Source organism: Haliotis cracherodii, unplaced genomic scaffold, assembly GCF_022045235.1.
Source record: "Haliotis cracherodii isolate W230 unplaced genomic scaffold, xgHalCrac1.p SCAF_9, whole genome shotgun sequence".
In the NCBI taxonomy this organism is placed as follows: Eukaryota; Metazoa; Mollusca; class Gastropoda; order Lepetellida; family Haliotidae; genus Haliotis; species Haliotis cracherodii.
In genome coordinates this window covers 32,969,104-33,041,192 of record NW_027266343.1, presented here as the reverse complement: position 1 = coordinate 33,041,192, position 72,089 = coordinate 32,969,104, and the positions used below count along the sequence as shown (strand labels likewise).

The following is a 72,089-nucleotide window of genomic DNA, read 5'->3' as shown; positions in this document are numbered from 1 at the left end:
TATGGTTGTTTGGTGAAGTTCGTGGAATAAATTAGTACTAAATTAAGTGGAAAATCCATTGAAAATACGAAACAGAATCCGACCACCGGTAAACCTAACCACAGTGTTATAGTTGATTGTCGTTATGTCTGTTGAACGCGACACCAGCCAACTTAATTATAATTTCATTTACAGAAACCCGTTTTATTTTCATTAATTATAGGATATGAATTAATTTCGTATTCTAAACCTCTCACATTAATATGACCGATTAAGTGTCATGCAGTTCCACTTTCAACAATATTCCAGCTTAGTGCATGTAAATAATGAAATCTCGACCAGACAATCCAGTGATTGTTGCATGAGCCTTCTTTGTCATTTCTTCCGTTAATGGTAACACTTGCAACACTGAGGGGTCAAGCTAATACCAATACCTTGATTTGTGTTCACGAACATTGATCTAACTATCTGTATGATTTGATGTGTCAAGAATACGGCTGAAACGGGTGCCGAAATCACTGCTCGAGTAATCGTTAATAAAGATTCATCGAGTACTCGATTACCGCCTGCAAATCAGCCGAGTTTGTAGAGTAAATGGTACCTCTTGGAGGGTGCAGAGGTGTGTGTGTGTGTGTGTGTGTGTGTGTGTGTATGTGTACGCACAGGCGTATGCTATCCCTAAAGTATTTGCATAGGTAATCGCAAATTCCTGCAATATCAGCATTTTGTAGCACAATTTACCCTAATATTTGTCCTTTGAAACTTACCATTTTATTGTAACTCTTTTAAGAAAATTAGCGAAATCTACATTTACCTTAACAATTCTGAAATAACATTTAAGTATTTTAAGAGCTCCAGTAACGCTTTTGGAAAAAATAACTGACAGGAAAAACTGTTTCTTTTATCACGCAGCGGAGACTCTTTATAGATCAACCTTCAATCAGGTTCTTGGTCGGACAGCGAATATCATATCTGTTTAACTGCAAATTGCGTTGAAAATAATTGTTTCTTCCACCTACTGTAATAGTCGTCTTTGAGGCTGACGAGGGCCGGTCGGGTAGCCTAGAAGTAAAAGCGTTCGCTCGTTACGCCGAAGACCCGGGTTCGATTCCCGACATGGGTACAATGTGTGAAGCCCATTTGTGGTGTCCCCCGCCGTGATATTGCTGGAATATTGCTAAAAGCGGCGTAAAACCTCATTCACTCACTCACTCTTTCAGCTGGTTAAACAGTCCTAAAAGATATACGAGGCAACCAAGCTGACAACAAATGCAATTTTCGGATTTCAAACATGACAATGTACCTTTATCTATAATAAAAAATAATTGCGATTTGTACTTTTTTTCAACAAGTGACGAAGGAAGTGGTTTCGAAAGTTTCATCTTTAGAAGGCTCCTCAAGTCCGTTCTAAATAAATAAGGTTCTTTCGAAAAAATGCCATATCATAATGTATTCAAAGATATAAAAGGCACCTTCGTGTGAATAAAAGAAACAAAGTTACAGAGAGCTTTCAAAATATTTCACCCGGAACATTCCACTTCCGGCGGATTAATATTGTTTTATTGCCCCAATGACCTGTGACCCGAGCCGGTCACTGAAAGCGATGATTGACAGGAAAGGTCATCCGCTATTTCAAGTATGCGAGATATCCAGCGTTAACGTGTGGTCAAACGGTAATGAAGCCTTTCAAACGGTAATATAGAACCCCAAGTGAATCTCATTCGACAAATACTGTCAATGATATTTTCATTTAAGCCTGTTCGGTCCACGCATTGACACATATGCCATTGTTACGACACTGACACCATCGTAATTACGTCTCCATAGGACGGCATTGTATGACTGCCTACCTCAAGTGGCGACATAAAGAACCTTGAAATGATAGGAATGCAATTCCCTTGATTGCCGCAAGATGGCGCTTGTCAGACAATTTGCTTCAGTCAGTCCAGCCCGTCAATTATATATCCCCATAATAACCGTGGTCTTGCATCCCCCACACCTGGCCAATAACGCTATTATTCCGACAAAGCAGTTTAATAACTTGTGTGGGATGACACTGGCGAACTACCTGCTCCATCTCATGGAATGTTTTCGTTTCATTAGACCCAAGATGCTTGCCTTTACTCTAATTTCAACATGAAGCCAACATATATGACTGTGAAATAGGTGTCCCAACCCCCCGTCAAGGAAGGGTAAGTGCCCCTCCCCCGTGAAAGCGCGTTCTAATCACAAGGGGACGGGGAGGGGGGTGAGCAATAGAAGTTGATAGCGCACCTGCATGGCGTGGTGAAAGAGAATCAATGCGATTAAAACCGAATAAACACATTTTTCTGGAAGGAAAACACAACTAAAAGGCGAGTATTGGATCTCAGGTATCAAGCCAACGCAAAAAGGTAGACCATAATTGGCTGCGATTCAGCCAACAATACTACTTAGTTCACTTAGACAATCCCCAACCAACGGGTAGTCGGCGGTTCTCCATCCGTGTTCATCTGCCCTGGCTACCCTCAGGCTACCCCGGGATGTATTAGAGGCGATTCTCAACTACGGAAACAGGTATTCAGTTACAAAGTATCCTTATTAAATGCCGACTTGTTCGCCGCAGTAGCAGATACCAGAAAGCCTTTTAGGATACCAAAAACTACCGAGCCAATATTCTCAACGGAATCATCTGCGCAATTTTCTTCCAAACGGGTATCTGCCCGGAAACTGGCACTGATTTTGGAGATTCTGTTTTTGCAGAAAAAAACTTTTCATTCTTCTTCATACATGCGCAATTTCTGGATATCTGATGCCATTTAAGCGTAATCTTTAAGTATGACCCCCCCCCCCCCCCCCCCTCAAACGTATGTCATGCATTTGTGACCAACCTTTTTTGATCCTGCCTAATTTTATTTCCCCTTTCATTAACACCCCCACTCGTTTTGAATGAGATATTTTGTCAAAATATTAACAGCAAAATGCTTCGCATTGCTTTCCCGGCGTCACGTTAAACAAAGACCGACATATGTGCCCGACATCCGACCATTAGACTGCCTTCATACATGTCTATCAGAGATGTGTCTGTATAATGTTTCACAATATAAGAGCTGGGCCTCTAATAATCAAGGGCCTTGTCAGATACAGTTAATAACTATAGGCTTCTAACATGGGCCTTTGATAGCGAGTGAGTTGAGCTTAACCCCGCTTTAAACGGTATTCCAGTTTTATCACGGTGTGTCAGCTTAATGTGTAGGAAAGCCCGAAGTGATGCAGGTCTCAGACGTTTACCGCTTTGGTGAAACCCATGAGCACGGGTATGGTGCTGACAAAACTTGAAATAAAATTGGGCGAACCGGGATTCGAACCCACAATCATAGGTTTCTGTCGTGCCCATGGGACGCGACTCCGAATTGTGGAGCCTTAGACGGCTGGGCGCAACTGAATTTAATAAGAAACTGGTTCTTGATATGGAAACGGGCTCTTAATAGAGGAAATACGGTATTTTGATTTTTAAATGGACGTCTACATTTCAGTGAATGAGAATTTAGTAGAGTGGCGTAAGATAACGTCCAGCATGTAAAGTGGGATATGGCCATATCATATTCATATCAAATGTCATCACTGAAAGCGTGATCGATGAGAAAGACACAATCGTATGTCAGACATTATTGACGCGTTTTCATCAATGATATCCCCCTTAATAAACGTTCATCCCATCAAGCACCGGGACTATAAACTATGGGCAATAACCTGAGATTGAGTCTGTGATGAGATTGCTTGTGATACTGGTCCCCTTTCACACGGGGAGTGCTCGCGTGAGTGGGCGCAGTTGTTTTAGACCACAATGCGTGATGATTTGGGAAACAGATAGTCTCACAGAGACAAAGTTTTAGAAAAATATCAGAAATTTGTTACAATGTGTGTGTCACACGCCAGCGATTGCCGGTTTGGGTGTCCCGGGAGGGGTAGGGGGAGGCAATATGGGGGGTGAGGGGCAAGTTGGGGGGTCACATTACTAATGAAGGCAATCACGCGCCACCTGATAGGGTTGTTAGGGGAGGCTAAAAAGACAGTTTTGAGGCTATTGTAGACGAGAATATGTAATTAGGCCTGATCACCGGCACTCTGTAGATATCTAGTGGTCAGGAAGGGTGCTTCCCAAATAACAAGCAAAACGGCTATTTCGTCTTGTCAGAATTGAGGCTAATGTGGGGTTAGGGGCGCTTGATAAGATGCTATGATAGGTTACCGTGCTGCTAGGTCCCGATGCGCTTGTTGCCGATGATGTATGCTCTTACGGAGCGACGTATCTGTTACATTTTTTCTGACTCTCTCTAATCGTGTTCACCAACGATGATTTATCGCAGGTAATTGGTCATTATTTTGAAACCTGTTCGAAGGAAAACAGTAGCAGAAGGCCCCGAGAATCATCTCCAATGACATTAAACACTAAATCGGACTAACCTTCCCATCAGGGTAGGTTTGGATGTCAACCTTTTCACAGATCCCTCTTCGCGGCTCGTTGGCTTTGTTCTTTATTTCCCCCATACGTCACGAAAACGAAACACATCCTCTACCTTTTTACTAAAGCGGGATAAAATTTTATCATCAGGGTAAATGTATACACAACTACTTTCACAATAACAATCGTAAATCAGGACGTGTCGGTACCTTGAACAATTATTTAGCTCTAAAAACAGATGTTCCCTGATCGTTGGAAATGACCCTAGTGTCAATGGGTTATCTGCCAGAGTATTTATCGTAACTTAAATCTTAATGTTAACTTAATGGCATATCAAATGTTCATCTCCATGCCAATGTATACTACATATAAATCAAATCAAACCTCTCAATCATGTGTTTGAAGGTGTATATGTAGCAGTAAATGTCTATGATCAGGCAGTGTGTATACTGACGGTGAGGTGAGGGAGGTGAAATGGGGTTTAACGTCGCGTCAAAGATTATTGCACTTATATAGCGACGTGCATGTACGTGTGTGTGTTTGTGTGGCTGCTTGTACTAGTCCGGACTGATGCCGATTTATAGTGCTATCACTGAGATACCATGCCGCAGTTTAACATGAATACCTCAATACCGACTAGTCCTTGTTTTAGCCCCTTAATGCCGAGCGCCAGACAGGGTAACAACAGGTACCATATTACCTGAATAAAAAGGTTGGAGTAAATATGTATATTGATTGAAATACTCAGGCAATGTACATATTGCCTGAATAAATAGATAGGATTTTAGACAGACTCCTTAGTTCAATCTCCTCAGTTTAAGTTGGATCTATTTGAGTGAGTGAGTGAGTTGGGTTAAACGCCGCTTTTAACAGTATTACAGTTATATCACGGCGTGTCAGCTTAATGTGGGAGGAAAGCCCGAAGTGATGCAGGTCTCAGACGTTTACCACTTTGGTGAAACCCACGAGCACGGAACCAAACCTAGAAACATAATCGGGGCGAACCGGGATTCGAACCCACAATTATAGGTTTCTAGCGTGCCCAAGGAACGCAACTCTGCACAGCGAATCGCAGCGCCTTAGACGACTTGGCCACCCGTGCCCCCGACTATTGTTATAAATATAACGCCATCGTGATAGCAAGACACGCCACTCTTTTCTAACGTAGGAAACCTATCAGTTTAAGTGGTAAAGATGTTAACCAGGTAAGTCGAGGGCCAGGTTCGATTCCCAACGGGTACAATGGTGCCCCTTTGATCTGATTGATCTTACGATAACCAAAGTAAGTTTTGTAAGTAATTAAAAAAGTATACACAATGCATTGATTAATTCTTCAAACGCGAAAGAACACGTGAGCCCATGTATGCGGCTTATGTTAATTTACCTAACAAGCAGTTCACTTAAAGAATACAAACACCATTACAACAAACATGTGGGACTGAAATAACACCTAAAACACAAATAAGTATATCAAATATTATGAACATATATGAGAAAAAAATTCTGAATAAACTTTTTTTTGTGGAAATGGCTTTTCCGACTAAACTGCCGGGCAAAAGAAAGTGTCAACTTGAAAATTATTCTCCCAAAATTTTTAACGTTATCAAACGTTCCTAGGCTGAAAACCGTCACCCCGACACTGCAAACTTAAGGTTTAAAACTATGACCCGTATCAAATACATCACCAACGAACGATTATTTCACGTTTGTTCCATTTTTAGCCACCATCAGACATGATGGGTGTATACCTTCTTTTGCCCGGTAGTATACTTCCTCTGGAAAACATGCCCTTGTAACCAAGGGATGGTAAGGGGAGTCTCGTGGTTAAAGCGACTCGTCACGCCGAGGGTATGGGTTCGATTGTCTGTATTGGTACGTTCTACGTGTTTCTAGATAATCCTTTAGATTACTTAATTCCTGAAGAAAACAATGCTATCGCTTTTTTGAGTATTTTCGTGTCACCTATCATATTTCTAATTGAAATCGACATTGATCTTCGTGCTTAAAATCTTTTTCAAATAAATTATTAAAATAATTAAAATTGATACGAATTGTCATAGTTTGCCAATTTGCCACCAAATCTATAAGATAAACACGACTATGAGGGACCAATTCATTTATAGAGATTATGATCGGGGCTGTATAATGCGCCAGCCGGAATTAACCATCGATGCTACATCCAAGACATAAAAATAGTTTTTAAAGAAAATATTTGAAACACATTCACATCATGTAATTCTCGTTTTACTTTTTCTTGAAGTTTCAAAAGGAATTATCCTTCAGAATCTAATTGTATCCTACCCATGTATTGCGTTTGGTTATCAAAGACGCTCTTAAATGAACTTGCTTTGATAAAACATTTCCTCCCCATGTATAAAGTGATATGTTAATAAGGGTACAGTTAAATGAAGGCGACAGCCTTGCTCTGTTTCCCCTGGGGGAATTAATACAGAATTACATCATTTTATAGCAATAATGGCGATGTGGGTTTTCATTACGCATGTCTTCAGGCAGAATCACTCTTTAAATATCTTCGTTTCCCTCATAATGTTGAGAATATTTCAATGGGGAATTGTTCCGCCGTACGCCGTCGACGGGGTGGCCGCTATTGTATACATCTCTATTAGAAAATTGGTTTAGTGTGTTGTAGACCTCTTGAGCCAGGCTCTTGATTTCACAAGTAATAAATCCACCGTGGTTTCAAGCTGTGTAGCTTGGGGTATACCCGATCGGGAAGTGGACAGATTATGAAGAGGCTTGGAAGGAGGGACAACACCTGCAGTATGAGACTCTGTGAAACAGAGCCTGAAATTGTCTTGGATGATTCCACTGACTGGGAGGGTATTTACTGCGAAATGCACCATCCACTGCTCTGATATACTTGTAGCTCAATACGATTACATTGTGTAATTAACACGTGAATCTAGCCACATTTGTTCCGTAAACCACCGTTTTGTCTGGCTTCTATTCATAATATCCCTGTGCTGCTATTTGATACGCCACATCCAACCAAGTCCTGCCTTTGTGGCATTGTCCCCATTGGTCGGAAGGGCTCTGTTTATGGAGGCACATCTGCGAGCGCTACCTGACTTAGGGACTGGGGTAAATAAATTTGTTTCAGGCCTTAAACACCGTGTTTATATTTCATCAATTTGGTGTTTTCCCAAAGCGTCTTCAATATCCAAATGGCTAGGAGCAAGAGCCTGACAGAGCTAAGGGGCTTTCTGGAGTCGAACACAGACTTGAGAAGTGTTGTCATGCTAATGTGTAACCCGAGACGGGTACGGCCGGCTACTATCGCCAGTGCCTTCCCTGGGGCAATAGCCATATTCATGCTTGTTGGTGTTTAAAAAAATCATTGAGATCTCAGCCTTGTATTGAGATCGTGTACAGAGCCGCTCAGCGAGTGAAAGGGAGGCCATATTGGAAGTGTTACCCTAACACGTCAGGAAGGTGCAGGATAGCCTCCAGCGACTAGCGGCCATCATCTAATTATTTGTTGTCGTAAAGCCGGTTAAATGGAATTTTTGCTGACTTGTCTCGCAAATGAGTGAGTTTTGTAAACATGAACTGAAATAAGTTGTCATCTTTGAGAGACAGAAATACTGAATCTACTTCTCTGGCCCCTTGATGAAAGTAATATGACCCCTTGAGATGGCGCTATTGTGGGAGCCTATCTAAGCATGGCAGCGCTTTGAAGTGCGGCACAACCAAATGAAATACAAATCTAATCCGGTATGTAATTCATTCCTTGCAACAATGACACATTTTCGGCTATATATGAAACACAATCAGTCTTAATAGGATGCTATCTATGAACGAACCTTGATGTTTATAGGTGATATCTTCCATACGATGTATTGTATTGAGATCAAAGCGACGACTGAGCGTAGAATGAAAGACACTATTTTGAAGGAATTCATGGGAACTGTATCAGACTGTTACAATTTGTTAGAATACAAAACATCTACTTCAGTACTGTTTTTTTGTACTACAATGTTTAAAATCCAGGTTAAGTTTGAATAGGTATTCATCAGCGTAAAAAACTCGTTTCAAGCAGCAGAGCATTTCTCACCCCTTCAGCACAGAACAAAACTTACGTCATGTCGAACGAACCTTATTTAACACAAACTTGTTTAAGTTATTAAGATATCAATTCACCGATGTTAGAAAAATATTAAAGTGGTATATCTGATGCACATTTGAAGACCGTTGTTTGTGTCTCTAAGTCATGAAGACGAGTAATATGTGTCGTTAAAATGGCCACAGAAATGTTGCTTCGCCGTTCAGTAGAACAAGTTTATTTCAGCATTTAAACTCGCAAGCCAACATTCACCACGAGCGATTATGCACATGATATTTTCAAGAACAGTGATTGACACTTCAAGATTTAAATGTTATTTATATACTTCTGTGGGTCATCACAAATTTGAAAAGTTGTTTTGTGGTATTAGACTATAGTGCTGACACGGATGCGACCGGGACCTTAATACGTAAAGGATGTAAGCGGTGTCGTTATATCTCGTATTAAATGTATTTGCTAGAGAGAGAGAGAGAGAGAGAGAGAGAGAGAGAGAGAGAGAGAGAGAGAGAGAGAGAGAGAGAAGAGAGAGAGAGAAGGGGAGAGAGAGAGTGAGAGAGAGAGAGAGAGAGAGAGAGAGAAAGAGAAAGAGAGAGACAACATCGTAAGACCATTAATGTGGACTAAAGGTAAAAGCTCGGAACGGTTTCCATACATTCGAATGGTTAAGAATAAGAAATTGTGTGAGAGGTATAGCATGAATGTTGTTTATATGATTGTTTAATTATTATTTTTTAATTGTAAATTGTTATTTACAAAACCAATTATATAATGACAATAACAGTAATAACAGTACGAGTAGTTGTAATACTTCATGTACACACATGAGTATTACGCTACAAGCCTTCCGCTTGAAGCAGTGTGATAGCCTGTATAAATCCCTGGCCAAATCAACAGTGGCAACTATGGAATCTTAGAAGGGACATTGTGGTCCTTTGGTTAAAATAGAATACCATTCAAAGCGCGGCAATGATACAATGCGACAAATGGTCAAAATGTCGCATTGTCGCGCTTTGGTTAATCTGGATACATTTCGCTCGTTTTCGTAAGACCTAGATAACAATTTATATAGCGCATCATATCCAACTTTTAGCTGTTCAGTAACGCATGAATTTAAACTAGGTATGCTTCAAAGAATAAGAATAAACTCTTCAGAAATTTTCTAGGTGTATCGAACGTCTGAGTTTGATTGCAATAGCATTTCAAAGTGCAGATAGAGCGTCTGACCGGAGGACGGTAGGTCGGTGGTTCGATCCCCGATCGCGTCATACCAAAAGACGTAAACTTAAAAGATGGAACTTGTTGTTTCCCTGCCTGGCGATAAGACAAGGACTGGTCGGCTCGGAGTCAGTATGCTGTGTCTTAGTAAGGTATCCATGTTCAACTGCGGCATGGTATCTCCGTGTGCTGGCATTATTAACGGGCCTCAGTAAAAGCAGAAACACTCGTATATGTACGTCGTTTTGATCCGTGAAGATCGGGGGTAGAATAAGTCTTCAGCAACCCATGCTTGCCATAAAAAGCGACTATGCTTGTCGTAAGAGGCGACTAACGAGATCGGGTGGTCAGGCTCGCGGACTTGGTTGATGCATGTCATCGTATCCCAACTGCGTGAATCGATGCCCATGATGCCCATCACTGGATTGTCTGGTCCAGACCCGATTATTTACAGACCGCCGTAATATAGCTGGAATATTGCTGAGTGCGGCGTTAAACAACAAACAAAGAACGCCCGATCACCTGGTTGTGTTTTCAATTTATTTTTAACGACATAAATCATCCCTGCAACTAAGCTTCGCGTTGCATCACTATATAGCTGTCTTCTTTATTCGTCATGCGACATATGATAATAAAAAATATAATAAAAAAAAAACTCCCCTGCTTCATCTCATTCTGCTGTTGTAGGGGCGGTCGGGTAGCCTAGTGGTTAAAGCGTTCGCTCGTCACGCCGAAGACCCGGGTTCGATTCCCGACATGGGTACAATGTGTGAAGCCCATTTCTGGTGTCCCCCGCCGTGATATTGCTGGAATATTGCTAAAAGCGGCGTAAAACCATACTCACTCACTCACTCACTCTGCTGTTGTATGTATGGATTGATAAAAATCGTCTTTCTTTCTGTCCATGTTTTCATTGGCCCAGTAGCAGGGTGTACGTTGAGTTGTATCAAGGCGTAACACCGTAAACTACCACAAGCCCTCTGTAAACACTTTGTTTACACCTGCATAAACGGATGGGTCTCTATTTCCCATCTGTAATGAAGATAACATTTACTCATTACTTTGAAGGGAAACTGTAGAGTTGTATTACATAAGGACAGGAAAATATCGAAGTTAAGCGATTCAAAAGATGACATTTGTCCTTTCTGCAACGTCATACAAGTGTTACATAGAACAGGAATATTCATGACTGCATCCCCACTTGAAACTGCAGCTGTTTTAGGCGTGTTCGATCCTGAGCTAAAATTGATAGGTGAAAATATGTTTGTAGATACGTTTAGCGTTGTATACTGTTGAAAACTGATATGAGGAATGTGTGCTTCATCCATAGTCAAATAGGGTTCTTGTATGTATACTACATATACACCTTCCTACCAGGTGTTGATGAAGTGGCTAAAGGCACATCATCACTTGCAAATTGTTGGTGCCAGGCAACGATTATGTCACCATAAGCAACACTGTGAAACACAAGTCGTAATATTGTTGAAAAAAAGGTTTGTTTAGCTCTCCACGGTCGTAGATAGTGTTGACAGGGGAGATAATCCCCTTCATCGAAGAGTAATGTACACGGCCGTCAATGTCGCCCCACGTCGTGAGGGATACGCATTTTAGTTCGGGAAGATGACGGAACTTTGTTTTCCTGAACAGGTGTAGTGCAGGTGTAAACGAATAGATTTTTTGTTGTTTCTAAATCTATGTTATATTTACCCTCATAGTGGCCTATCAACGTCAAATAGCAAGGTGATTGGTCAATCGCTTGGGAAGAGGGAAACAGATTAGTAATTGGAGTCTGATAGAAATTGATATCTCAAAAGTGTTTTTAGACAGAAAAAATCCGATGAGGATGAAATATCAAGAAAAAAATCAACGGCGTTCGTTCGATCCCTGTCATGTGAGAAGGAAACAATTCATAGAAAATGAGGGCATAATTTGAAAATATGGCACACGCATATATCAGTATTATCAATGGTGTCACAGTGATGATATAGCATGTAGTTGATGAGAGATAAGGGAAAAATGAGAGAGGAGTAGTGTAGAGAAGTACTTGAGAGGAGAAGAGTAGTGTAGAAAAGTACAGGAGAGGAGAAGAGTAGTGTAGAGAAGTACAGGAGAGGAGAAGAGTAGTTTAGAAAAGTACAGGAGAGGAGAAGAGTAGTGTAGAGAAGTACAGGAGAGGAGAAGAGTAGTTTAGAAAAGTACAGGAGAGGAGAAGAGTAGTGTAGAGAAGTACAGGAGAGGAGAAGAGTAGTGTACAAAAGGAAAAGTTGAGAAGTAGAGTTGTGTTGAGAATTACAGAAGAGAAGATAGACAAGAGGTAAATTGAAAACAAGATAAGAATCATGAATTGTGGTTACAGAGCTGGGGCTTCCAGTAAGTTAGATATATGACCACTTTAAAAACCGAAACGGGCTTCCCAAGATGGAATTCGACCAATCATTTGGCTTCTTCACAAGTTGAGAAACAGAGAAGGGAAACGTTTCATGAGAACTTGAGTCGAGAAGAAGAGTTTAGAACAACAGGAAGAGAAACTTAGAGAACTAGAGTAACGTTGAGAACGTAACGTAGAGAAAAGAACTAGAACTGAAATTAAAAGCGACAAAACCCTTTCCATAATCATAGAAATCTCTGCTGAAAGCACAGTCCGACTATAACATAAGCATGTGTTTATGTTTATCTCAAAGGGTGATGATACAATTGTTCACGAAAAGATGAGCATAGCCTGTCCCATCGTTGGTACCCGTCACACAATCATATGCAAAGGCAAGTAAATGTTTCACCTAAAAAACCAAGGGAACATTATGCTACAAGTCAAAAAAGGGAATTGCTTGTGACATCATTTTGGTCACTGCCGCTTCAAATTTGGAAATGTCTTCCATATGTCCACCATTTAATATTTTTACTGTGGTGGTCATTGTTCTAACCCTGATCCTTTGAGCATGAAGTGAGTCGTATAACGCTCTTTGAAATCGTCGCTCGCTTGTACCTCAAAATTTGTGGAATGTAAACGCCAAAGGCTGGAGCTGCTGCAATACTGCTTGACATAAAAGGCAAGATGACTATTGGAAGGTTGAAGTCATCCCTTGTGTCATACAGTCCTGTGGAATTGTTTGCCACTCTGAATCTTTATGCAAAGGTCTAAATATGAAACAAATCAGGCGTCACCACCGGCCTCCAATTGTTCTAGCTCAGGTGGGTAAATCAGTGGAAGGGAATTGGCTATTTGACCAATATTGAAGGATATCAGATCATCGAAATAACTGAAGTTTAAATTAAATGCCTTTGCCAAACTGCCTCGTTTCGATTTTGCCAATCCGAGAACAAATTCAAACTCGGATACATAAAAGAAACAGATCTGCAACGAGAGCAGCGGATTTAGTGCCCAGGGGGATGCTTACAGCTTGCCTAAAAGTTCAATCCCCACATTCCACATGAATTTCACATATTTAAACGTCTGGAGTCGGTCGGGTAGCCTAGTGGTTGAAGCGTTCGCTCGTCACGCCGAAGACCCGGGTTCCATTCCCGACATGGGTACAATGTGTGAAGCCCATTTCTGGTGTCCCCCGCCGTGATATTGCTGGAATATTGCTAAAAGCGGCGTAAAACCATAGTATTACTAACTCACTCACAGTAAACGTCTGACGACATCAGCTTTAGTTTTTGTTACATTGTCTTGAACCTCTGAACCACGTTTAGTAACAAACCTACAGTCTAGGTAGACGGGAGAAATCACAGGAGATTAGTGAACAAGCAAAGAGAAGGGTGAAGATCGTAGTCCTTAGTCATCCATAAGAGTTGTACAGAGTTATATCAGCTAAGAAAAGATGAAGTGATGGATTAAAGGCGTAGCGACACCTTCTATTGACCCCCTCATTCCAGCCGTTTCTTAAGCAATAAGGTATTACAGTATTACGTAGGGTGGGGCGGCTTGGGTAGTCACACCCCATATCTTGTTGCTATTGGCAGATCAAATTGTGGGAGAAACGTGCATAACAGAGACGTGTACGGTCTGTGTCTCTCCTGCTGCTGTCGATGTTTGCTGAATCTCTCTGACGCATGCCTTCGGTGTCCCGGTGTATTGGGCCTGGAGTCAAGTGTCTGTTTGTTGGCATAATTCCGATTACCCCATCGCGGACACTTTCCTTGTTGACAGAAGTAACCCTATCCACATCGCTTGATAAATCGTGCACTTTCAGCCGTGGCATGTTCCAAATTGATCTGAGTTAAGACTGTGGGTCAAAATAAACTATCATGTTGCAGAGTATACCAACTCGGAGTTTGGGAAGATGGTGCACGTGTTAGGTGAGATGAAGTGTCATGGGATCAATGCCTATACGATGCGGGGAATAAGGATCCTCGACCAATGTAGAGCTTATCCCAATCGGTAAATCTTTAATCGTTGGTGTTTTGTCTCTGCGTTTTTGGCATATGATGCATGACAAACAAACAGCTTGAAATCGAGAGTGGTGAAACAGTGAAAGGTTGTGGTCTAACCGACAGGAACCTGCCTTCCAGTAACTGGTGTATGCCGTAACACATGTTTGTTTGTTTGTTGTTTGACGCCGCACTCAGTACTATTCCAGCTATATGACGGCGGTCTGTAAATAATCGAGCCTGGGCCAGACAATCATGTGATTGACATCATGAGCATCGATCCATGCAAATGGGGATACGATGACATGCATCAACCAAGTCAGTCAGTCTGACCACCCGATCTCGTTAGTCGCCTCTTACGACAAGGATAGTCGTCTTTAAAGGCAAGCATGGGTTGCTGAAGACCTATTCTACCCCGGATCTTCACGGATGCCCTAACACGTGACTTCCGCAAACGCCGGAAGAGATGGATGTTTTTTCACCATTGTCAAATGTTCCCTGATACTTTCCCTAAGTAAACAATATAGTTTTTGTTATAAAAAAATGTTGAACTTCAAGGAAGAACGGTACAAGGATGGGGTGTTGATTTACGGAAAAAAGAATTAAAATATACTTGAAATGCAAATGGGACACACGCATCATCGATTTCAGGTTCGTAACTTTCCTTCTTCTGGGTGCGAAGGTGTTTAAATATGCCCGTTTCCTTCCTGTGGAGGAAACGCATCTCCAAGATAAGTAGGCCATTCTGCCAAACCTATATTGAAGTACAATGGCTTTGACACTATCCTCTATAACTCCGTGGATATTCCAGGATAGAGACGGTATCCAGTATATCGTACATGGAGTACGAATCGTCTTACTAGGATTAGGTGTTATAATGTCAACCAGGGACTACTTCCACAAAGCTATCTTAGCGTTACGATTATCGTAACTCCTATACTTTGACATGGATTTACGACAGCCATAGTGCTATGATCGCTCTGTGTATGTGGGTCCAGGCTGATGTATCTTAACCTGACGGCGTGGGTCGGTGTTCATGCTATCAACCACTGGTTCGGAGCTCAAATATCTACAGGCCGGTGTGACAGCTGGAACATTGCTGAATAAAATAACATTCAGTCACTACTGTTAACAAAATATTTCATTCGTATTTTTAAATTTCCATGCCTGTATATCTTAGATGTGATAAAGTGGTTCAATTACATGTAGCTTCAAAACTTTATCTTAGTAAAATCTTAGCATATGTGGTATAGATACCAGTGTTTGAATAAACAGACGGCCAAAAGAATCTTTACCATAGTTACAAATCACACTAGTGAGTGAGTGAGTGAGTGAGTTGGGTTTAACGCCGCTTTTAACAGTATTCCAGTTATATCGCGGCGTGTCAGCTTAATGTGGGAGGAAAGCCACTTCGGTCGAACCCACGAGCACGGGTATGGTGCTGACAAACCTAGAAACATAATCGGGGCGAACCGGGATTCGAAACCACAATCATAGGTTTCTAGCGTGCCCAAGGGACGCAACTCTGCACAGCGAATCGCGGCGCCACCCGCCACCCGTGCCCCCATAAAACACGACATCAGGTTAGAAAATATTCCATAATGGTAAATTTATTGTGATCAAATCTAAACGCAACTAATTTCGTTTATTAAATTAGAAACATAATATAAATTGATTTGTTTCAACATTTATATGTCCATGCACATACGCGTCTCTCGTTTGCCTCCGTCCCGGGTCTTGTGTTCTTCTATACACATACGACACATGGTTCATGGCCTGGCCCATCTGTACAAGTCTTCTTCACAATCCCTGAGTATGACGGAGTTCCGGTTCTCTGTGTTGATATGTCTGGCATGAAGACGCCATATGTTAAGGCATCCCCCGCCCTTGGATGTCGTCCCCCGTCAGACGCTTGTGTTTCGTCCGCCTGTTCTGGAACCATACTTTCACCTGAAAATAGCCATTATCCAATCAATTGAAATAGACACATAGTCTGTGATATACAAGATATAAACCATGCACCATACAATTATATTCAACACTGGCAACATGTTACAATGCAATTATGTACAGACAGAAATCTGTCATACACGAGATTGAAAGCTTGTACAGTGCATTTACATGCTAAGTACACACAATTCTATCCCAACCAAAATGAAGAGCATTCATTTTAAATTTTTGGTCAGGGTCGAAATTACACATGTCGTCTATTGTATAAACAGTACGGGCCATGCTTACTCTTTTCGCGAACTCTAGTTGTCTCCACTGATTTTCAGACATCTATTCATGTAGTGTTTAATTAGTTTATATTTTTATATATTTTATTATATTAATTGTTATATTATGTTTTGAAGAATCCTTCATACAATTATAATAATATAATTGGTTTAGCTTGTGTACACTAAATATAGGAGTGAGTGGGTTCGATTTATGCCGCTTTTAGCAATATTACAGCGGGGGACACGACAAATGGGCCTCACACATTCTACCCATGTCGGGAATCGAACCCGGGTCTTCGACGTGACAAGTGAACGCTTTAACCACTAGACTACCCGACGGCCCCCTATATATATAGGAATCAATATTCATCCTATATTAAAGATTAAAAGAATGTCTAAATGTTACTATTATTGGAGGTAAGATGAAATGGGGTTTAACGTGGGTTCAAAGATTATTGCCCTAATACAGCGATATGCATGCACGTGTGGGTGGGTGTGGCTGCTTGTACTATCTAGTCCGTACTAATGCCGACTTATGCCGATTTTATAGTGCTTGTCCACTGCGATATCATGTCGCAGTTTAACATTAATAACCCACTCAGACACAGTATGCTGATTCCGAACCGGAAAGTCCGTGTTTTAGTCGAGCGCCAGACAGGGTACTATCTTTTAATGTCTCTTGGTATGACTCGGCCGGGTGTCGAACCCCGGACCTTCCGCTCCCCGGGCGGACGCTCTACCTCTAGACCACGGAGGCGGTCATAGAAGGCGGTTTTTAAAAAAAGTAGAATATTAATGACCATGTAAGTAAAGTTTATATAATAAAAATCTACTTATCACTGAGCACGAATCACACTATGAGTGACAAGGTGTCGTGGGCACAAAAACTAACCAGATACCAACTAACTTATTCATCAACAATATCTTTAAGGACAGAGACAAAAATCACTCAATAGAATTTGGTACATATTTTCAGCCGTATATGCTATTGTGACTTCTATGGCGATACAGAGTTGGTCTTAATAAGGTTCAGGAATAAAAGACATCCAAATCTCCACAACGCTCCATCCCTTCATCGAAGCTCAACGCGACAAAATATTGCAACTTTGAGCGACTGTGAACTTAGATGGGGATTACCTGTCTTCAGTCACAGGTACATAAGAAGTAGCTATTTCCCCATTAAAGAGCATTTCAAAGTTACACGCGAGTGATATAGATATGTGAGTAGGGACTTCTTCTTGCTGAAAGGACGGGAAGATTATGTCCCCATTGATGGTGTCTTTGCCTAATTACAGCACATCCTTGCTAATGGGTTACATGTACACCTGGCCTGTCTTCTGTGGCTGCCGCTAGGTGTCACTGGGTGCACGTGCAGCTCGTGCTTGTCATCTGTACCAGAGCCCGTTTTCGACTGTTTGCCCTCCCCGTCTTGCCCACAACACTAATCGTCCCTGTCTTACACCGCGTGTTGATTTAGTATAGAAACCTAAGTAAACCCAGCTCGTATGAAGACCACAGAAGACACACAATTAAACCGGAATTTTCTCTAACAATTGGAAGTGGCAGCATTAAAGGTGATGACGTCACCAATCTCGTGCATCTCACGCTGGCGGTGAGAGTGTCTCGCGCACCTGAACAAATCTTTTACCTGTGATGTGGCAGGACTCGTTTTAAGGAGAAGAGAATGGGGGGACGGGTTAAGTAGCCACGCTTACAAAGACAGGGTGGTTTGGTTGAGCTAATAAGTTTTTAAATAGCGGTAATGACGACAGTGTTTTCCTATGGGTAATTTGGCACGACGTGTACACAGAACGGCGTGAAATCGTGAAGAGGTACACGGGGGACTGGTTCTACGTGGTGGAGCCAGGCGGTGCCTTTGCGACGCAGCACAACGGGCAGTAATGTAGTTTGACAGGCATATACGGTCGCTTCAATGATGTTACAGGTACACCTTGACGATTTCATGCACATGTGAACTATATCATGTTTTGTTATGATTCATATGTTGGTAGGAGCTGGATAAAAGGTATGGAGTATTTGGGTATCGTGGTCAATATATTTTTCAAAACTTGTTTAAAGAGTATTGTACAAAGAATTTAAGAAAATTTATACATCTAAATTATAACGTTAGCTTACAAATGCATCGTGGTATCAGTCGACAAGATGCATAAACGAAAACAATAACAATAACAACAAACGATAATGTAATGTAGTAACCACAACCATTATTATCATTATTAGTAGTATTATTGTTGTTGTTGTTATTATTATTATTATTATTATTATTATTATTAGCTGTTTTGGATACATGTACTTTTGCACTATTAGGACAGCATAGCACATAAGACAATTTGGAAACATCAGATTGGCTCGCGGTACGAATGAGGTAAACCAAATGATGATAAGAAAATGATAAGTAAATGGGCAGTTTGTATTAACGAGCACTTTCCACTGTCGTCTATTTGCCAAAGAGACATAACTATTCACATATTTGCCATATTTGCCATGTGTTTTTATTGTATTTCTGGGGATAACGTTACTATTACATTCTTCAAAATATTCATCAGTAATTATTGAAAACAGGATTTCAAATAGAAGGTACGATACAGTGACTCAACAAGCTAGTTATGAGGGGTTATCGTTAGCTCGTATCATTTTGTCATTATCTATTTTCAACACGAAGAAACCTGGCGTCGGGATGCAGATGTAACAATGTTAGTCCAAGGTCTACCGCCTCGTAATTGGCATTTGTCACAAGAATGAAAGAAAGAAAAAAAGTTGAGCATCTGCGTCTAACCATCTGATTATAGCTGCAGCATTCTCTTCTTCCTCTTTCAATTTGATCAACCTCCTCCTGACATGGCGTTTCTGCTGATATGCGCGAACGCACGAGCATACCGACCCCCGTTTCTGATGTAGGCCAAGAAAGATATGGTAAAAATAATTCTCCAAAATAACAAGTAATAAGCTAAGTGAATGTGATATTCAACTGTTAGCTACACTGGGTCTAGATTTGTAATCTTCGGGTGATTTAGTAGCGTGCGACGGGAGTTTGTTATTCTTTCAACTGTGATAAAGTCAGAGACATTGAGCTAAACATGTAGTGGCTAAACATTGCCGTGATTTATAATAAATTAGTGTCTTATGCACGGAGTTACCTCCTGTAGAGGTTAAAAGTCAAAGAGACGACTTCAAAACTGGCATATGGTTTAATACGCTTTGTAAATATTTAAATTCGGCACACCATCCAAATGTCTCGTTTATCTTTTTCGGAGAAACATTTCTGTTATGCCCATGCGCTTAAAGAGAGACGATAATGATTTCTCTCTTTTGATAAAAACATAGATTACTATCAATTTATTTCTAGGCTAATACTTACATTATGTTTTGGTCCAAAAACCAAAAGCACAAAATAAAATATAATTGTTCATGTTAAAATAGTTGGATTTGGCTAATGTATTATTTATTAAACAGCGAACAGAAAAAAAACCCACCAAGCACATTATTTGACAAAACATAAAGCAGCTGGAATATAACTATATGCATGTAATTCATATGTTTATAAAAAACAATATCAGTCATACGTGACCTATGAATTTCAAATTCTACGGTTTCAAAAAAACACGTGCACCACCTTTAATAATATACGTTTGGTGTTATTATAAATTGCTCAAATGATTTTATGAAAACAAATATCATTCATACGAAACTTATTCCGTGTTTTAAATTTACACAACCTCAGCGTATGGACATAAATAACGGAGTCGATACCCTAACTGACACTACTATCAGCGCCCCCTGATGAGGGACAAACAGCCACGCCGTTGATGTACACTGTACGCAATGTCTGCCTTAAACGCCCAGCAAATAACAGTGTATACCATGATAGATATACATTTTACATATATGTCAGCACCAACCCTTTTAAGCAAAATAGCCTTGTAATTGAACCAATGTGACCTTTGAACCCTATAATTGGGTATTATAAAAGATCATATTCCAAGAATTACCGTAAAATATCAGAGTTATGTGTTCATCCTCAGGTAAAAAAAGAAACACCTTTAATATTGTGAAGGGCTAATGTCATGACTTTTTAAAAAAAACGCACGTATCGATATGTCTCTGATGTAAGCGCCCAAACTCCATAATTATAAGATCTAAGCTTAAAGCAAAGTTTATTGCACGATTCCGACTGTACCACAAGCATATGCCAGGGCCGTAGCCAGCAGCCCTCCCCCCCCCTCCCCCCCGGATTTTTTTTATAGAAAACATTTTTCCTTGTGAAAGTTAACTTGAACTTGATACTTATACAAATATTTGCACCCCCCCGCCCCTGTCAAAAAAAGTTAACTACGGCCTTGTATGCTATGAATCCCTATATAATAGTTATGACAGGTGTTCCCGAAAACGTGAGCGTATCCTGCCCCATGTTTCACAACGTTGACGAATATACGACTCACTGAGTGCATATAGTTTTACACCGCTATTTGCAATGTTCCAGCAATATGACGATGATGACTGACAGAACCACACTTCCCACCTGGAGCTGTGAAGGCGAGTGCGTAGATTTTGCGCTTAATCAGCATTGTTAACCGTTTGCTGCTGAAGCTGGTAGGCTGCGTCCATGTGGATGTCGTAGGTGGATGTGAAGGAGTAGGTCAATATTCCGCGTAGCACAGGGTGTAACAAGAATTGGCTTCTCATATATACACGTCTAATCAGTCAAACCTGGCGGAGTTTTTTGTTTTTCGTGCAAACACTTTTACTTTCACTTTCACTTGGCTACCCAACCGCAAATTATACTCCTGAACACAAACCAACTTATCTGTACTAGATATTGCAACACACGAAACACCAGGGTGCCGTTGTACAAAACAACCTGAGCTCTACGACTTTCCGTAAGTCTATGTTAAGGTATGGGAGTTACATCACCTCAGCGCTAAGATCACTTTGTACAACGGCACCCAGATATCTATCTCATGGCCACTGCATATTGATGCTCATCAAACACACCAGATACCCAACTCATCAGCAATACAAAGGATGCTCGCCAAACAAAAATTATAGGCAACTTATGACAAAATTTTAATATATATTGATGCTCCCCAAATAATACACTGTCTCTCTAGAACTCATGGCCAATATATATTGATACTCACCTAAGACTATTGGTCTGGAAATCACTATTGCGATAACTATTGATATTGAATAAAAACTATTAAAAAAAAACTAAAAAAAACTATTGATATTGAAAGAAACTATTGCGATAACTATTGATATTGAAAGAAACTATTGCGATAACTATTGATATTGTAAGCAACTATTGCGTAAAATATAGATGGATTTTAGAGATGAATTAAACCTTGGATCTGAAGTTTCCTTTGAATGTGATAACTATAACAACAAATAAAAAGTAAGTTTTGAGATATGATTGATTTGTTTTTTCTTTACCCTGATAATTTACGAAAAAGAAACCTGTAAATTACTACCACTCATGATCCAAAGAAAAACTCATTTTAACACCACTGCATGTATTTTATTGATATGGTAAATACAATCGAAACTATCAATATTCCTAACTGAAATCGATACTTTTGATCGGAAACTGATTTAACAATCGATTGTTTTACTTTAAGCGCCTACAAATGACAATATATCGATATTTCGATTTACCGTGACACCCCTAACCCAACATCATCTTTTGAAATTAGCAACAATCTGATGTAGATAATACCCACTGGCAACCAAGTAATAATATCATATTGCAAATGTATAACCAATGCTGGTGAAACACATCGTCACTAGTAGCATATCCTGACCCCTGACCGTTACTGTTGAGGTCGTCTACATACATATATAGACAAATTCGAACTTTGATGTGTCGAACTTACGCTTGTCTCGAAGTTAAAGATTGGTCCCTGCGTATGTCGAACTTACGCTTGTCTCGAAGTTAAAAATTGGTCCCTGCGTATTCCCTCTTCCTTTTCGGTTGTGTCGAACCTCGGATAACTCGAAGAATTTACATAGGTCCCCTCAACATCGACACAACGGTGTTTGACTCTCTATGATTCATGAATACGAGAAAGCGCTAATTGAAACGATTTCACTTGAAACAGATTCGTCCGAATTAACAAGGTTTAACTGTATGCATCCCTTTATTATTGACAGAAATGTCATTCATGAAAATAAACCCTTTCGATAATCGTTAGAAATATCTGCTAAAAGCTGAGTCTAGTGAACGAGGTCGACTCCATTTCCTTTGCCTCAACCCAACATATCTGTCACTCTCCCCCCTCCCCTTCCCTCCTCCCCCATCTACACCCTTCCCCGACCACACACGCCTCCTTCCATCACCCACCACATGATAAAGTACGCCTCCCATATCTGTATAATGTAATAAACTAACATATGTTGTACTTACATTGATATCGAGATAACAGTTGCTGCAGTCGAGCAGCTGGGTGTTGTGTACCGTACTTTGACCCCAGGAGGAACAACGCTGTTTCATAAATGACAGCCTTGACTGGCTTATCTAAACCTGCAAATCGTGTTATACATTTTTACGGGAGCGTTATTACTTTTGTAATTACTGAAATGCCCGAGTTGAAAGTAGTCTGAGCATATAAAGGCGAAGATTGTTTAGTGATTGAGATGTTGCGACACATTTGAAGGATGTGTGATTATTTCCTGATTGACACCAACATGATCATGATCATGATCATGATCATGATCATCATCATCATCATCATCATTTAAAGATTAAAATAAAAAATGCAGCAAAGAGGGTCTGGGTGATCCTGGCACGGTCAGGCTGGTTAGGCTCATCATCAGCTCAGGGCCTTTGCCCCCTCTACACGCAGCCCAGACAGCGAATGGAACTTCTCCCAGGAAGCGCTGCCTAGTCAAACCCACCCAGAACTTTTGAGAGAATGTGAAAACTCCCCAACACTGCAGCCTTCTGCATTACCCAGATTGTCAGAAGGGCTGTATTCCTGGTAGCAAATCCGGGTACTCTCCCAATGTCAGTCAACAGATTGGGAGGTACCAAACCTAAAGCACCGAGAACAATGGGGAGTCGGACAACTTGGTACTTGGAATGCAAGCGTGACATTTCGAAAGCGAGGTCTGCATATTTGCCAAGTTTTTCTTCAATCTTGTCAATCACATTGGTGTCAAAGGGAACAGAAAATTCAATGATATAAATGATTTCTTTGGATTTATAAGAAAGGACAAGATCAGGTTGGTTGGCCTGGATACGTCCGAGGCTGTAAATGGGCCTATCCAAAGAATGTTTTATTTATCATTTTCCATGACGCCCCACTACATATTCTGGGTCGTACCATGGATGGACCTCTGTGTCAAAACCACAAGCATGGCGAAGACGGTAATAAAATGATCGAGCTACACCATCATGTCGTTTAAGATACTGTGTTTGTGCCAAAGCTGGGCATCCCAGGAAGCGCTGTCTAGTCGAACCCCCAACACTGCAGCCTTCTGCATTACCCAGATTGTCAGAAGGGCTGTATTCCTGGTAGCAAATACGGGTACTCTCCCAATATCAATGTCAGTCAACAGATTGGAAGGTACCAAACCTAGGGCAGCGAGAACAATGGGGAGTCTGACAACTTGGTACTTGGGATGCAAGCTTGACATTTGGAAAGCGAGGTTTGCATATTTGCCATGTTTTTCCCGAATCTGGTCAATCACATTAGTGTCAAAAGGGACAGAAATTCAATGATATAAATGAATCAAGATCACGCTGTAGTACCTTATTTGATACACGAGCTAGTACCTTACTTGATAAACGCTCTAGTACCTTACTTGATACACGCGCTAGTACCTTACTTGATACAAGCCCTGGTTACTGATACACGCGCTAGTACCTTACTTGATACACGCGCTAGTACCTTACTTGATAAACGCTCTAGTACCTTACTTGATACACGCGCTAGTACCTTACTTGATAAACGCTCTAGTACCTTACTTGATACACGCTCTAGTACCTTACTTGATAAACGCTCTAGTACCTTACTTGATACACGCTCTAGTACCTTACTTGATACACGCGCTAGTACCTTACTTGACACACGCGCTAGTACCTTACTTGATACACGCTCTAGTACCTTACTTGATACACGCACTAGTACCTTACTTGATACACACTTTAGTACCTTACTTGATACTGGCGCTAGTACCTTACTTGATACTCGCGGTAGTACCTTACTTGATACTCGTGCTAGTACCTTACTTGATACTCGCTCTAGTACCTTACTTGATACACGCTTTAGTACCTTACTTGATACTCGCGCTAGTACCTTACTTGATACTCGCTCTAGTACCTTACTTGATACACGCTTTAGTACCTTACTTGATACTCGCGCTAGTACCTTACTTGATACTCGCGCTAGTACCTTACTTGATACACGCGCTAGTACCTTACTTGATACAAGCCCTGGTTACTGATACACGCGCTAGTACCTTACTTGATACACGCTCTAGTACCTTACTTGATACACGGCCTGGTTACTGATACACGCGCTAGTACCTTACTTGATACAAGCTCTAGTACCTTACTTGATACACGCACTAGTACCTTACTTGATACACGCGCTAGTACCTTACTTGATACACGCTCTAGTACCTTACTTGATACACGCTTTAGAACCTTACTTGATACACGCGCTAGTACCTTACTTGATACACGCGCTTGTACCTTACTTGATACACGCTCTAGTACCTTACTTGATACACGCTCTAGTACCTTATTTGATACACGCTCTAGTACCTTATTTGATACACGCTTTAGAACCTTACTTGATACACGCGCTAGTACCTTACTTGATACACGGCCTGGTTACTGATACACGCGCTAGTACCTTACTTGATACAAGCTCTAGTACCTTACTTGATACACGCACTAGTACCTTACTTGATACACGCGCTAGTACCTTACTTGATACACGCTCTAGTACCTTACTTGATACACGCTCTAGTACCTAACTTGATACACGCTCTAGTACCTTGATACGCGCGTGTACCTTAATACGCTCTAGTACCTTACTTGATACACGCTCTAGTACCTTGATACGCGCGTGTACCTTAATACGCTCTAGTACCTTACTTGATACACGCTCTAGTACCTTACTTGATACACGCGCTAGTACCTTACTTGATACACGCGCTAGTACTGAACTTGATACACGCTCTAGAACCTTACTTGATACACGCGCTAGTACCTTACTTGATACACGCGCTAGTACCTTACTGATACACGCTCTAGTACCTTACTTGATACACGCGCTAGTACCTTACTTGATACACGCGCTAGTACCTTACTTGATACACGCGGTAGTACCTTACTTGATACACGCGCTAGTACCTTACTTGATAAACGCTCTAGTACCTTACTTGATACACGCGCTAGTACCTTACTTGATACACGCTCTAGTACCTTACTTGATACACGCTTTAGTACCTTACTTGATACTCGCGCTAGTACCTTACTTGATACATGCGCTAGTACCTTACTTGATACAAGCCCTGGTTACTGATACACGCGCTAGTACCTTACTTGATACACGCTCTAGTACCTTACTTGATACACGGCCTGGTTACTGATACACGCGCTAGTACCTTACTTGATACAAGCTCTAGTACCTTACTTGATACACGCACTAGTACCTTACTGATACACGCTTTAGTACCTTACTTGATACACGCGCTAGTACCTTTCTTGACCAAGGTTCGAACACCTGCACTTAAACGTCAGATAGAAAGGCGATGTGAGGCCCCAGTGACTCAGAACGCATACAGAATGCATGTACTTCATCCATGTAAGCAAATGTCAATGAGTGATAACGTATTCAAGCGTGTACACACATGCTTCGCAAACCTATATGCACATGTAGGTCTACCTGCTACAGGAATAAATTCAAGTCAATTAATAAATTTGAATGTATACTAGTATTAGATTACACATGGGAAGCATTGTAACATAGGAACTGACTAAAGAATAAGTGTTAAAATAACATAAAAAACTGTTTGTCATGGCCATCCTGAATACGAAAATCCTGAGAGACGGCCATTTAATTAAAATATTAACCAGACGATAGGCTACTATTTAGTAATCGGACTTATCCGTGCGCAGCCATTGTACGTTTTGCTAGGCGTTAAATCCCGGTAGAGTTCGAGCCGACGGACCCCAATAATGCTATGATGTAATGTAATATTACCTAATTTTCTATCATTTCTGAATACAAATTGATTACAATCTCTTCATTTATTTATCAAGCAGTGTGATATTCACTGGCGACATTAACGCTGAATGACAAAGGGTGTTTGTCGTCTGGTATTGTTGGCTAAACAACGAACTGCTCCATCGTCTGACTAGGTGACGAAGGATACTAATTGCTGGGGGGTCCAAAGGAAGTTCGTGTTAGCAGACTATTTCCCTAATGACTGGTTTGAATAAGATATGAAGCGTATCCTTTAGGTAATCAATTACCATATCACAATAGGCCGATTTGACACTATGATTCATAGACACACTCAACAAAATAATACGTCGAAATGGGTATATCAAAAATTCATTAAACGTGTATAATGACTGTGGATATTTTGCTTCTCAACATGACAGCCACTATCCTGGCTTAATGGCGTTAAGTATCTTTAATAGGGTATCGAGTGGCTGTGAAAAAAACCTAATCTGTCTTCAGCGTACAAGCGTGGTGACAGGTTTTATTCTGTCCTCGCGAGGACGCGCTGTATGGGGAAGACGCCAAGCCCTTCTGACGTTCCTGTGTGTAATGCGAGACAAGGAAAACACATCCATTTGACAGGCTCCGGCCCATGATCACCCGAACTGGCCTTTGATCTGGGGGTTGTTACCTTCCTAATAACAGAAAAATGGACAAGTAATTTGCCGAGGAACAATTAGCCAGATCGTCCGCTGTGGTTACAAGGGCTGAAATCCCTATTGGACGTTCATGTATACCAAGTCAGGTATTGGAGCTATTTAGTACTTGGGAATTTGATAGTGTTGGCTAGGACACTTCACAAGCTAGCTATAATGAGTGCCGTCATTTGTTTCGATGCTGTCACTCAAATAGGGACAAGATGTGGAACAATAGAAACCCAACGGCTCCGTTTAGTCCCTACTCTTTAAACAAAAGTTTCGGGGTAACATTGCTTGGAATGCGGGGGTGGTGGGGGCAGGTATCCCAGGTTGTCGACTCTCATGGTACTGTATCGTGTTGCTTCGGATGAGCCGAATTCGGGTTCAGCAGGATATCAAATGTAACAAGGGCTATAACAAAGGCTGTTGCGGTCCTAATGCCATGAACGTTACAGTTTTACGTTTTAGGTGAATAACGGTTTTATATTTGTCGGAATTGATATATATTTTTATTGTGAACATTAATGTATCAGTTATTTTACTTTTATTATTTATGGTTAATGCCATTGGTTGCATGCTCACCATTTTCGCGAACACCTGATGTCAATATATTTTATTTTTTGATCACTATTATGCATTTTAGGTCCTATGGTATCGGGCAGATAATTCTGATTATTCCTACTGCGTTGACCTCCATTGAAGATCGGTCTTCAGCAACCCATGCTTGTCGTAAGAGGCGACTAACGGGATCGGGTTGTCAAGCTCGCTGACTTGGATGATGCATTTCATCGCAATACTATCCCATTTGCGTGGATCGATGCTCATGATAGCAATCACTGGATTGGCTGGACCAGACTCGACTATTTACAGACAGCCGTCATATCGCTTGAATATTGCAGAGTGCGGCGTTAAACAATAAACAAACACACATTGAGGTTTTGAAATTACAGGTTTGAGATGTCTCGTAACAAAACACTTATATGCAAACAAATATCATTCATCTTTTTCTATACTATGGATAAATCAGACGTTTTACATCTGTGGTGACATGGTGATATTGAGCTGATCATCATTATAATATTTTGGTGAAAATAACACCCGGCTCAAGCTTTTGATGTTTATGGAAATGTCTGTCTTTGATTTTGTAAGCTTACAGGTAAGACATCACCTAGAATACCATCCGTGTGAAAGGGGCGGGTAGCTTAGTGGCTCGTTACGCCGAAGACCCGGTTCGATTCCCGACATTGGTACAATGTGTGAAGCCCATTTCTGGTGTCCACCGCCATGATATTGCTGGAATATTGCTTAAAGCGGCGTAAAACCATACTCACTCACTCCATGCGCCATGGTGGGTCAGGTCAGGTCTTGGCAAGATCCGTCTTCACGTTAAGCTCCTGGGCCCCGTTGCACAAAGTGACCTTAGCGCTAAGTCGGTCGTAACTCCCATTCTTTAACACTGACTTACGACAATCGTAGCGCTAAGATCGCTTTGTGGAACGGGGCCCTGGTTTGACTCACCAGTTGGTTTAAATCAAACAGCATTTTCACGTAACACGTCTTGAAATGGAACAAACGCGCACACTCACTCAACCGCCCACCGAATCACATCACTCACTCACCCACTCTCTTGACATTGCATTTACGACAAAGGAGTTGGCATTGCCGTCACATCAGATGCACGTGACTACGCTATGACAGACGTTTGTTGTTGTGATGTAAAATCATTAATAGTTTCATTTCATCTAAAACAGACATTACACATTAATGACTCCCGTCATTCGCTGAGCGGAGACTCTCTTGGGTCATATTATGTCTGGTCCTCCCCTTGGACCCAACACGACGATCACGGCAATATATTTTTGTCATATGGCGTTAAACACGGGAAATTGATGTCCTCAAGAGCTCTGTGAGCTCGTGACTTCAACCCTCGAGTATATGATTTACCATTGATGAAAACAATATCGATTCACTATCTTATTCCCTGATTATTTCGATAACTAAACAATTACAAAGAATCGGGATCCATATACACTGACTTACGTTAATTAATCATTTAACAGAATTAATAACGCAACGATTGGAGTATGAATCGGTGGTTAAATACTTAAACATGAAGCGTAGTACAATATCTTGCATGGTGTCGAGCTTCGGCGTTTGGATTAGGTTCCACAATGGCACTAATCCCAGTAACTAATCCCTGTGTTTGAGCGGTGTGACATACTGCCCCGACGTGACGTGCGACAACGCTCCAAAACCTCACCGAAAAGAACCCACTCGAGTTGAAACACTGCAGTCATACCACAGCTCAAATATTCATTACACTGGGCTAAATTAGCGATTCTTATCTTCGCTCCACTAGATACAGGCATTGTGAAGAAATAAGATATTGTTTACGCACACTTAACATCACATTTTCGCTAATATCCATTCAACGTTCGAAATTTTATTTCGACTATCAAACTAGAAAATCCGTATTTATCAGATTTCAGAGTCATTAGTAAAGTGTGTGCTCTAATGGGTGGACACCGATCTCCACTTTGACACTGGACACAAAATTTATCATTTCATTCAATATTAGTAATAGCCCGATTCAAGATGACATCCGGGACCCGACGCCAATGTTTTTGTAATTGGTTTATTGATAAAGTATCGCTGAACGCGCAAGTCGGGGTGCTCAAGTGTCAATAATTACGATTGTATTCACCCCCATCAAAACCACCCAGGCGTTTTAAAACTACCGTTTGATAACGTTTATAACGGTATCCAGTGTTTCAGGGGTATTGTGCCCCACTCAGCGGCCCGCCGACCGTGAGGTGTGCTCTGCCAACGGTGCTTCGTGTCTGATGTAATACGGCATTCAACTGTCTCTAACATGGATTGTTAACAAACCTGGGAACCAGCCGCCTGAAAATGAATATTATCATTCCGGTGTGTGACTGATGATTTATTAAAAGGATATTATTTAGAAATGTCAAGGATGGTCACACGATAGTGTATAATGCAGCAATAGAACCGAGACTCATATTTGATCAAGTTGTGCTTATTAATGATTTTAAATAGTCACCAGACTTCTTCCAAGGTTATTCGTGCCGTTCTTCTCTTTCATTGGGTAATATACAAACTGTCATACTTTGTTTTGGCAAACAACGAAACCTCGTTAAACCGGACTCTCAATATACCGGTCGAAAGCTGTTGATAACCTTTATATTAATACATAAGGGTGTGACTTGTTAATCCGAAAACATGGAAGTCGCGACAACTTTACTGTAAAACGTACGGCGGTGTTTAACTTGGTTTAAATGGAGTTTAAACTATTTTTAAAAGATATATTTGAATCATTACACTGTGCAGTATTTGGGACTAAAAGAGTTCTTCATGAGATCGATCTGTCCTGAATGTGACATAGCAAAGTTGAATGTTTCATGATCTGTGAAACTCACACTATCATAATTTTGTAAACTTCGGTCAGGGAATATGGATTGTCAAGCCTAGTCCTGCACCATGACCGTGGAATATATTTATATTTATATGAAAAAATAATAATCTAGAAATGCATACAAAAGCAAGTCTAGCCAGCTCAACCTAGCTCTATTCCACATAGGGATTTTTTTTATTTTTAGAGTCAAGAAGGATATTGTGTAATATAAGATTTCAGAGACTTAATGTTAGTCTATGTCAAGCCCAGCGTGATGTTCTGTGTGATGTCTGAGGAGTTTCCACGTGTGCGATGATTTTACGTTTGATTCATAACTCTTAACAGCATCGATGTCTCCCTTGCTCCTGGTGATAGCGTGTACACTGTATTGTACTCTTTGTCTGTCGTACTGTCTCCAGAACCATCTCTGGTTGGCGTTTCGTCACAGGGACCGCCCACCCCACGGGCCCACCCTTCTACCCGTGTTTCTGAATGTCCAACTGTCAACCCCTTTCACATACGCGTGTTTCTCAATGTCTGACTGTCCACCCCTCCTATATACCCGTGTCTGAATGTCCAACTGTCAACCCTTCCCACATACACGTGTATCTCAATGTCTGACTGTCCACCCCTCCTATATACCCGTGTCTAAATGTCCAACTGTCAACCCTTCGCACATACACGTGTTTCTCAATGTCTGACTGTCCACCCCTCCTATATACCCGTGTCTGAATGTCCAACTGTCAACCCTTCCCACATACACGTGTTTCTCAATGTCTGTCTGTCAACCCCTCCTACATACCCGTGTTTCTAACGTTTTGTCTATTCACACCTCCCATGTATCCGTGTTTCTGAATGTCCGACTGTCCACCCCTCCTGCACACCCGTGTTTCTGAATATCTGACTGTCCTCCCTTCCTACACACACGTGTTTCTGAATGTCTGACTGTCCACCCCTTCTACATACACGTGTTTCTAAATGTCTGAATGTCTGACTGTCCACCCCTCCAATACCCGTGCATACCCGTGTTTCTGTATGTCTGACTGTCCACCCCTCCAATGCCCGTACATCTGAATGCCCGACCTTCAACCCTTCCTACCTGTGTTTCTGTCAGGTCAAGGTTGTTGGCGAGATCACGTCTCTCCTGCCCAACGGCGTAGTGGTTGCTGCCAAACGCCCGCTCCAGCTTCAGGAGTTGGGAAGGGGTGAAGGCCGTCCTGTTCCTTTTTGGTTTCCTCCAGGAAGGGAAGAAAATGGCAGGAGATGCATCTGAAAGCAGCAATCCTTGTATGTACGCTATCTCTGCAACATCAAGCTAGTATTTTCCTTTCTGGTCCCACGATTGGGAAACAAACTTGAAATTCATTTTTTATGCTAAACCGTTCCAATCTATGCAAAAATTATCATGTCATAATCCCATCTGCTACTTGTGGTTTTGATGAACTTCAAATACCATTCGGGGGCACGGGTGGCCCAGTCGTCTAAGGTGCCGCGATTCGCTGTGTAGAGTTGCGTCCCTTGGGCTCGCCAGAAACCTATGATTGTGGGTTCGAATCCCGGTTCGACCCGATTATGTTTCTAGGTTTGTCAGCACCATACCCGTGCTCATGGGTTTCACCGAAGTGATAAACGTCGGAGACCTGCATCACTTCAGGCTTTCCTCCCACATTAAGCTGACACGCCGTGACATAACTGGAATAATGTTAAAAGCGGCGTTAAACCCAACTCACTCACTCACCCTAAGGCGCCACAATTCGATGTGCAGAGTTGCGTGCCTTGGGCACCCACGAAAGCTACAATCGTGGGTTCGAATTGCGCTTCGCCCGGATAATGTTTTTAGGTTTGTCAGCACGGTCCCATGCTCATGCTTGTGGATTTCACCAAAGTGGTAAACGTCTGAGACCTGCAACACTGGCGGACTTTCCTCCCACATTAAGCTGACACGCCGATACCGATAAAAGCTGCGTTAAACCCAACTCACTCACTCCATTTTATCAGTGGCTCAAATATCGTCGTCTTGTAAGAGTACAGGGTGTGTGTCCTGATGTCTTTAACCTGCGATTGCAGAACGTTAAACTACCAATAAATCAAGGAATCATTTATTTGTGATGTGATTTGCTTTCTAAAAGAAAGCTTGACGCCTGTTCCCAACCAGCGGTTTATATAATGAGGAGGAAGCTCTTTAACTACATTATACTATTGATGACGAATAAGAAGTCGTTATTGCTCTGTTAATCCTCGTTTCAAGGGTATACAAGGTCTATTATTTCACATGATCAAAGCTTAACTCGTTTCAGACTTCGTCTAATACTGCCACTTGTCGATCAATAATAGAGGCTTGGTTTTCTTTGACTTGTCAAAAGATTTATGACGGCGCGTGGGCCTCAACCGAAGCATAGAAACACCATGTAGCTGATACCCAATCTCAAATATCAACTAAGTGGGAAATATGTAGAGGTAATGCAAAAAATAAACCCATTTACTGTTATCCAACACCTGGGTACGGACTTCTAATGCATTACGTGTGCGGGTGTGACAATCAGTCAATCTGGCAGTCCCCCAGAGTTGCAGGTGCTCCCTAACATCGATAGCCCAGAACAGTTCCTTGGTGCATACTCGCCCCTCTGCCCAGACCTCTGTCTTATCTACGCTACCTCATTGTCAACTGCACGTCCCGAGGCTTTTAGCTTATCTCGGCAAACTGCTACATTTCAGAGAAAATTGGTGATAATTAGGCAAATTCTTGATCGTAATGAGCAAATATAAGAGTGAGAACGAACACCTCTTATTCACGGCTAAGCGCAGTAAATTGCCGCGGCGCTAAGAAGCTAGGGCAGAAGGATTCGGCGTAGTAATTACGCGGATTGAGACAGTGTCAACGGAGTTGTAACCCGGCTTGTGGCGTGATACAAGTGACAAGTTCTGCCTTGTACATGTCACTAAGACTGGGCTCCGCATGCTTCCCACGTGCCCACGAAACGCATTAAAGTCGTCCGTGTCAAATCAATTTCGTGAGCAAACAAATCAGAAAAATAAATGTGGATTTCTTTTTAAGATGCATCACGTTCGTAGAAATATAGTTAGCATAAATAACAGTATACCGTTCCAGTTTTTGTCGTATATATTGCCTGCAGTCTTTCAGACACTCCCACCTATTTATAAGAACAATTATATTCTTAATTTACACAGGGCCGATGTGGTTTCGGAGCACGTACAGTCACTGATAAGAAAATGTGAGAAATGTATTTTGAGGATAAAGGATCGGTGAACGCTGATGGTTTATGGGTTATGGCTGATTTATTATTGCGCTTAATTATTAACAAACACGTCTTAATTCATATAGACCGACTTGGTCTTGTGGTGGAGCGTCTGTCCGGAGAGCGGAAGGCCGGGGGTTCGATCCTCGGCCGCGTCAAACCAAATGACGTTAAAAGATGGTACTTGTTGTTACCCTGTCTGGCGCTCGGCATTAAGAGGCTACAACAAGGACTGGTCGGCTCGGAGTCAGTATACTGTGTCTGAGTGGGGTATCCATGTTAAACTGCGGCATGGTATCTCAGTGAGCTAGCACTATAAATCGGCATCAGTCCGGACTAGTACAAGCAGCCTAACAAACACATACACGTACATGCACGTCGCTATATAAGTGTAATAATCTTGGACGCGACGTTAAACACAATTTCACCTCACCTCACCTCACATGTACGTGATTAATGAAATACATTTTGTTACAATTTAGAAAGTAGGTTATCTGTACCAAATAACATCCTAGTCAGTTAGTAAATGCTGTCCACGCTCTTTACCTATATTTCAGCTATATCACGATAACCTGTTAATAAGCTCATCCCTGTGAAGATTCGGGTCAGAATAGGTCTTCAGCAACCCATGCTTGCCGTAAGAGGCAACTATGCTTGTAGTAAGAGGCGACTAACGGGATCCGTTGATCAGGCTCACTGACTTGGTTGATGCATGTTTGCATATCCCAGTTGCGTACATCGATTCTCATGACGTCAATCACTCGATTGTCTGGTCATGATTCGATTATTATCAAACCGCCGTCATACAGTTGGATTATTGCTGAGTGCGGCCTCAAACAATTAACAAAACAAACAGTAATGTCATCAGGCAAACTACTGATTGATGACATGAGCAACAATCCACGCCGTCGGGCGCGGTAACGTACAATTCGTCAGATCCCAGTGTAAATGTAACTATAGCCTATAGCCTATAGCCTTCATAGACTAGGACAATCAGGGGCACCTGGGGGCCTATTCCGGAATCAGTTGCCGATATAAATCATTGAAACAATCATGGATAATAAAACACATGTTAGATGATTTCACTTTGACGTTGTACATACACGCATACCAATGTCCATCTATATATAAACACCAAACAACAATCGGTAGACACCGCGTTCAAGATTATTACAATCAAAGAGCGACGTGTGCCACCACCAGGCTTCCGTTCTTCTGGCTCTATCCACTAGATCACGGAGGCGGTCAACAACATTCGGACAACCCAGAATCGGACACGAGGTAGGACGTGCTGTGACTCTGTGTTTTCTACTACTACTACTACTACTACTACTACTACTACTACTACTACTATTCATGCTAAATGATGATTTCGTACGGTTGTGTATGAACCGTGAAGATCTGGGTTGGAATCGGTCTCCAGCAACCCATGTTCTTCGTAAAAGGCGACTAACGGATCGGGCAGTCAGGCTCGCTGACTTGAGTGATGCATGTTATCGTATCCCTGTTGCGTGGATCGATGCTCATGAATGAATCACTGGATTGTCTGGTCCAGAGTCGATCATTTACAGACCGCCGTCATATAGCTGGAATATTTCTAAGTGCGGCGTAAAACAACACACAATCATACAATCTTACCAGTTACACCAACCATGTTGTTCATGATCTGAGACTGAATGTTCCAGAGTCTTGTCAACCTTGTACCGGATGTGACGTCATCAGTTGATACTCCTAGCATGGCATCCGGGTATCGGTGCCCTGCATCCTCGTGACATAGCATACCAGTAGATGTGAGGAGAGATGGCCATTGAGCAGCTCCTGTGAATCTCAGCATATCACCATGGCAACATCTGCCGTCATACACACCGTCGCCATTCATTTCCGGTCCAAAATGAGACCCATGTTCCCGTAGATATCGTCCGGAATAGGTTATATCATCCATCATGGGGTACATGGGTCGTGGAATAGCAAGTGCTGGTCGAGTGGTCGCCAGTTTGAGGTACACGGAGGTTAAACGTTCTTTTACGTCAAGTTCATCTTTGATAAAAATGTCATCTTTGTTGGCAAAACGATCTCCGTTGTTAGATTTGTTGCTTGTAGAGTCTGATATGCACAAACATTTACCCTTATCATTCCCCTTAGCTTCCAGTATGGCATCAATGGTAAACTTCATTTTCTGTTCTTTTGCCTTCTCTGCCACCATGTTGATAATACCACACCTCAATTAGTAAATCTCAGCGAGACGTTCCATCTTGAGCAAAGGTTCCAAAAAACCCCTCCTTCTGATCCAACTCTCGCTAGACAACAAGTGGCCACTGTCCCACCCTTCCCTGCCCTGTGTCCACTCAGCTAACGCAGGACAAATGTCACCCGTGTTGTTATAAGCCGCTGTCCCTCTGACCCCATCAGCTGTGTTGTCTGGGCAGTGTGACATGGGACCGACTGTTTACATGTACCCCGCTACCTGTAAATCATCCCGGGGCTTGTGCCTTTCCCATGTGCCGGCAAATATTATACCCTTTCATTAGTGTATATGGTCCCTGATCAATCATTCTCTGAGAGTATTGCAGTATATGTATACGAATGTCATTACTGCTTGTAAAGCACTCCCTGACCTGATATATCTAATTAAAAAAAATTTAAAAAAATTTATGACCGTGATGTAAACATAAAAAGTCAACGACAGAGAATAACCAGTATCGATTATCCAAAGAAACAGATTCTTATGAGTGCAAAGGCAAAATAGTGGTGAAATTATAGGAATGGATCACGGAAAATCACGAAAAGGGTAAGCATGCATAAAAATGTATACAGTTGTCCTGCCACGCGACGGCGGCCTGTCAAGAAACCAAACAATCAAGTGATGATCTAGAAATAAGGTCACACGATGGCGGATTTAATGATTTTGTTGAAATTAAAAATGCTGTGTTTATTTCTAATTATGTCTGCTGTGTTCAGGCACAGCAATTCTAATGCTAATACGTAACGGTTACTTTCCTCGCGTACACTGCTACTTTAAGAAGGACTTAGATAATAATACTAATAATTAGTGCATTTATAATGCGCCAGATTCCATTCACCAAGAGGATGCTCATAGCGCTACATTATTATTACCCCGGTCAATGGATCAGCACTCGATTTTCATTCTCAGCTCCCCGGGGAGTATACAACCAAAGCTGCCTGTGAGGCGCTAGAAGGTTAACAACCACATTACCATCTCATTGTACCTGGTACCCACTCACTGCTGGGTGAACATAGGCACATTTCGAACAAAGTCACTTGTGGTACATGTGCTTCAGTGTGGGGCAGGACCGAAGCCCTAGCCACTTTTAGGAGTCAAGCTGCTGAACGTGGTCACCCATCCATCTACTCCCCGAGACCGACGTTGCTTAACTTCACAGGACAACGTGCCACTATCAGGAAATGCTCTCCTCTCAAACATGAAGACACCATTGATTGCAAATATTGGATGAAAATTAATAGTATTTTACAATGTTATTAGATAGAAAAAAATGTTTCTTTTCGAATACGCACACGGGAAACGTGTTTTATGTGTTTTTGTTCTGAAGTTTTCATAATGCCTTCAGCAGAATCTCAAAATTTATTGTTTTTTAGATTGTGTTATGGTTTGGTCATGTCTACCAGTAAGCTACATAAACGTAGCGACATAGAAATTCATTCTGATCCAGGAAACCAGAACAAACACAATTCAAAACTAGATAATGGTATTCCAAAATACAAAATTAATTATAAATGTGTTTTGGCTTAAACGCAAGGGCAGGTTTTGACATAGGCGCACCTATGTACGTAATAATAATGAATGACTAATTCATTATTCCTAAAGCCTGCCATTTTTGCACTGTCATTGCTGGTTTAGTTTATATCAGTTACTTGTGCAACATTTCACCTCGCAATTGATTTTAAAGCTTTTAATCTCGGTTCATGGGTCACGATGAATCGCCAATTTGTTAAATAAATGTAATCATGAAGTACTTTAGTCGTCATAATGAAGCTTTATTGAGAGGAACAGCGAGTGCATTATCCACTCCGTCGGCTACACCGGTAGCCATCACCGTATCCTCACTCTGTTATACAGGGAAATCGGCAGTTAGTAGTGCAAGCATGTGACATCACAATGCGCCAATGGAGGGAGAGTGGACTACCATTTCAGACAGGCAGTCGGAACAAACAAAAAATTAGGCTTAAAAGTTCCCTATGGGTCTCGGCAAATTACGACAATTTACGGTTTCCTTCGGAAAGGGCTTCATCCACAAGACCCTAGTTATGAAATAGCCGTGATATTAGGGACCTTTATTCATAAAAGCATGTAATTATATTAGATCCTCTTACACCGAAGAAGATCAAAGTCGTCCGAGCAATGGTGGCTATTAGAACAAACTTCCTCTTCACTAGAGCTGGTGCAATTAGTTTAACGATTCTATCATCTCAAAGAAATCTATTCCATCCGCATATGGAAAGACACGGAATACATGTTGACAAAAGAAAATTTTGAATACGCTTATCTGTTAATAGTGTATTTAGAGGCCGGCCGGCCTGTGTATTAGACGTTATTAAGGCGGTTTATAACATAATGATGTATGCATTTCGGTCTTTGCAAACCGGAAGTCTGTACATGGGACTTGCGCAGGAGTCGAGTAGCGCGTTCTGCCAGCACGCAAAACAAACATGGCCAGATTGATGCGCAAATGGAATACTGTTTTCCTCAAAACAACCAAACGGTTTTAAAAGGTTTACTTATAATCTGGTAAATACAATTTCCAGCTCTATGCCATGGCGATATGAGACGTAGCAAAACATTGACTATGAAGTTCGCTTTGATTCGCGTTCGCCGCGCTGAATAGGGACCGGAGGAGAACGTCGGTGTACTTTTGATGTGGGGATATGAGTTAGGTAGCTTTTTGTCTGGAATCCCGTCTCAGATTCATCATCACGCAAATGAAGCAAACATAACCAAACTCGTCTAGCGTCGTTTACTTTTCACGCTAAGCGGAAATCTTTGATGTCGTGTTCACTCGATAACTTTTAAGTAAAAAATCAAAAGAAAACATGATAATCATGTGCCTGAATTAATTTTTATCTGAGGTCTGACTTATTGTGACTGGTTGAGGCGATTGGTTTGAGAGGGTATCAACAGCCCTGCCGGTGACAAGAATAGTCCCGCGGTCGTATGGTTGGGCTGATGAATCAATTAGCAGGAACGGGGATGTGCAGATGGTGAGAGGGATGGGATCACATTGGTAGCAAAGCAGACTGATACAATTGAATAATTTCGTCACACAATGTTTCTTGATTTCGTAAAATATATTTTGCGATAATATCTAATGTGTGTACATTTGATACTTTTATACAAATAGTTAAACCTGTTAGTCGAAGATAATTGAAAGTGTGTCACTGTATACGTAGTTCTGATATAAGCAACTTGTGCGAATAGGTCTTATTCCGGGATAATAAAGTATAATCGTTTTAAATTATATTACAAACTAAGCACAAGCTAATGAGGTTTTACTTTCTTTTATTACTTTCAAACACTTTTGAAAGTGTTTCCTTCATCAATTTCTTCTAAAAAAATGTACGAACGATTTCATATTGCCGTCATGGACTGACATGGAGCTTATATTGACATAATAAATTGACAGAATATATTGCAACTAATCAACAAATTGAAAGTAAGGTCACCAATCATATGCCCGAGAACAAAGCAATTTGACTAACATGAAATCTCGTACAAACCGAGATATAAATGACACTGTCGACGTCCATATTTGCTACAGCCATGTATTTTGTTTATTTCGTCACGAATGGCTGCAATGTAATATACCATTAGTTACTTATTCCCTGCTGTATTATGCGTGTTTATTCGAGAAAAAATATTTTATTTGAACAGAAATACACTTGTATTAGATAAGAAAACTGTCGTTTGAAGACATTAACAACATGCGCTTCGTTTGACAGTATGATGTTGCCATTTTCCGCATCTTGAGCCATAAATCATATCCGGCCGTTGCGGTCTTCAGACACGAGCCGTGCACCCTTGTTCGCCATCACCTAACCAGTAAACTGCCATGTTTTCGTTTATTAAAGGTAAACACACACACGAACCTCAAAGCCCCAGAGATGATACGTACGAGTCATAAACCGGCGTTAATGAAGACATATATCCCATACAGATCCAGGTTCGTATTTCAAACACCCTTTTGACATTGTTAACGTTAATGTAGACGAAGCTCCGAACAAGGCACCGGCCACGTGTTGTCAAAGTCGTTGCTGACCCTGCATCGTTCCTGTAGCGAATTTCTGACCTACCCTGGGTGGGGAGCGCGGATCTAAGTGGGAGTCACTTTACAATCGCATTGCTCTATTTTCTACTCATTAAAGGCGCTAATAATTGACAAGGTTTGCTCAAAATGTTAATTCAAGTCTTTTCTGTTCTCAACGTGTGAAATGATAGTCCGGCATTGACTCTAGTCTCTAAACCCCGGCATATTGATGTGAAAAGATCAACTTGGTGTTATCATTTCATTACTTCTCTTTTCGGATGGCTGATCTCATTCATATCATTGTTTGTATCGTTTTAACCCTTTAATCACCCATCGCGTTTTCGAATTAAGATGTAACAATGTATCCTGCAGTCCCCTCCGCACTGCTGGCCAATATTCCACTATGGGGAAGAGATGATCCCGCGTGCAAATTTCCCAGCACGTTTTAACTGCCATGTCATTGAGCGGACCATGGTAGCACCCTGCCTGAGTTCCCGACCCCCCGGGCTCGACACAAAACCAGGTCCACCCAACACAGCTGTACACTTTAGGGTCGCGTTTCATGCTGTTCTGCACAGCATTGGCGTATATGGGGACGTCCTCAAGACCCGCAAAGAAGCCCAGTATTCATTGGCTACATATAATAGCATTGATTAGATATGTTAAACATGGGGGGCCGGTTTCCCCCCATGACTATTACATACATGGCGTTAGACTGCGGTCGAGGTAATCAGCAAAGCAGGATTAAGGGCAGAGCTTCATAAATCAAGTTAAACGATTATAATTTAAGGTATTGTGTTAGTAAATGGGCAAGATATTGCTTCATTGAGGTCGAATGACATTTTCTTTCATCACCTTAATCTGGAAGAATTGGGGAAATAAAGACGTTTTAACATAAAAGACAGGTGCTTGTTGGTATTGGTGGCAGTAAACAGCTTGTATCCCGATGTATACAGATGGTACAATCTTCATACCCTGGGGCTTGGTCGTGTACCACAAAAACTGGTCGCTTGTGAAATTTTGTTACATCCATATTATTATATACGTACAACAAAGAGATGTAATATAACCCAATATGAACTTAAACGTAAAGGAATTATGATGTCGTGGAGAGAGGTTGGGAGAAAAAACACATACTCTCCCATCGTGCTTCAGTAGGCAAACGGTCTTCATAGCCATTGTGAATAGAATAAACATTGATCCAAAAAACCAAAAACATCTTCAGTGATTTTAAGCTTACAAGAAAAGTTGTATATTCGCAAAGTTACGCGTACGCTCATAAAGTACAAATTGAATGCTTCATTCCTGTAAAAGATCACAAGATGGGCATTTCAATGCCAAGCAAATGTCAAAAGTGCTGATTTCTCTGTTTAAATTTGCATGACAAGCACATGTGACAAGATGGTCATTTCTATGACGACAAACACATTATACAAGATGGTCATTTCTATGATGACAAACACATTATACAAGATGGTCATTTCTATGACGACAAACACATTATACAAGATGGTCATTTCTATGACGACAAACACATGTTACAAGATGGTCATTTCTATGACGACAAACACATGTCACAAGATGGTCATTTCTATGACGACAAACGCATTATACAAGATGGTCATTTCTATGACGACAAACACATGTCACAAGATGGTCATTTCTATGACGACAAACACATTATACAAGATGGTCATTTCTATGACGACAAACACATGTTACAAGATGGTCATTTCTATGACGACAAACGCATTATACAAGATGGTCATTTCTATGACGACAAACACATGATACAATATGGTCATTTCTATGACGACAAACACATGTTACAAGTTGGTCATTTCTATGACGACAAACACATTAACTAGGTGGTCATTTCTATGTCGACAAACAATGTTACAAGATGGTCATTTCTATGACGGCAAACACATGTTACAAGATGGTCATCTCTATGACGACAAACACATGTTACAAGTTGGTCATTTCTATTACGACAAACACATGTTACAAGATGGTCATTTCTAAGACGACAAACACATGTTACAAGATGATCATTTCTATGACGACAAACATTTTACTAGGTGGTGGAATTCTATGACGACAAACACATGTAACTAGGTGGTCATTTCTATGTCGACAAACACCTTACTACGTGGTCACTTCTATGACGACAAACGTCTTACTAGGTGGCCACTTTTTTGGCGACAAACGTCTTACTAGGTGGTCACTTCTATGACGACAAATGTCTTACTAGGTGGTCACTTCTATGACGACAAACGTCATACTAAATGGTCACTTCTATGACGACAAACACATGTTAACGGTGGTCATTTCTCAGATGACGAACACTTATTACATTGTATACTGAGAAAAACATATTTGATTTGGAAAATATATTGTATGTGTGTATTTTCTCACATATTTTTTAATGACGCGATGTAAGTTTAATGCAATAAGCACAAAATATAGTCTTTAGATACAGAGATAGTGTTCGGTGTTCTCACACAGGTGGTGCGGTGCATAAGACACGTGAAAGGTCCCGTCCGCTAATACACCTGTAAATAAGAGGGTATTGACCAGCGCGTCCCATCACCCAGGTAAAATACCGGGTACATATTTGTCCCCCTGATAAGTGTCAATCACCCGGCTTCTCGGACAGGGGTGTTTTCTCACCTGACATTGAGGAGAGAGATGGATGGAAATTAGTCAAGTTCGGCGTTAATTAGCGCGGGAGATGTTTGCTGTTTTCCGCTGTGTCTAGATGGGCAGGTAGACTGATGCTGACGCAGGGCCTACTGTAGATAAGTAAGTAGGTATATAGGTACGGGAGACGGGCACCGTGAGGCACTTCTGACTCAACAACCCTCGATTGTCCAATCTTTTTTAACATCTACGCTTACATGTTTACCTGTTCGGGGCCAATCATGGCCTCTGCTTAGCTTGTTGGGCACTTATGTTGGCCAGGTGGCTCATTTACCTGTGTTAGTCAGTACAAAAATACAAGATGTGGCAATTTAAGGACCGAGAGTTTAGGTAGGGAAAGGGGACAAGGGCTTAATCGCCCTGAGGGACAGGTGTTCAAATGGATTTGACAGGCATCCGGTGGTAATGGTAAAACATTTCATTAAACTATTTCCCTATAACCTACGGTGTTATCTTCACATCCCGGCCGTTGTTTAAGAGTGTCAATTGCTTGGATGAATTGTATTGGAATTGGAAACGCCATTTATTTAAAGCGTTAATGGTAGATAAATTATTTATCTCTGAAGATTTTTGTGAGGATTTCCGATGCGATTTTGAGTTGCAATTCAAACAATTTCTCACATGATTATACATTTAACATAACTGTTAAATTTGACTTTAATTATTGTTTTGATTTGGTGAACATTTACAGCTAGTTTCGGACAACTAATAATAAAGGGTTATTTTCAAATGATTATGATTATTATTATTATTATTATTATTATTATTATTATTATTATTATTATTATTATTATTATTAGTAGTAGTAGTAGTAGTAAACCTTCCTTAGCACTACTTGGGATTTGATTAACACCTTCACTTACCTGTACGCGATGTTTTACAAATTTGATAATTATTATATTTCTACTAATTATAAACATGCAGGTAGCGTGTCAAGAAGCCATTTGGGGCTAATGTTCCAAGTATAACTGTACACAAACACATAAATTCCGTTATTTTATATCACATTTGTTTCGGAAATGCACTAGATTGACTATTCCTGGGTAAACCAGGGGGTTACGTCGCTGTTCTCGAAAATAAGGCATGACAGATTATTATAATTTGCAGATTACTTCGGCCTGATGTACACGTAGTACTACAACTACACCTACTGTTATTACTGTTATTCTCATTATATGATTGGTTTTATAAATAACAATGTACAACTACAAAGATATATCAAACAATTATATAAACAACATTCATGCTATACCTCTCATCCACATTAATTGTCTTACGATGTTTGCTCTCTCTCTCTCTCTCTCTCTCTCTCTCTCTTTCTCTCTCTCTCTCTCTCTCTCTCTCTCTCTCTCTCTCTCTCTCTCTCCCGTTCCTAATGAACCTTCATTGTGTTCTGAGTCTGAAAATCATAGTCTTAATGACGCTGACTGAAAGTCGTTTGTTTTAAACATATTTTATAGAAATATATAGCCAGTGGGATTTAGCAAAGTTCCTCACCTAAGGTGGCCCTATTATACTTGTACATACGCAAACATACATATATTATCACACATACTTATACACACATACACCTATATAAATTAATATTCAGATAGAGTGTTGTTACGGTATTAAGTGTCATTTCATTACTAAAAACATAATGATGAATAATCATATCAGCGAAACATGCCCATAATTAAAAAAATAAACATGCATGTATTAAAATAATGAATGAACCAAAATTAAATATTCAAATTACTAATGAATAAATTAACATATCATTACACTTAATTGGAAATGATGATTAATATTAAAAAGTGACGATTCGAAGATGAAATATAACAAAGCTGATCCAAACTGTCACTGGTTATTGTGATTTATTCCCGGATATATGATTGATGCACAAACGCTGCATGGTATGCATATGCACAATTTCGTGTTAAACATGTGAATTCTGCTGCTTTGACAAAATTAAATAACGATAACAGACGGTGTGGCTGTGCACGAAACAGACAAGCCACATTGCAATATGTTATCATATTTCATATTTGTGTACGGCTTCACATTATAATGAATACTTTAATTCTGAGATAAATTCATTATTAATAAAATTTATGTCACATATACACCAAATACACTCAACATATGAGACCACATGCTAAACCATATTGGCAAGTAATCTGAGTAATTTTTCCATGACGAAATCCACGCGTTCCAGACTCGCACGGTTGACAGTAAAAGGGAGGTAACTCTAAGTTAACACTGATCAAAGATAATGATGACCTTTTATATCAGCTTCATTCCGTCGATCTCGTTTTAGATATTAAAAAAGGAATAATATTCGTAATCTGCAAATATGAATGGGTTTCATGTCATGGTGTGTATCATATGTAATGGATATGTCAAAGATTAATCCTTATTATAACATTTTTCTCAAAAACAGTGATACATGCATATATACATTCATATTAACTGAAACCCAGAAGCAAAATAATGAATACCGAGTTTTTTATTTATGGAGTTGAAAGAACCATCACTCATTAATTGCTGCAACAGTTTGTAAAAACTAATCTGTGGCTGGGTTATTTTGTGTAAAAATAAATTGATTCAATGAAAATTGGGGTAAAACATGTTTGAAATGTTGTTAAACTGAGCCGAATTTTATTGATTTTAAGATAAGACGTGACAGTCAAAGATACCCATCACCAGTTGTGTATTATGCGAATATGCTTTTTAATTTTTGAAAGATTTAAATTAAATTATAGATTAAAAATACAACCAGTAAAGTATTTTTGAGTGGTGACTAAGTGCCAGTACAGTTCATTTTTGGGATATTATATCGCTTACTTAAGATCGCCTTCAATTAAAATTAAAATTGAAATCAAACGAATGATCAAATCAACTGGAAGGTAAAGTTTCTTTTGTTCCTCAGCTATTACAATTAAATATCAATGCAAATCAGCTGCAAACAAATACCTCATTATTATTTCTAATCACAATATTCTATCCCTTCTAGACTTGTGAGTTAGTGAGTGAGTATGGTTTTATGCCGCTTTTAGCAATATTCCAGCAATATCACGGCGGGGGACACCAGAAATGGGTCTAGACTTGTGACTTACTTCATATCTTATTACCAAACAAATAAGACCCGTGAAGACCCGGGGTAGTATCGGTCTTCCGCAACCCATGCTTGCCGTAAAAGGCGACTATGCTTGTCGTAAGAGGCCACTAACGGGATCGGGTGGTCGGGCTCGCTGACTTGGTTGATGCATGTCATCGATCCCAATTGCGTGGATCGATGCTCATGATATCAATCAAGATTGTCTGGTCCTGACTCGATTATTTACAGACCGCCGTCATATAGCTGGAATATTGCTGAGTGCGGTGTAAAACAACCAACCAACCAACCAACCAAACAAGTAATGACATATCCAAATCTAGCTCGAACGTGACCCGTCCTATGTCGATTGCGCTCTTCATATGTTAATTTCAATAATAGCATCGTAATGGACAAATGCTTGATTTTACCGTTATTTTTTAGAAGTTGTCTTCAATGATCAGTCAGGAGTTTCAAATCCCAATAACATTTCGCTGGCCAAGCAATTCCATAATCAGTTTGGCTTACTCTTCTGCTACCTTTTACCTATTTTATTGATTAGGATTACTCGTATAGTGATGTCAAACCAAGGATCATAATCAGGTGGAATTGGAATTCGGACCCACGATCCTGGGATCCTGGCTCATGCTCAAGGGACATAACTATGCAGCGTCTTAGGCCACTAGGCCGTGAGTGCCCCTGGTTTGACCCCTCTTATACGGGACTGCATACTCTAAACCTGATCCAAAGGCGCCGACTATACTTTATCCGATGAAGTATTCTTTTTGAGTTACGTCATAATTGGATGACGTCATGACGCTGTTCAAATTACCTCCCCCGTGATCTATCGTATCCCTTGTAACATCTTCTTTCATGGTTGTCAATCAAGATGGCGCATCAACATCGTTTTTCGGTAAAATAGTTGCTTTATATTTGAATATTATTTCCTTGGAAGATATATGGCAAGATGATGTCAACCATCTCTCATGCTTCTTTGGGAGGCATTTAGAAGTTGGAGTATAAGATTTATGGATGAACAACCTTTTTATTACACTTAGGAGCGACGTGTCGGCGTAGGTTCTAACAAGCAAGTGATGACTTGATAACGTTGTTAGAACCTACACCAAAACGTCGCTCCTAATTGTAATAAAGAAGTTGTTCATCTATAAATCTCGGATGCCACGGGATTTTCCCAAACATATTCAAACCACTGTTTCAGTGCCACAGAAGTCACAGTATTGTCAAGGCGGGCGTTGGTGCCCTAGGTAATATGTCTCTCTGGACAAAGGAATGAGCAATCTTCGAAAAGTTTCATGCTCAGCGTACGGCATTTAACTATATACAGCAAACAAACGAAACGGCCGCCATGTTCGTCCCATGTCGACGCCATATCCCGCCCCATGCCTTCGATTCACGTCGGTTACATTATCATGTAGCACAAGTAACAGAGTTGCTGCAATCTGTAACATTAGTGGCGGAATTAAAGTTGCAACTTGTACAACAGAAAACACCTCAACTCACCGTTAACTCGGCTCCAACAATACACTCGTAGCCCAATTGCGTGGATCGATGCTCATGTTGCCAATCACTGGCTTGTCTGGTCCTGACTCCATTATTTTGTAGACGTTAAGCAAGAAAGCAACCAACAATACACTTGTGGAATGTTTCGAGTCACGTGATTCAATCGAAGCATATTAATATATAAACTTTAATTTTAAAAACCCAACTTCTTATTGCTGTATGGGTTTATTTTTAACCATACGCTGGACGGATGAGGAAGAACGACCTATTTAAACAATAAACTACCAATTTTAGTGGTGTTGTATTATGTTTAAACGTAAATATGTTTCTTAACGAAAGGGTACAGGCAATCAAGTGGAATAACCCATCAGTTAGCCCTGTTCGAGGATTTTCAATTTAAGGCACAGTACAGTTTTGTTTTTAAACACATTTCCATTAAAACACTGGATCAGTTTTAAATTAGGCATCTTAGAAAAGTAACTACATGTGTAGTGCAATAGAGTATAGACTTCCCCTGAACTACTAGTATTATAAGGTCAAAGCACTAGGCTACCACATAGTGTCCTCTTTCATTTGAACCTTTCTCACACCACCATTCAAAACCACTACATAGGCTAGATAGCGTGTGTATAACAGGTGTATTTATCCTCAACTATTCTACTACACATCTACAATAACTCTGATTTATCAACTGGTGAATTTAACTTCAATATTCCAGAAACCACGTCCCAGAAAATGTAAATGTATATGACGCTATCCGTCGTTCGAGATCCAGAATATTAATATAGGTTCTCAAACTACGCCAAAAATCTAGTACACAATATGCCGATTTTCAGTTGTTCAGAATTATTAGGGTCCCTGTTAGGTGGCTAATGGCCGACAGTTCTTTTAAAATGCTTGTATACGATGTTGGCTATTTGGCCAAAAGTGGAAGTAGCGAACCGGGGTGTAGAGATCAGTGAATCCATGAACGGTAGATCTCTGTCCACGTTCATCTTACAGTAAAGATGTAGGATGTAGTTGTCTTGCCAGTAGTACTTGCTCTCAGGGTACCATATGTCGTCCAAGCACGTCGACCAATCAGGTTTTAGGATTCTGTCACGTGGTCCAAGGTGAATGAGATTCCTGTTGTGAAGCATTATTGAATAGGGCATAACAACGGAGTTATAGCCCCAAAACGAGTCATTAAAACGTTTGTAAGAGTTCAAATACAGCTCAAGAAATTTAGAATTCTTCTCAGAGAGAATGATGCCATTCCCTAACGTTGATGGTTGTTCCTCCGCCATTACGAAACTGTGTGTTCGTAACGGGTCAAGACTGTTGATTACAAACACATCGATATCAAGATAGATACCGCCATACTTCCTGAGAATTTCTAACCTGGCGACGTCCGACTGATGTTCTACCACGTTGATTGGTCGCCCGAAGACGGAAGTAGGTGGCGCTGTGCGCACCAAGGTCAAGTTAACTGCAAAGGTCAAGGTCTGCCACCACGTCCCTTTCGGTAAGTGGTCGTAATGGAAGAATATGTGATCTGGTTTCTGGTTAATGAATGCACTGTAAATACAAAGAAACATATGAAGATGAAAATGTGTTTCCTTCCCAAACCAAATGTAATGGATGACGTTTGGCACGAGATATGTTTCTTCTGTAAAAGCGTTTGTCTCTCCAAACAACACGTATCTGGCTACTTCTCCAACACAACCTGTTACTGAAGCGACTGATGTCTTTCTCACGTTCTGTATTATATAATCTGGACTAGATATTTGAAGAAACGTAGAATTCAAACAGGAAGTGATTCCCTTCGAATTGCCGACATGTATAACTTGTGGACAGATAACTGCAAAATAATGCCCTTTCGCCATCGACATGACGACGTTTGAACACCCGTGATGTTGTTGCTTCTGAAACTCCTCTTTTGTTAAAATCTGTAATCTGTGGCCAAAGTCTATTCTGATATTAGATTCCGAACCTTTAGTGCCAAGCCTCACGCTATACCCTAGACGAAATATATCTGCTCCTTCTGTGAGAATAACATCAAAATTGATAAAGGTACCGCCATGATCATGAAGTATCTCACACACCATACAGCTGTCACGTGACACTGGTGGATCTGTTTGAATGAACGTAAACGACGGCAGTTTCATGACGTCATCCCATCGTGGTCCGGACGGGGTAACGGTGCCATAGAAACGTATTTCTTTGGGATTTGCAAAATGGTAAACGCTTTTAATACTCAACAATTCCATCATGTTTAGATCTCTGACTCTGCCCTCTTTCCACAGATAATGAAATACGTTGGGTACAGATCGTTCAACTTTGGCCGTAGATTCAAACAAGACCTGTCTACCTATAGCCGCCATCTGAGTCGATGACCTGTAGATGTTGTCCAGTGTTGGTGGTGGATTGTAGGCCGTATAGGTCACGTCTATACTGACCAGTGTTTTATTCCTCAACAGATTGTCAGCAGCTGGTAACTGCGCATCATTCAGACACATCCAAGAATCCTCCTGCTCATGACGGAGCAAGTTCCTCTTCTCAATATGTCCTATTATATTCCTAAAATCAATTTGACCTTTTTTGTAAGTATCATCAATAAGATCAGCTACATCTTTTGTAGAGGACACGTTTGATAAGTACAGCATGCCTACGTTATCTTTATTAATGTAAGCAAGCATTTCAAATCGTTGTAGATCTTGGAGATGCCTTAGGAACACGATGTTCGGTGTAACAATGACCCCGCCGTGCTTCCATACCATATCCCTCGTGTTGGGCGTATCTCGAGAATATTTCCCGGAGGTGTTTAAGGGGATAATGGTTCTGTTTGGGGTTATCTGAAGGGTTCGCCTCCACCACGGCGTGGTCATAGGGATCACGTGACAATGGAACATTACTTTGCATGGACGGATGTACTTCATCACGCTCCATACTGACAGGAAGTTGTGGATTTCAAAATGGGAAGAATCCTCACCAAGAAGGAAGTGAACAGTCAGGTTTTGTTTGGAATTAGGTGTTTTATTGTACTGGCTTATATCATCGGGTGATTTCATTTGATGAACGATGCTCCAAGATTTGTTCCTGAATATATCCAGATGCATTCCTTTCTGCTGAATATTGGCAAAAGGTTGACGATCAAATGTTTCTGTAGAATAATTCTGGTTGAGTCTTTCAGATTTAGAATCTTTCCTTCGGCGCATTCCTGTGTATGGTGCTCCGTTCTTGCCATTTGCTCTACTATTTCCAGCACGTCCTCGATAGTGTTTCCTAGTATGCGGTGCCTGCAACAGCCTGATCAGGTTAGCTACAGCTAGAAGTATACAGCAGCCCAGTAGGGTCATCAGGAACATGCGACGTCTTGCGGAACACCTTATCGTCCTTCTCCCGAACATCCTGTGAACAGATGTAACACAATATACACTACTTTTTATGCGTGAATTTCTTTTTGAGGAGTGAGTGAGTGAGTTTGGTTTAACGCCGCTTTTAACACTATTCCAGTTATATCACGGCGTTTCAGCTTAATGTGGGAGGAATGCCCGAATGATGCAGGTCTCAGACGTTTACCACTTCGGTGAAACCCACGAGCAGGGGTATGGTGCTGACAAACCTAGAAACATAATCGGGGCGAACAGGGATTCGAACCCACAATCATAGGTTTCTGGCGTGCCCAAGGGACGCAACTCTGCACAGCGAATCGCGGCGCCTTAGACGACTGGGCCACCCGTGCCCCCTCTTTTTTAGGACGATTTCAGTATTCCGTATCATCACGTCACATCTGCTTTATGCAGGAAGGTCGTAGATGCTTAGCGGTTTTTTTTTGTAACCAGTGATCATGTCAGATCAAGGTTCATAATCGTGCCAGATCTGGGACATTTAACCAACGACTGACTGACGCCACAGCGAATTATGATGACGCTGATCAGCAAGCCCTATATTCCCCCTGCCTCAAATAAACTTAAATCTGCATCCATTTTGGCTCATATAGAGACATTGTTATGATGTATCCTCTCTAACACTACGTGAGTATATTGACAATATTGTAAACAATATAATTATGTAAAGACGATCTATATTTGACACCTTTGGCGTATAACTCCAAGCATAGAGGTCGTCACTGAAGGTATCTGTGGGAATTATCCAGTAACTTAAGTTGAACATGTAGTTTAAACATGTCGTTTTGAAATTACTCATCCGTTATTATACTCAGCCAAAAAATGAAAGTATAAACATCAGAATCGGACCATAGTTTATTTCGTATAAAATTCCGGTTATGAAATCGTGTTTAGGTTAAGGTGAGCTGAAATGGTTTGCTTGTTTGTTGAGCATATTTGATTATTTTGGAAGTTTTCATTTCTCCCAAAACATTATGATATCACGTTTTCTAATAAAATAAATGTAAACATAATCAGTCTAAGTTTATTTGAACACATTATTAATTTTATCTATCTGTAAATTTGATACTTTTGTTAAAGTGTCAATTATTCCAACAACTTAATAATGTCAATATCCGACTAAGCAGAAAATATGTTTCTTTAAAATATATATTTTTTATGGAAAGGATGAGCAACTATCATAAGTGTTCGTGTTAACTGCAAATATGCGCGCGGTGTTGAGTTTTATTCAGTAAATCAACACTTGCTTATGTTCGTTGGACCGTCACTCAATGTGACATATATTTCTTTTTATCATTTAATAAATACAACTGATAAAAATCTCTGGGTGTACAAGTGAATCGATAATTGCTTCGCAGTAAATTAACAACAAGATTGAGTGATGAGTTAAAGCTTATGGTTCAATGTGTTTTTAAACTTGTATTTTGTTTGTTTAAGGGGTCTTCAAACTGGCGTGTCTGCTAAATGAAGCGCCATGAAAATAGTCAGTGCCAAGAACGATAACCTTTAATTATCTACCAACAGTATTAAGCGCCATTTACAGCAATTCTCAGGAGGCACCACGACTAAATTCAGACAGTGTCCCCACGTGCGGAGTGGGGTTGTGTCAGTGTAACGAATACAAATATCAACCCAACAATTTGTAGACGCCACGTTATAGTTGAAATTTATCCAAACAAAACCAACAGGTACATTTATCCTGTCATTGATTGTGTGTATGTATACATGTATATACCGATTATAAATGCATTTAAACCATACTTACATGAAACACGTCTTGATGCCTCTTCACATCACTCACTCTGCACAGAGTAAATGTCGTCAACGTCCACGTCCCTGTCCACGTCTACACTGACGTAACACACAGTGCTTGGTTACCTCACCTGCAGTAGTGACACAACGCCAATGACAAATTACAGTCGACCCAGTGCGACAATGCCTGCTATCTCTGCTCATTAATAAACCACTGCGACACGGTGCTGCAGGGTAGGACTAGATGAGGGAGGTGCATACCGAGATTGAGTACGCACCTGCACGAACCACCCTCTGGGTCGGGACCTTTGTCGGAATCAATACATGAAGTGTATTAACAGAGAATTCTGTCGTTGTTAAGGTGTGCGGCTGAAACATTACATTCGCTCTACCGGGTGGTGGACCTGTTTACATATACACATAATAAATTGCATGGCGCGTGGTATGAAATATCACTTTCAGTTCTTAAAAGGTTACAAATCCAATCTCGTGCCACGAAAGTTCTGTCATAGTATGTCGTCTCAATGTCGGAGGATAACATGAATTGACGAATGGTTCATTATAAATATTCTGTTTGAAAACCAAGTATAATACTAACGATCGTGGCACGGCCAAGGTACGTTGCTCCGACAGTTCGCTACATATAACGATAGATGACATGATTGTATATTTACAATCAACCCCGAAAAAATAGAAAGTGTATACGGGTAGGTTACGCCGACGTTACGCCCGAAGGTAACGCAAGGCACCGTCGTAGGTCGAGTACTCTTGTGCGGCGTTAGGCCAAAAACACTAACTTGCTAATGCAAATTGTGCGAGTTGCGGGTGTAATCACTGATGTTCAGTGATCTTTCCTTATTTTCAGCACTATTTTGCCTTTTACGTCTGTTTTGGTGGATAATTGAGACTGATTATTCTGTCATTTACGTTTTATTGTGCACATCAGTTCACTCCACAAACTGCCAGCACGACCTCACAACTATGAGATTTACCATTTATTCCTTATTTTATGATACTGTAACATTTATTGATATCACACGTTATATTTATTTATAAGAATAAACGTAAATCAAATTACTGATATTACAAAATGAATTATTGTGTGAGTGAGTATGGTTTTACACCGCTTTTAGCAATGTCACAGCAGTATCTCGACTCCAGAAATGGGCTTCACACATTGTACCCATGTCGGGAATAGAACCCGGGTCTTCGGCGTGAAGAGCGAACGCTTTAACCACTAGGCTACCCGACCGCCCCTCAAATATTTTTGGATACCGCCAAAATCAGTTTTTAAAATTCCAAATTCGAAACTCATTTATTAATACGAGTATGTCGAATATGTGAAATAATGAACTCTCCCTTAAAGTCATACCGCAGTAAATAAAATACTGGTCAACAATATTGTCTGTCAAGTCCATCACCCATTTAATTTTACAGATATATTTTTGCGTGTTTGTCACGAAATGATTAAAAATATTTTATTTATAATCTTACCACGACATTCTGCGTATAACAACGCTCCCTAAAACTCCTAATCCGCTAGTGGCAGTTTATGGGAAAATACGAATTTAATTTGCGTGACAAACAACGAAATGTTTACAATGTTCTGATCAAATCACCATGTGACATTCATTCTTTAATATATTTTTTCAAGTTCAAGTAGTGATTTGTATGAAACGTATATACAGACGAATGATGAGCTAACCATTTCACTATGCCAATTTTCAAATCCGATATCCATACAGCGTTGTTTGAAATAAGCTATGAAAATATTACCACAATCTCAACCAATGATAATAATAATTTCCAATAAACGCCGACAAAACCTTTTCCATAATCATAAGAAATCTCTGCTAAAAGTAGAGTCTATTGTACGATTCCGACAATATCTTGAGCATTTGTCTATAAATCACAATCAAATAGTGATGGGACCAGGTATTCGCGAGAAGGTGAACGTATCCTGGCCGGTGGAGTCACTGATGCGTCACATTGTGAAATGTCCTCCACCCATAAAACGAGTTGAAAGCTTCATCGAGACCTTGAATGAGAGTGAGTGAGTGAGTTGTGTTTAACGCCGCTTTTAACAGTGTTCCAGTTATATCACGGTGTGTCAACTTGTGAGAGGAAAGCCCGACGTGATGCAGGTCTCAGACGTTTACAACTTAGCTGAAACCCACGAGCCCGGATATGGTGCTGACAAACCTAGAAACATAATCGGGGCGAACCGGGATTCGAACCCACAATAATAGGTTTCTGGCGTGTCCACGGGACGCAACTCTGCACAGCGAATCGGGGCGCCTTAGACGACTGGGCCACCCGTGCCCCCTGACCTTGAATGATGTAACTGACCAAATAACTGAGAGAAAGAGACGAATGACAATCTTTGGAATCTGTGATGGTTCCTTAAATGTTATCAAATGCATACACCAAAGACAGGAGCTGCTGGACTACTGCTCGACATATAGGGAACGTATATTATTGGAAAGCTTAAGCAGATTGCTAACATGGGATGCCCACTTTACATTTCCCTTTTCGTCAAATGTTTTACACATCTGACAACAAGCATGTTGGTTTCGATGATTTTCCATTTGAAGGAGTTTTTTCTATTAACATAAAATCAATAGTTGATATCTCAAAATCGAATTTCTGATTTTTGATATAAAAAATTTGATGTTTTATCATCAAATACATGTTAAGATTTCAGAAAAATAAAGTCTACCATGAATTTAGAAAATACTCTATTCTGATTGCTTAATCAGAGGTTTCAAATCACATATACCACATCTGGATTGAAACAGTTGATCACCACGAAAGTAATATTTCTGCAAAGTACTTCTCTTTCAGTCATTCTCGGTAGGCATTTCCAAATCATGACATTATAATGATAGGATATATAATGCAGAGTGGCAGGAAATACAATGTTTAAATATGAGTGCCAATACATTTTGGGCAGAAAACATCAGGAACAACAGCACTTTGACAGAGCACGTCAACACCTTATGATCGGCAAGTTTTAGAATTATATCAAATAATTAAGAACAGAATTATTCCAAAATTGATTGAAAAATCAATTTCTACGAATAGAAAAATGATGATTTTCAACACGGTTGTGCTATGTTGGCCTTGTCATGTATATCCTGTGAATTGGTTGGTTTGTTGTTTAACGCCGCACTCTGCAATATTCCAGCTATATGACGGCGGTCCGGTAATAATCGAGTCTGGACCAGACAACCCAGTGATTAATATCATGAGCATCGATCCACGCAATTGTAATCGGTGACATGCATCAACCAAGTCAGCGAGCCTGACCACCCGATCCCGTGAGTTGCCTTTTACGACAGGCATAGTCGCCTTTTACGGCAAGAATGGGTTGCTGAAGACCTATTCTACCCCGGAATCTTCACGGGTCATATCAAAGACTTGCTTAATGTTCAATTCTTAGAAAGAAAACAAGCATTTTAGTTGTACTTCAACACGTGGTGGTTTTAGAGGTTTAAAACAAGTGCTGAAGAGATAACAGCATTCATCATGTATATGAACAATACTTTCTTACATTATACAGGTTTAGTGGACAAGCAAGTGTTCGGGTCCATCACCATCAACATAAATCATGGATGAAACAGGCCACATGAGAATACATCGATGTATATTACAATAAAATATAACGTGTAATATGAATTGCTGATATTTTATTATCCAATCCTGGGCAGTAATGTTTAGAGAATATGGTTAGGAAAATGAATACAGAAAATGCATTTAATTATTACTGGTCTTGCTCGCAAAGGCAGCGTGTGCGTGCGTGTGTGTATGTGTGTGTCCGTGTGCGTCTTCTCTTAGAATCAAACCAATCTGCCATCACCCCAAACTGTTCATAAGCCCACTTTCTGGGCCAAGACACAAAAGCCATGTATTTTATTGACGTCAATATCATCGGGATCATCTACCCCTTCTATTTGGAGTTCCTTGACCTTGAACCCCGCATCTGTCAAGGCCGTCGTCAGGTGATGTGGGGTCAAGGCTAACGTATGGAAGTTTTTCCCACCCACAGGGTAGCAGTGCTCTCCACAAGCCCCCCTCATCACAAGATGGCCGCCATCCCGAAGGAGGGAAGCGACATTCAGCACACTTCGTCTGTAGGTGTCGATGTTCCGAGATGCTGTCTCAAGACAAAAGCTGCTGAACACACAATCAAAAAAGCCCGTGTACGATGGCCCGAGAGGTTCCGATTGTAACACATCACACTGAACGATGTCCTTGATGTAGGATTTCAGAGAATGCAGTCGAGTGGATTCGAAGGCGGGACTGGAAGTAGACAACGTGGCAGTCAGATATTTGCAATAACGATAATTTATTCAGCTCATCAATAACTATACCTAGAATATTCAAAAGAGAACAAGAAATACAATACAAAGTACTACAGTATAACAATGTTAATGTTGCAGAAAAAAATTAAATGTGTACTGAATAATTAGATGAGTATTATTGCTTTAAGCAACTCAAACCCAAATACAAATTAAACCCTGGTATGCCAGTCTACTTGGCAATGTACAGGGCCATGTGAAATCGCGGACAATTAACATGAATAAATGATGTAAAAAAAAATAAAAAAATCAATACCAATACAAAATATACAATAAAATTTGATATATATATTTCAGTAAAGGCAGCCGAATAGGCAGTAAAATAGCAAGGATACGGATAAGATTTGTTCTAGGGATTGAGAGATTTGTATTATGGACAAATGGCTTTCAGTGTTGAACATTACTGTCTTAATCCGAGAACAGTAGATCTTTACAGTTAGAGTCTTGGAGAAAAACTGTCTCTTACTTAAGTGCGTATTTCTTGAGGTAGTACTGACACACGTGACTCCAGCTGAAGTTGACGTCATCACCACGCATCCAGCTCTTGATGACGTCAAGATTGGCCTGTGAGAAGTCCGCCATGACGATGTGGGTGAAGTGCTCGGGGGCGCCAATCATGCTGCCGATATTAGGACCACACCCAAGATCCAGTAACCTCGTCCCCGAGATGCCCTCTAGGATTATGGGGAAATTATTATGAGTGAGTGAGTGAGTGAGTGAGTATGGTTTTACGCCGCTTTTAGCAATATTCCAGCAATATCACGGCGGGGTTCACCAGAAATGGCCTTCACACATTGTACCCATGTCGGGAATCGAACCAGGGTCTTCGGCGTGACGAGCGAACGCTTTTACCACCAGGCTACCCGACCGCCCCAAATTATGATGATGATGATGATGATGATGATGAGCGAGTATAACGTATGAGAATTAAATTCAAAATTACACGCCAAAGCTTTAATTGAACTTACATTATACTTGTTCTCCAACTTAAAGAGGTTAGCCATATTAAAAACACGGTCAGTCGAATGAACAGATTAAAATATTTTCATCTCACAGGATAATATTTTTCAGATCAGATCACATGCATGTTTAGCCTTTGTACTGAGATGACGCGAGTGACACAAATATGCGTTTTTCGTCCGATATTGATCTAAATATCTCCTGTAAGGTAGGGAACATGGTTGTCATACTGGTGTAAAGAGACGCAACTCTGTAAGGCAGGAACCGTCTCCGTGGTCTAGTGGTAGAGCGTCCGCCCGGAGAGCGAAAGGTCCGGGGTTCGATCCCCGGCCGCGTCATACCAAAAGACGTTAAAAGATGGTACTTGTTGTTACCCTGGCGCTCGGCATTAAGGGGCTTAAACAAGGACTGGTCGGCTCTGAGTCAGTATACTGTGTCTGAGTGGGGTATTCATGTTAAATTGCGGCATGGTATCTCAGTGGGCTAGCACTATAAATCGGCATCAGTCCGGACTAGTAAAAGCAGCCACACAAACACACACACGTACATGTACGTCGCTATATAAGTGCAATAATCTTGGACGCGACGTTAAACCTAATTTCACCTCACCTGTAAGACAGGAAGCCTACAAACCACTAACTTCCGGTTAGCCCGATTTTAGGGTTGCGTCAGTGGGGGAAGTCAAGCCATGGGTGGCCTAAAGAAGATCTAACGTTTGTCCAGTGTTGTAGCTGTAGACTCACCGTGTCTGAAGTAGTTGTAGCCACCATCGAGGTGAAACTGGAACCAGTCTTGTTGCACGCGTTCGCTGCTCCAGTAGTAACTTAGGTAACTCACTGGAGAGAACTTGTCGTGGTAGTCGTCACGGAACAACGTCGGTGTCTGGTCGTCACTGTGTGCGGCAGACATGACGATCGATGGATATTTGTCGGGAGTAGCGTGTGCTCGGTGTTACAAGTATCACTGACCTCTTCTGGTTCACATGCGTTATCACTGATAGTGTATTGCACAATGAGGAAGGGAGGTAACTCCTCTTGTATAGAAGCGGATGTAAAATCCAATTGCGTGCCGCATGTGTGCAGCAAATTGGCGAGTGAGTTTGGTTCAACGAGCTTTTTACAGTGTTCCAGTTATATCACGGTGTGTCAACTTGAGGGAAGAAAGCCCGACGTGGTGCAGGTCTCAGACGTTTACCACTTAACTGAAACCCACGAGCACGGATATGGTGCTGACAAACCTAGAAACATAATCGAAGCCAACAGAGATTCGAACCCACATTCACAGTTTCTTGCGTGCCCAAGGTACGCAACTCTGCACAGCTAATTGCGGCGCTTCTGGCTTCTTTTCTTTAATGCCTTTGGGGATTAGGGGTGGTCGGGTAGCCTAGTGGTTAAAGCGTTCGCTCGTCACGCCGTAGACCCGGGTTCGATTCCCGACATGGGTACAATGTGTGAAGCCCATTTCTGGCGTCCCCTGCCGTGATATTGCTGGAATATTGCTAAAAGCGGCGTAAAACCATACTCACTCACTCACTCACTTTGGGGATTATGGGTGTATTTTCCCACATGGAAAGAAACAGACATCGTGACGTCATCAGCGGGTTGACGAAGATGTGAGGACATTGCCAGGCATATAACACCTATACTCGACACATGTTTGTTTCTTTGTTTGTTTAGAGTTTATCGTCGCCCTAAGCAATATTCTAGCTATATGACCGCGGTCTGTAAATATTCGGTATATAAATAAGCATAGCTTTTTCAATATTTGTTTCTCCAATGTGTTCTAACAATGTGTTGTAACAAGAAACGCAAAAGTGATTTTAAAAGTATATTTTATATATCATATAACTAATCAACAGATGGTAATCGATTGTTCAAAATTGGCATACATCAATGTCATTGACCAGGTTCCATTTAGCACAGGGGAAATTCAGATTTTTAAGATGAAGGTCATCTGTTCTCAATATCTTGTATGGCCGCCTTTAGAGTCCAAAACTCGTGGAAGCAATCAGATCCCGAATTGTGGCCTGGGGAATGTTCACCCAGTCTGCCTGCAGTGCTTGTGCCAACCCTCGAAGGCTCTGTGTTTGTTGCTGACGGGCTTGCAGTCGTTGATCCAGTGCATACCAGAAATATTCGATTGGATTTAAATCTGAAGACCTTGAGGGCCATGGCAGGACCTGGATGTTGTGATTCCTGAAAAAGACTGTTGTCAGTCCTTCCGTATGCGGGTCGGGCATTGCAATTTTCTTGGAAAATGACGTTCACTTTTTGCATTAAAGAACGTGTGGCCGAAGAATCTCATCCGTGTGAAGTTGTGCCTTTTAATTCCCTTGAACTTCCACCAAATCTGTTCTACCATTGTAGGGGGTAGCTGTCCATATCACACTGCCACCAGAAAACCTGTTCACTTCGTCTATACAGTTTCGTACATGACATTCCCGGCGACGCCTGCCGCACAGCGAAGCATAAGACGTGACACGTCACTAAACCAACGTGTCTCCATCGCAGTTGTGCCCATACTCTGTGACCTTGACACAGTTGACGTTGCAGCTGACGATGCAGGATCGTCAAAATGACACCTCAAACTGGTCGTCTAACAAGAATACCTTCAGCGCGTAAACGGTTCCTCGCCGTCTGTGCTGATGTCCTACGCAATCCTGGTATTGTCGTAGTTGTAGAGGTGGCCGTCGTGGGTCTTTCACGTAAGTGGCACAGCCGTTCGAATCTGTCCCGTGCTCTAGTAGTGATCGACCGGATCTGGGAAGGTCACGTGTTGTGCCTGATAACGGCTCCACAGTCTTGTAATGGTGGTGCTTAGTGCCACGTGGAAAAACCTGGCTGCAGATGAAGATGATTCTCCAGACAGGCGTCGTTGCGTTGGGCTTCCGACAGTCGTGGCATGTTTTTCGTTGTTCACATGCTTTAAGATTGTGATGGTTTGCAAATGAAAACCCAACGTTTTTATAGCCCAACAAGTAATGTTGCACGTGCATGTCATGTTGGTGTGTTTCGGCGCCAGGCCCTCACGTGGTTGTGTTTTTGTGATTTTGTCACCACATTTCTGCAATATCTCACTCTTCCCACACTGATGTCGGCAACACTCGTCAGATATTTACGATTTTACTACTCTTGCGTTTCTTTTTTGCAGAGTATATTGCCCAAGGTGAAAACAAGGAGTATTACCTCTAAGTCAAAAAGAAACACATCCAGAGTTTAAGAGTGGGAAGTAATACACATTTACTTGATGTTTGTTTGTTGTTTAACGTCACACTGAGCAATATTCAGGCTATAAATAAATAAATTTATCATATAACGGGTAGGTTTCTCGGCAGGATAAAGCCTATGGATAAAAACGATATCCGTTGGGGTCATATGCGGATAGAGATGCAAATATCAAAGGTCAAGTAGGGACTACTTTCAGTGTTTATAAACAAACATGGCGTCGCCATTATCATTCGGCAATCGAGTCAGAATTAACCATCGGTAATCTGGATAAACTACAGAGATAATTGCTATCAGTATAAAAAGAACAGTCTAATATACTTAAAATCAGTGTCTAACTGTGACATCGCAAAGGCATTTTATGAGTTTTGGCAACTTTGGAGATATTAATTTCGAAACAATTTTGCGAGGGCACATTAGGCTTAGCCAAGTGGGATCAGTAGCCGTATCTGTGCTTGTAGACCTATGCGGCTTGAAACCTTTTCCACAAATTAAAATGGTTGGATTTGGCCGAAATATGTTTGAATTGTTACCTTGTTTTGTTTTGTCGCTGTGTGTACATCTGACTGCACTTAACGTTTTGACAGGACAGGGCGACTGTCAACAACGTCTGACTGTGGTCGTGACGTCCCATAGACTTGGGTTAGAGTAGCTTCCTTTTGACAAGGGCAGTTACTCTAGCGGACAGACCGATGGATTGCCTCGAAATGCAAGTAAAAAACAATTGTTGTTTGGCGTATATGTTGCTTCGCCACTGTATAAGAAACAGATTTCAGTTGGAACAATATTGGCTACTGTCACTGTCCGACTGACACATCACTTACCCTGTGACGTAATAAATATTAATGCTCGCATTCCAGGAAAACTCGCAATGTTTAGGTAATGTTTGTGAGAGAGGGTAAGCAATTTTCAAGCACAGAATCATAGACTGACATTATATGATAAAGAGGTTATCACGCTCGCCAAGGCTCGCTAAATACAATGTTTATTCCTAATGCAGGATATTTTTCATCCCCAAACACACTCGCGTGATAACCTCTATATATGTTCGTGATGACATTATTAATGTATGTTGAAAATTGTATTCAAGGAATATATATATTGCGAAAGAAAATGTTTATGTTAACTTGAAGATGACATATTTTCTTTCTGATCTTCAAAACCCTGCTCTAAACACCATTACATCATTTAGTTAGACTGAAAATAGTTCCTGGATAAAATGCTGTTTGATATGGTGAAATATTGATATATTGTCAGATAGCTACAGTATTTCATCACTATATACATCATGATTACTTCAAATGCGAATGCTGAGTTTGTCAACTTCCGTTCAGACAATATTCAGTCACACCATCAGATAACTAGCAGTTGTTGGCTGGAAATATTTTCTAAACATAAATTAATAACAAACACATGTTAAAGTATAACAACCGTTTTATGACTGTTATCCCTCAAACAGCCATCCCAAGCCATTTCGATATAAAACCCGCATTAACATCGACTGCTGCAGTCGGCTACCCTCGCCGCTCAGTTAGTCGACATTTTAGTGTGATAATTTACCAATAACTATGTGAACCAAGCAAATCCCTTCATTAACAAATCGCACAGTTGGTTAAGGATGCATGTCATTTCAATGCATTTAGATCTGAACTGCTAATAACAGAACCACACGTTTCATTTTGAAACTGAAAACGCACTCTTAAACGGCCCAAATGGGCGGGAGAGTCAGTACATGTTTACACCGCACGGTGGGGGCACACCAAGAATGGGCCTCACACTTTGTGCCGATGCAGCACATAGAACTCAGCCTTCCCTTCCGGGTATGAGGTGTTCCCGCAGCGTGGTCTCTCTGTTTACTGTTCAGTGTCCTAACTCGCTGTGCAAAGTTGAACCATTAAGAGATGATCCACGATCCACCCCGATTGTGAAAATTGATTTGTCACATGTACACAAGTTTACTCATGGGTTTCACCAAAGTTGTTGGGGTCTATGAATTTGCCCACTTTCCACCCAGCATTAAGCTGACACACATTATAACAATCAACAGTTTAGTCAGGATGTTATCAGATTCCTGGTCATTAAACTTGGCGTGATGGACGAGTGATAGTGTATTTTCCTTACAATCACATGGTTGACAAATTTATTACGAGGGCATCAATATTACTCCGAATGGGACAATATGATGCGTAGTGCATGGAATCGAACGTGGGATCACTTCACATGCGTAGCCCTTTCGTCAAGGTAAGAGATTCCGGTGGAGAAATAGCCACGTGTTAGTGTAAAGTTGAACTGTCGGAAATCTTCGGTATGAACAGATCAATTCGTATATTACCACTACACATTATTTCACAGCCAATGACGACGAGTCCACGTGTCCCTGAAATCTCAGATTGTGTCGTGGCGATTCAGGAGTTCCACCGATACGTCTCCGTGACAAGCAATATCGAATTGTATTCAGAACCATGTTCATCATTCAGTCTTGCTTGACAACGGAAAAGGATCTCTACCGAAGCGTCACATTTACAGTAGTTAAAGAAGTTGTTATCCATAAATTGTTTCTTCTTTGTCATCCGTCAACTTCTAAGTAACACCTGTCGAACAATTCAACAATTCAGCAGTTATCGACGTGTATTTCCAGTTCAGTAAATCAAACAGGTCATCATCTATATACAGAGTAGACCTCATCTTGTAGAATGGCGATTCAGAAGTTTCGTCAAAAGAAATACCAGTGTCAATATAGAATAGGCTCATTCCAACATTTCGGCAGTTAATAACACGCGCGTAAAGTTAGATAACTGAAAACGTTCCAAGCTGACGAGCGCGAGATATTCTGTGGTAATTTATTGCTAGTTAAACATGGTATATTTGGGCCGAAGTCGCCCACCTGAAGTTGCGAACATTGAAATAGTTGATGGCATGTACGAGGTTGATTGGATAGAACAACAACATGATAAGTACCGCCGGTGCCACATCTGTGTAGTCATGGTGACGGAACCAGTTGTTTAGCAACCACATCGGTCTGAGTATACAAAGTATGAAAACAAAGAAATATCTCCAAGTCGGATTGTGAAGTATTCTCAAAGTGTTTTGGCAGATTGGACATGCGTTCTGTCCGCTGAGCAGCGCATCTGAAAGAGAGAACAGAATTAAGTTTAATAACAAATGTTGATCACTGAACATAAATTAGGCTCCTCCAATCGCGGACGGGGAAGGTTCGGGGTTTAATGCCCGGCCGCGTCATACCAAACGACGTTAAAAGATGTTTTTTGTTGTTATCCTGCCTGGCTCTTAGCTAAAATAAGAACTCGTCGGCTCGGAGTCATTATACTGAGAGTGGGGAATTCATGTTAAACTGCGGAATGGTATCTCAGTGGGTCTTGCTTTGTAAAATCGGCATTAGTCCGGACTAGTTTAAGCAGCCACACACACGTGCATGCACGTCGCTATATAAGCTAAACAATCTTGAACGCTACATTAAACCCGGGGCGGTTGGGTAGCCTAGTGGTTAAAGCGTTCGCTCGTCACGCGTCACGCCGAAGACCCGGGTTCGATTCCCGACATGGGTACAATGTGTGAAGCCCATTTCTGGTGTCCCCCGTCGTGATATTGCTGGAATATTACTAAAAGCGGCGTAAATCGAAGGAAAGATAATGATAATTGAAAAACCCCCATCTTATTAAACTTGATTAAGTCCACACAGTCATCAATAGCAGGGGCGGCAGGGGTAGCCTTGTGGTTAGACGTAGGCCTCGTCTCTTGACAAAAAAACGCCGCTAAACCATAAACATTCACCGATACTATTTTAATTTGGGTACCTAATTGAGGTACGGTACACTGACTCCAAGCCGACCATTCCTTGTTTTATCCCCTTAATGCCAAGCGCCAGGCAAGAAAACACGTACCATCTTTTAACGTCTTTGGTTATGACACGATCGGAACCCGGGCTCAATCCAGACCACGGAGTCGGCATTCGCCGTGATAAAGTTGGGATACAGATGTGATAAAGTAAGGATAAAGTAAGGATAAAGTTGGAATATTACTGACCGAAGGGTAAACCCTCCTGTCTTCTCATGTCAACTGAGCTAACTTATCTTAAACAGGGTTCCAATTACTGTTAAAGAACCGCCCATAACCGTGCCATATTTTGTCAATAAGACCATAGGAAAAAATAATTCGATTAATTTAATTTAGAACAGAAAGGTAAAATAGTTTATATTATTATCATACTATCACAAAACTCGAGAGTTATAAGCGGTTAATTGATAGATCTTATTAAGTGCATTAAGTTAGTATGTCGAGTGGTAGTCTAGTGGGAAAGCGACACCTAGGTTCGACACGAAGTCCGGGTTCTATTTCCCACATGGTTGTCAATGCTTTGTGTTCTTAGTCACTCAAATCGGTAAACGAAAAGACTAGCAATATCACTTTAGGCTTTCGTCACACATTGAGATGACACGCCTTGATATAACTTAAAAATAGGGATCTTAGCGGCGTTAAACCAAACTCACTCACTACAATTTGCATTAAAGAGGGGTTGGTGCTCTGTTGTACGGCCAATTATCTATTTCCTTTCAAGGTACACCTTGTATTATTTCAGCTTTGGGCGTATACTGGCCTAAACGTTGCAGATAGTGCTAACAAGCGATTATATCCCTGTGTAATTGAACTAAGCTGGGTCAGTAAAAAACTGGACTGTAATTGGTCGGAATCCCCCTTTAAGTGGGTTAATGTGCTGGCCGTAAGAGGCGACTTAATGGGTCGGGTGATCAGGCTCGGTGACTTGGTTGATGCATGTCATCCTATCCTGACGGCGTGATAACACCAATCACTGGTTTGTCTGGTCAAGATTCGTATAGCTGTAATGTTGCTGAGGCGTCAACCAACAGACTTAATGTAATTGGGCAAAGCCTCACCTGAAGTGTGTGGGTCACTACGCGGGTGTCTGATACCACAGCCATGGATGACAAGTGACGGCGGAACATACAGCAATGCGTTGAGTACCACCAGAGTAGTGGAGTCTTGTCTTCCTGAGAACATCGGCATGTAGATATGCGAGTCATACGGCAAACTGACCACAGACTGGGAAACACAGGTGACCCCTGCCTCGTGGGGACTCTGTAAAAGCATTTGGACTCCAATGGCAAAGAATGCCCATAACACAACAGCCCGCCAATAACCGCTGAAAACGATTTTAGGAACAGTAAATGTCTTTGCATAACCGCTTGTCATATTATACAATGCAACACTAGCCACCATGCAGACAAGAACCAGTGTGTCACATTTCACGTAGCACGGGCACACATTGACGCCATAGCCACTAGTTACAACCACTACCATCGCAGTAACACGGACGACGAAGGAGAGAAGGGATCCGAAGGTCACGGACATGAGGAAGTAATTACAATGGAAGGCCTGCGCAGATCGCCGCTGTTCAGCTGCATGGTACGCTGCCGGAAGTAGCAACAGCGATCCGGTCAGAAGGTAGTGCAGTAACTGAGCGACGTCCATTGTTTTAGTGTCGACTTGTACGGGTGTAGTCAACGTGATGTTCACTTTACTCCAACTCTGATCTGGGGGGAAGATGATGTTCATGAGCGAGTAGGAATGAAACCCCCTGACCTTGACCTTGCACCTCGAGTTGACGTTTATTTCCGATTTTTTGTCTTCATTTAATATTGTTGTTATGCTCTTGTTACAATAACAAAGAGACTTTTTTTTCTGAAACCCAAACTTTTTCTTAGTGGATGAGTTTGTGTTCATTCAGTTTTGATTTCACAGTGATGACTATGTCTTCAGTGGTATCCTTATATAGTTTGATGATGATGATGATGATGATGATTATGGTTTTATATGGTTTGATGATGATGCTACTTCGTCTGTTTGATTTGACTTCCGTCACCTCCACCTGGAAAAATAGAAACAGTGTTAGAATGTCGACAGAACGTCTGCGATTGTCATACCAAAGGCCGATAACTCACGCTTTTTTGTTTTGTTTTCGTCGTTCAGCAAATACATAGCGTTATTTTGTTTGTTTGTTGTTTCACCCCGTCCTCAACATGTTCCAGCTATGTGACGGCGGTCTGTAAATAATCGAGTATGGACTAGAAAATCCAGTGATTGACATCATGAGCATCCATCTACACATTTGGAATACGATTACTTGCGAGCCTGACCACCCGGTCCCTTTAGTTGACTCTAATACGACAAGCATGGGTTGCTCAAGTCAAATTTTAACCTGTTTTTCAAGGAGGATTCAGTATCAGCGTTATCGGTACTGGATTTCCTTTACTATGTGTTAACGGGGGCGTTTTAAGTTTATTCAACGTACAGCATAAATGGAACAGTATAAGGACGTTTTCGTTCTAGTTTTTCTGCACACTTGCCCTAAACTAGCCTTGTGTGTAGACTGTGATGGCCCTGTAGTGAGATTACGTTGTTAACTATTGGATGCCCGATCGACCGTCCATGAATGTCTTTTTTCAATCTCATTAAAATCAGATCTTAGTTCTCGCAACCGCTAAAAAAAGATCTGAGGACATACCATTACGGGTCACGTCAGACCGACCTTGCGCGAATTTGACCGACCAATTGAATGACCAATCAGAAGGCAGGAGAAACTATACCGAGAAAGACCTGTTGTTAAATTTGATTATGACTATTTAACCACCACCATATTGTAAACAATAATCTGTGGCCGGGTAATTTTGTGCAACAAGAAACTGCAACAATACAAAAACCCACCAAAAACCATGTAGACGTATTGTCTGAGTGATGAAATACAATATCGCTAACCTAAGATATTTTCGATTGAAAATGAAACATAGTAACGTTTTGATTACTTCTGTCTTTTTTTGGTTTCAAATCCAATATTCAAGGATATGCTAACTTTTGCCCGGCAGTGTATTTACTCAAGGCATATACATGTCATGGACTTGCTTACATGAGACAATGATTAATATATAAGCAAGGCCCAGCTCGCAAACGTTCACAATTGAAGATTTCTAAGTTTTAATGATTTGGTTTTCCCTACCATGATGTGTTTTCCCTATGAACGCAACTTTTAGTTTAGCCTAGTTTACTGAATCAAAATTCATTATTGTCCAATCAGCATTTTCTAGAAACAGCCAACATATTTGTCTGTCCGTGGAAATCACACTAACCTACTGTTTCTGACCTTCAGTTTCTTTAAAGAGCAGCTGTTTCAACGCTGCATACCACGAACATTAGTCATCACACAGTCTGTCGTTCACTGTCGCCAGATTGATAAGCATTTTTAACGACGTGTATCTAGCATATTTCAATTGAAGTTAATATACTTCATTGTGACAAAAATGCTCAGATGTGTGTTGTTGATACCTCAGAGGGAAGGGTGATCTTGCTCAAAAGGTAGAAGATATGAGAATGATCAAAGTTGGCGAGTTAATAATGATAGTTGTCGAGTGAGTGAGTAAGTATGGTTTTACGCCGCTTTTAGCAATATTCCAGCAATATCACGGCGGGAAATACCAGAAATGAGCTTCACACAATGTACCCATGTGGGGAATCGAACCCGGGTCTTTGGCTTGACGAGCGAACGCTTTAACCACTAGGCTACCCCGGCGCCCCTGACAGTTGTCAAAAGATCTGGATCTATCTCTATCGTTCTTAGTTTAATTCAAAAGATTTATAACACATTTCCTCCCACATAAAACTGTGATTATGTTATATAATACTTTTGAAAGTGGCGTTAAACACAAGTCACTCACTCATTCACTCTTCATTAAAAATATGTAAATAAATGATCCCTGCAACCGTTTTAACATGCCCTTTAATGTAACAACTTTACTGATTGATCCCACTAATAATATTTGTTACGAATACATTTTATTCACATCTTATATCTGAAACCTGCTACACGACACCGGAAAACACGACATCACTCGATAGGTTAATTCATATAAACTGCCGGGCAAAAGAAAGTATATACTCGAAAATTGGATTCGACGAAAATACCACAAACGTCATCAAAACGTTACTGGGCTGAAAACAGTCGCCGAAACTCTGGGAACTGAAAGTTCAGTACCGACCGACACCCGTATGAATTACATCACTATCGAGTAACCATTTCTTGTTGGTTTCCTTTTTACCATCAAACATGGGTGTATAGTATAGTCAATCAAGACTTTGTCTTACCAGAGAATCAATGAGCCAGCCAGCTACACCCATGAAATATGTTTGCATTACGATATCATAATATAATAAATGGAAAAAGTATTGCAAAATGCAATTGCAAAAAATTCCGTCAGTTTATACGTTGACTGTAACACATACATGTATGCCTGGGGGGGGGGGGGGGGGGGGGGGGGGGGGGGGGGGGGGCCCTGCCCGGCCTGAACTATATATTTTAATATAAGATGCCAGATGTCATATTTAACAAGTTATATAGTTTTGATATAACATACATTGTGTGTTAACAATAGCCTGAGTTGTTAATCAATGAAACAGTGTAGCATACGTATTTCTCAGTACAACAACCGCATCTAACACTTCAGCTACTGGCGATATTATACGTGTTAATTCAATGTAATTGACATGTGTTTGAAGGAAACACTTTTCATGACAACAGTTGCATCTTCCAAACATCTATTTTGACATATAGGGGCCTAAACTTTAGCCAGACACAAGGAGACTGGGCATTTGATTTGTTGAGAATATTATTATTTCATTACCTAAACAGGGGGATTAAATAGCGCCAGTATTCCTTCGTCATGCTACGATTATGTACAGAATCTATTTATAAACTTCCTCCTCTACATGTATTGCGTCATATTTCAAGTCAATAAAACCAGTGTTTGTTGACTAGTATAAGATAAATGAATACACAATCTCATTAAAATCAGATCTTAGTTCTCGCTACCGCTAAACAAAGATCTGAAGACATCCCATTAAGGGTCACGTCAGAACGACCTTTCATCCGACCAATCAGTGCGTCGCTTACCAGATTATGAAAGTGACAGTCGGAATGTGATTTCTAATCATGCAATCTCGAAAACTTTAACATGGGTTATTCCGAACGATAGTTACGAGTTTAACGACTGAATCCCTACAATCTAGACCATCTATTAGTCATTCCAGAATGTTTTTTTCAGGTCTCAAATGTGTAATCGAGAATTTGTCAAAATATGCTTCGAAGAGTAGTTGAATTTGAAATTTGTGCCGTAAAGCACGAGAAAACTGCCTTCTAATTGGTCATTCAATTGGTCGGTCAAAGTTCGCGCAAGATCGGTCTGACGTGACCCGTAATGGTATGTCCTCAGATCTTTGTTTGCCGGTAGCGAGAACTAAGATCTGATTTTAATGAGATATGATGAATACGCAACAAGAACTTCATGAATATCATGGGCATCATAGAAGCTTAACATCAGTTCTGTCTATCATCAGTTACTGTAAACATACACATATTCCATAATGACTAAAATAGAAACATTTCAATATTGTGGAACAATATCTAAAATATTTGAAGATGAATATAAAGCTTCCAAAAATATGAGAAAAATGTGAGAAATAAATAACATATATAAGGGGAGAGACAAGGCCTCGAAAAACTCTTTCCCCATGTCAGTTCGTGTTTGAAGACCAGGGAAGGTATGACCACAGTGTATTAGAACTGGCCTAGGTTGGAACCAAGAGAAGGGAAGACCTGGCCTAGGCTGAATCTTCCCCGGGAAAAAAAAACTGACCTTAGTCGAACCTTCACCGGGGACGAACTGGCCAGGGCGGTGTTTCGGACTGTTACAAAGGGTCACGTCAGAAAGACCTTTGTCCGACCAATCAGAATGTCGCTTACCAGATTGGGAAAGTTACGGTCGGAGCGCGTTCGAAATTGTAACACCGGGTATTCCGAACGACAGTTACGGGTTGTTCGACTGAAAACGTCAAAATCATGCCTGGCTTAAATGGGATATACGGAAACAGAAGAGATTTTCGATAGCCCGTTGGAAGTTCTGTCGTACAACCTCGGCAATCTTTTGTTCGGTTTTAAAATTTTGAAACGAAACTTTGTCCAAATAGTTTTCAAAGCGTAGTTTGGAATGAAAGTAGCCAGTTTGAAACTAGTGCCAGAGAGCTAGAGAAAGCTGCTTTCCCATAGCGGTAGATCTGATGTTAATGAGATTGGCCTCGACTATAATTGTTAATTAGGTTAGAGTTACTTGCCCTTGATTAACAATCCCGACGCGAGGGGGACGATGATAACGCGGGCAGTGACCGGAAAATTATTAAACCTGTGATTTCGGGGCACGGTAATTCGGCCTTACTGACCATGCTAGTCGATTGTAAGTAACGTTCTGTCATGTCTACAACTCAGGAGTGGGTGATAGAGTGGTGGTGTGTGGTGTAGGGGTGTGGGAATGGTGGTGAAGTGGTGGGCGGGATGGTGGTGGTGTTGTGTGGTGCAGGGGTGTGGGTGGGGGTGTTGGTTGTGTAGTGGTTGTAGTCGGGGATGTTGGTTTTGTAGTGGTGGTAGTTTGGGGTACTGGTTGTGTAGTGGTGGTAGTTGGGGATGTTGGTTGTGAAGTGGTGGTAGTTGGGGATGTCGGTTGTGTAGTGGTGGTAGTTGGGGATGCTGGTTGTGTAGTGGTGGTAGTTGGGGATGTTGGTTGTGTAGTGGTGGAAGTTTGGGAAGTTGGTTGTGTAGTGGTGGTAGTTGGGGATGTTGGTTGTGTAGTGGTGGTAGTTGGGGATGTTGGTTGTGTAGTGGTGGTAGTTGGGGACGTTGGTTGTGTAGTAGTGGTAGTTGGGGATGTTGGTTGTGTAGTGGTGGTAGTTGGGGATGCTGGTTGTCTAGTGGTGGTAGTCGGGAATGATGGTTGTGTAGTGGTGGAAGTCGGGGATGTTGGTTGTGTAGTGGTGTTAGTCGGGGATGTTGGTTGTGAAGTGGTGGTAGTCGGGGATGTTGGTTGTGTATTT

General features: G+C 41.1%; 5 protein-coding genes across 5 annotated transcripts in view; all 5 read right to left on the bottom strand.

Annotated features, from left to right (window-relative positions):
- Positions 1-15,962: 15,962 nt before the first annotated feature.
- On the bottom strand, positions 15,963-36,081 carry LOC139452494 (uncharacterized). Its single transcript, XM_071233991.1, has 3 exons — positions 35,517-36,081; positions 31,721-31,890; positions 15,963-16,043 (listed from the first exon to the last, which is right to left on the bottom strand). Exons 1-3 carry the CDS (start codon positions 36,079-36,081, stop codon positions 15,963-15,965), a joined length of 816 nt encoding a protein of 271 aa, XP_071090092.1.
- A 12,244-nt stretch (positions 36,082-48,325) lies between these two features.
- LOC139452095 (uncharacterized) lies at positions 48,326-50,845 on the bottom strand. The gene has a single exon (XM_071233410.1). It carries the CDS (start codon positions 50,843-50,845, stop codon positions 48,326-48,328), a length of 2,520 nt encoding a protein of 839 aa, XP_071089511.1.
- A 5,458-nt stretch (positions 50,846-56,303) lies between these two features.
- On the bottom strand, positions 56,304-58,899 carry LOC139453049 (nicotinamide N-methyltransferase-like). Its single transcript, XM_071234673.1, has 3 exons — positions 58,662-58,899; positions 57,425-57,632; positions 56,304-56,899 (listed from the first exon to the last, which is right to left on the bottom strand). Exons 1-3 carry the CDS (start codon positions 58,825-58,827, stop codon positions 56,467-56,469), a joined length of 807 nt encoding a protein of 268 aa, XP_071090774.1. The 5' UTR covers positions 58,828-58,899; the 3' UTR covers positions 56,304-56,466.
- A 5,093-nt stretch (positions 58,900-63,992) lies between these two features.
- On the bottom strand, positions 63,993-66,734 carry LOC139452292 (uncharacterized). Its single transcript, XM_071233709.1, has 2 exons — positions 66,056-66,734; positions 63,993-64,270 (listed from the first exon to the last, which is right to left on the bottom strand). Exons 1-2 carry the CDS (start codon positions 66,732-66,734, stop codon positions 63,993-63,995), a joined length of 957 nt encoding a protein of 318 aa, XP_071089810.1.
- Positions 66,735-71,483: 4,749 nt separating this feature from the next.
- LOC139451848 (uncharacterized) overlaps positions 71,484-72,089 on the bottom strand; it is a 2,898-nt gene continuing 2,292 nt past the window's right edge. The window contains exon 3 of the mRNA XM_071233148.1: positions 71,484-71,963. Within this exon, the coding sequence (XP_071089249.1) occupies positions 71,484-71,963 (480 nt within the window). The remainder of the gene's footprint in view (positions 71,964-72,089) is intronic.

Bases quoted from the DNA above. Each gene is read 5' to 3' on its own strand.
- LOC139453049 (XM_071234673.1), bottom strand. From the start codon at position 58,827: ATGTCTGCCGCACACAGTGACGACCAGACACCGACGTTGTTCCGTGAC. The intron at 57,633-58,661 runs GTGAGTCTACAG...CCATAATCCTAG, and splicing joins CTACAACTACTTCAGACACG to AGGGCATCTCGGGGACGAGG. The intron at 56,900-57,424 runs GTAAGAGACAGT...GTCTACTTCCAG, and splicing joins CTCAAGAAATACGCACTTAA to TCCCGCCTTCGAATCCACTC.
- LOC139452095 (XM_071233410.1), bottom strand. From the start codon at position 50,845: ATGTTCGGGAGAAGGACGATAAGGTGTTCCGCAAGACGTCGCATGTTC.
- LOC139452292 (XM_071233709.1), bottom strand. From the start codon at position 66,734: ATGAACATCATCTTCCCCCCAGATCAGAGTTGGAGTAAAGTGAACATC. The intron at 64,271-66,055 runs GTGAGGCTTTGC...TCTCTCTTTCAG, and splicing joins TAGTGACCCACACACTTCAG to ATGCGCTGCTCAGCGGACAG.
- LOC139452494 (XM_071233991.1), bottom strand. From the start codon at position 36,081: ATGGTGGCAGAGAAGGCAAAAGAACAGAAAATGAAGTTTACCATTGAT. The intron at 31,891-35,516 runs GTAAGATTGTAT...TGCTGCTTTCAG, and splicing joins CAACATGGTTGGTGTAACTG to ATGCATCTCCTGCCATTTTC. The intron at 16,044-31,720 runs GTAGGAAGGGTT...GGCTATTTTCAG, and splicing joins TTGACCTGACAGAAACACAG to GTGAAAGTATGGTTCCAGAA.